Here is a 71323-nt window from a genome sequence, read left to right as displayed (position 1 = left end):
CTTTGAAGTCTTCTCCCAGACCCATCATGGCTTCTTTTTTTTTTTCTTACTTATTTATTTATTTTAAAGATGGGGTTTCACCATGATGGTCAGGCTGGTCTTGAACTCCTGACCTCAGGTGATCCATCCACCTTGGCCTCCCAAAGTGCTAGGATTATAGGCTTCTAAAAGAAACTACTGGTGCGGCTGGGCACGGTGGCTCACACCTGTAATCCCAGTATTTTGGGAGGCCAAGGCGAGTGGAACGCCTGAGGTCAGGATTTTGAGACCAGCCTGACCAACATGGTGAAACCCTGTCTCTACTAAAAATAGAAAAATTAGCTGGGCATGGTGGCACCACATGCCTGTAATCCCAGGTACTCGGGAGGCTGAGGCAGGAGAATCGCTTGAACCTGGGAGGTGGAGGTTGCAATGATCAAAGATCACGCCATTGCACTCCAGACTGGGCGACAAGAGCAAGACTCTGTCTCAAAAAAGGAAGAAAGAAACTATTGGTGCTTATAATCATACAAATAATAGCATACAGGGCATGGGCTTTTTCTTTTTTGAGACGGTGTCTTGCTCTGTTGCCCAGGCTGGAATGCAGCAGTGGTGCTCACAGCTCACTGCAGCCTCAACCTCCTGTGTTCAAGTGATCCTCCCACCTCAGCCTCCTGAGTAGCTGAGACTATAGGCATGTACCACTAAGCCCAGCTAATTTTTTATTTTTTGTAGAGATGGGCTCACGCCTAGCACTTTGGGAGGCTGAGGTGGGTGGATCACTTGAGGCCGGGAGTTTGAGACCATCCTGGCCAACATGGTGAAACCCTGTCTCTACCAAAAATACAAAAGTTAGCCAGGAATGTCGCCTATAGTCCCAGTTACTTGGGGGGCTGAGGCAGGAGAATCACTTGAACCCAGGAGGTGGATGTTGCAGTGAGCTGAGATCATGCCGTTGCACTCCAGCCTGGGTGACAAAGCAAGACTCCATCTCAAAAAGCAAAGGGGTCTCACTGTGTTTTCCAGCCTGGTCTCAAACTTATGGGCTCAGGCAGTTGTCCTGCCTTGGCCTTCCAAAGTGCTGGGATTACAGGCATAAGCCACGGCGCCTGGCCTGTGGGTCGTATTTTTAGACACTACTCTGGCATCATGGCTGGTGGGCCTTACCGCAGTCCTGTTCAGTGAGGTGGGGCAGAGCCGATGTGACCTCGGTCCCTGCCCTGCCTCTGGCCCTTGGTAGCTGCCAAAGCTTGTAAAAGATCGACAGCTCTCAGTAAGCAAGCAAGACACAGAGGTGAGAATCTTTGTAGCAAAGGCTGGGGCCCCATTTCTGAGTTCACTGCTACCCTAGGCTCTGTTCCAGGGTCCTGGAGAGTTAGACTCAGGTGAGCTGGCATCCAGGGCCCTAGGCTGACCGAACTTCCCCCACAGAAGCGGTACCGCGCGGTGTATGACTACAGCGCCGCCGATGAGGACGAGGTCTCCTTCCAGGACGGGGACACCATCGTCAACGTGCAGCAGATCGATGACGGCTGGATGTACGGGACGGTGGAACGCACCGGCGACACGGGGATGCTGCCAGCCAACTACGTGGAGGCCATCTGAGCCCGCGGCACCCCCCACCTGTCTTCAGCGCATTCCACGGCATCGCATCCGTCCTGGGCGTGCCCCGTCCATTCTTCAGTGTCTCTGTTTTTTAAAACCTGCCACAGCTTGTGATTCCTATCCCTCCTCCAGCTTCCTTTGCCAACTGAAGCCTTCTTCTGCCACTTCCGCGGGCTCCCTCCTCTGGCAGGCTTCCCCCTTGACTGACTTCTTGGTTTTCTCTCTGGATGGAACAGGCCTGGGCCTCTCTGGGGGAGGGCGCGGCCGGTGTGCGGGGCTGGAATGGGAGACCTGTGGGCCCCTGGGCCTCACCTGCCCCTCTGTTCTCTCCCTTCATGTCCTCCTGCCCAGCTCCTCACACACCCACACATTCCAGGGCTGGGGTGAGCCTGAGACTCCCAGGACCCCAGGGCAGGGGCTCCCCACGTTCCCCAGAGTGGGATCTGCATGTCGGCTCCTGGGATGGCGACAGGGGCTCCTTTGTTGTGTAGGGAGCAGTGCGATGGGCTCTACCTCTCCTTCTCAAAGAGGGGGCTGCTGCCCACCCTGGGTCTCTCCCCACCTTCTTCCTCCTCAGGGGCAGCAACAGGAGAATGGGGTCCCTGCTGTGCGGCGCGTTCCTCCCCTCCCGGCGCGTTCCTTCACACACTGTGATTTTGCCCTCCCACCCATGCAGGCCCGTACCGGGCAAAGAGCTCCCCAGGAAGCACAGCTTGGGTCAGGTTCTTGCCTTTCTTAATTTTAGGGACAGCTACCGGAAGGAGGGGAACAGGGAGTTCTCCCCCGCAGCCCCTTTCCCCACACCCACCCCCAGTCTCCAGGGACCCCTGCCTGCCTCCCAGACTGGAAGCCGTGGTCCCGAGGTGTGGGGCAAGGGTGACCTTGGGCCATTTGGTCTTCAGCCTCCCTCAGCCCCCAGGACCTGGGTTAGGCAGCTGCTCCTGCCTGCTCTCATGGGAAGATGTCTCGGAGCCTTCCGTGGCCTCCCAGTCCCAGCGCAGTGCCAAGTGGACTTGGAGCTGCACAGAGGCAGCGGGGACCACTGTGTCTCCAAGACCGGGTGTGCGGAGGCAGGAGCGTGTGTGTCTGCAGGTGTCTGACATGCAAGTGTGTGAGTGTGAGCGTGAGAGATGGGCAGGGGCGTGTCTGGAGATGTCTCTGGGCCTGTGTGTGGCTGGGGCCTGTGCGGTACGAAGAGCCCCAGAGAGTTTCCTCGGAACCTGCATCGAGAGGGGAGGGCTCCTGGGGAGGAGAGGTTCCTTAGGTTTTCTTTGGAAGGAAGTTCCTCCTTCCCCATATCTTGGAGTGCAGGCAGCCCACCAGTCTGCCCTTCGCAGCGTGCAGGGTGGAAGGTGAGGGGCTGCCGCTGGGTCCGCCGCCTGCCGGGGCTGAGGCTGGGGGAAGGCTGTCACTCCAGGCATATTTTTCCCCATCTCTGTGTCTGGGCTGCAGAACAGGGTGCCAGAAGGACCCTGTGTCACCCACAGTGTGAGTGTCTCCCTCTGGGGGCTCTTCCCCTAGACCCCCCTCACTTACATAAAGCTTCCTTGAAGCAAGAAAGAGGGTCCCAGGGCTGCAAAACTGGAAGCATAGCCGCCGGGCCGGGGAGGGGAAGGCGGTGCCCTGCCCGGCCCCTGCTTTCTGCTCAGGGGTGGCCGCAGCAACGCTGGCCCCACTCATTTCATCTCTGGTTTTCTTGCCACCCCCTGGGAGTCCCCATCCCATCTTTGCCCTGAGCCCAACCAGGCCCCCCCGCCATTGGCCTCTTGTCCCTGCACACTTGTACCCACAGGTGAGGGGCGGGACGTGCAGGCGTTGGCCAGTTCAACAGTCAGTCATTATGGGTGTTTTTGTCAACTGCTTGTGAATTGGTCTGGGGATACCTGCCCCAAATCAGGTTGAGGAAAAGATGGTGGGTGAGGAGGCCCTGCCTGACAAGTCCCCTTTCCCTTTCTTGGCCCGTCTAGGTGGAGGCAAGTGAAATATCTTATCTTGGGCAGTGTGGGGGCTGGGGGACGCAGAGAATCCCTTGGGAGTCTTGGGTGGCACTGGTGCATTCTGTTTCCTCTTGATCTCAAAGCACAATGTGGATTTGGAGACCAAAGGCCAGGGACACATCCCCTTAGAGGACCTGAGTTTGGGAGGGGATGAGTGCAGGGGAGAAGCAGCAAAAAGCAGCCTGTTGTCACTCGGCTTAATTCTCCTTCCCACACAAGGCGAGCCAGTCATGGAAACTTGCTGCAAGCCTGCCCTCTACTCTTCCTGTCCTAAAAATAGGGGCCGTCTTCTTACATAGCCCCAGAGAGAGGAGGGACCGTCACACTGGTGCTGAGGGACCCAGGGGCTGCTGGGTGCCTGCTTCTTACCAGAACCATCCATCCCTAGTAGAGCACAGAGCCCTGAGGGCCGGGCTGGGCTGGGCCCCTGGTCTTCCCTACAGTTCACGAGCTTTTTCCACCCGTCTAATCCCAGGAGAGATGCATCCAAGCCAGAATGTGAATATAACTTTTGTGGACCAATCATAAGAATAACCAGAAGCCCAGTGGTGACAGTGCTTTCTCCCAGCACGGCCTCCTGTTTCCTCCCTCTCGTTTCCCTCCAGGGAAAATGGCTTTATTGCTTCATTTCCGCCTTTCCCTTCTCACACATGCACTTTTGGGCCTTTTTTTATAGCTGGAAAAAACAAAATACCACCCCACAAACCTGTATTTAAAAAGAAATGAAACGACCAAGTGAAATTTGCCTCTGTCCAGACATTTCATCCGTGTGTGTGTGTCTGTGTGTGCGTGTGCGAAGCCACCATTCATCTTTTTATATGGGGTTGTTGTCTCATTTCGGCCTGTGTTGGTCCTCTCCCTCGTGGGCTTGTGCTCGGGATCAAACCTTTCTGGCCTGTTATGATTCTGAACATTTGACTTGAACCGCAAGTGAATCTTTCTCCTGGTGACTCAAATAAAAGTATAATTTTTACCTGCGGACTTGGTTTCCTCTCTCTGGCTCTGAGGTGCTGCTGTGTGTGTGTGTGTGTGGCAGTGAGGTGCTGCTGTGTGTGTGTGTGTGTGTGTATCTAGCGGTGAGGTGCTGCTGTGTGTGTCTTGTCTGGGGGGCTGGCTCTGAGGTTCTGGGGTGTGTGTATGTGTAGCTGTGAGGTGCTGTGTGTGAGTGTATTTAACCAGGAGGTGTTGCTCTCTGTGTGTGTGTCCCGTCTGCTCGGGGGCACTGGCCTATGGCCCTCCTGGGAGCTCTGCTGCCCCTCAGGGAGAGAATGACTTGTCTGGACACCAAGCGATGGTTTGCTGCTGTCTGACAGGCCCTTGCCCTTACTTTCTCCTTGCTGAGAACTCCCACCAACCTACATCTGGCTTCCCACCCACTCATTCCTCTCTGCCAACTTGGCGATGCTCCCGGAAGCTTCCCTGAGCTCCGTCTCCTTACTGTCTCACTTCCTCAGTGACGCATCTGTCTCCCTACTCACCGGAGCCCCCGGGGCAGGCGATGAGTCTAATTGTCTCTGAATCTCCTACCTGCGCAGGAGCAGGTGCGGAGCTGTTGAATTAATGAATGAGCTCAGCTGGGGAGCAGTTCCAGCACTCTGCCACTGCCAGGCAGAGAGCAGGAGCTCAGCACTTTTGAGGCGTGAGATGACGGGACGCCCCGCAGTGGGACGGGATCTGCATGAAGCTGTGTGTAAGGTGGCCCGGCTGCCCACGGCACTGTTCACAGTGCCTTTGGGATGTGATCTTGAACACACCTCCTTTTCTTCTTTCTTCCTGGCAGCCCTGTGAGAGAAACTGCTTACGGAGGAAGGGACTCACTGAGGCCCAGAAAGGCAGAGCAGATTGGTGGCAGTCCACAGCCGGTGGCAGAGTGGGGCCTGAGAACCCCCACGTGGCGCTCCCGGTCTGGTGCTGTGTCGCCTGGCTGGAGCAGGCCATGTGCCCGTGTCCTTGGCAGGCCTCAGATTCATGTCTCTTGGGCTCCGTGTTTTGCTCCAGGTGCCTAGGGTCTGTGACTGGCCAGAAGGCCAGGCAGCCTCCCCTCTTGTTAAGTGGGCTTGGGAAGAGGACAGAGGCAGACAGGGGAATTGGGCCCCACTCGGTGCTGTCCACCAGCCTCAGGTCCAGCCGCTCAATGGCATTTCCTCTTAGGGCTCAGAACGAAAGCACTCTCCAGCCTCAGAATCACAGCAGGATGGAGAGGAGGAGGACTCTTCTGAGCTAAGCGTGAGGCGGCCAGAGTCAGCCAGCTGGGGCTGGGTGGGGAGCACCTGAGGTGGCCCTGGGTGGTTATTTAGAGACAGCACTGACACCTGCTCCCCTCCAGGGGTGCAGGCAGCCTGACACTTTCCCAATAGAAGGAAGTTACTTGGCAAAGCTTGCCTCATAGCCCACCCCACTCCCCAGGAGGCTCCATTCACCTTCAGAGCTATTTGAGGGAATAGTCTGTTTTGGGGGGCATTGTTGCGGGGTCTCCACTCCCTGCTCACAGAACGCTCTGCCTCCTGGGAGTGGCCAATGGGAGGAGTTTCTAGACCCCCTTATGGCAGTGGCCTAAGTTCCCGAGGTCTAACATTGTGAGGGGATTACCAATATGCCTTACCCCCAGGCCTTTAAAAAAAATACTATTTGGGGTAGAGGCCAAGGAGATTAGGCCTCAGAAATGTCCTAGGGAATTTTTAAAATTTAATAGGAAATAATTAAGGCTTATGAAAAGGCACAATACAAGACATAACTGAGTTAAAAAAAATTATAAAGCCAGGCTCATGGTTCATGCCTGTAATATCAGCACTTTGGGAGGCCAAGGCAGGTGGATCGCTTAAGCTCAGGAGTTTGAGACCAGCCTGGGCAACATCACAAGACTTTTTTTTTTTTTAAGACAGAGTTTTGCTCTTGTCGCCCAGGTTGGAGTGCAATGGCGCTATCTCAGCTCATTGCAACCTCTGCCTCCCGGGTTCAAGCAATTGTCCTGCCTTCCTGCCTCAGTCTCCCAAGTAGATGGGATTATAGGTGGCTAATTTTAGTATTTTATTTTTTTCTGAGACAGAGTCTCACACTGTTACCCAGGCTGGAGTGCAATGGTGCGATCTTGGCTCACTGCAACCTCTGCCTCCCAGGTTCAAGCCATTCTGCCTCAGCCTGCTGAGTAAATGGGATTACAGGTGTGTACCACTTTGCCCAGCTAATTTTTTGTATCTTTAGTAGAAATGAGGTTTCACCATGCTGGCCAGGCTGGTCTCAAACTCCTGACCTCATGATCTACCTACCTCGGTCTCCCAAAGTGCTGGGATTACAGGCGTGAGCCAGCGTGCCCAGCCGGTCTCTGATAGTTCTAAACTGTGAAGCATTAGGTAAGTTTCTGACCATCTCCGAGCCCCATCTATGAAAGACTCCTAGCGTGGTTGAAATTGCACCATGTGTGCAATATCCGGCCCAATGTAGAAAACGTATAAATGTTAGCGCCATCCCCAGGGGCAGCCCATTGAGACTCACATGAGACCTTTGTCTGTGTCTCCCCATAATGTGACCTTTAGAACTTGCCAGTGGCGCACCCAATACCCAACCAGTATTTTTCTGAGATAATCTGCCCGAGGTGTGTGAGAGGAAAGCGAAGCAAAGGAAGTCAGGGGGACTCATTCCGGGGGGAGCCGGGTAGAGATTCTGTCTCCTCCTACATCCATAGCATGCAGGCTCCATTTAGATACAAAGGGGTGGGATTGGGTTCCTGGGGAGAAATTGAGCCCCTTTGGTTCTGCGGTTCTGCGGGGTCTAAATCTGGCAGCTCCTTGGCTGTCAACCCCCAGGCTTTGTGATTGGTTGGCTGTGGTTGGCGGGAGGGGGAGCGGGTGGATGCTGCTGCTGGAGCTGCAGCATCCTTTAGTCTCAGGCCCCCAGGAGGGGGAGGGGAAAGAACCGGGGCTGAGCCGTGGAGGGCAGAGGAGCCATTTCTGTCCACCGACTGCAACCTCCGTGCTCACAGCTCACGTTTCACCAGAATCCAGGGGCCGGGTCGGCCTAGGAATCCGCAATGCTGGATATTTTCATCCTGATGTTCTTTGCCATCATAGGCCTGGTCATTCTGTCCTACATTATCTATCTGCTCTAGTGGCCTGGAGCTGCGGCGGCCGGAGCCTGCTGGAGAACAGCTCAGAGGGAGGGATGGAGCTGAACGGCCGAGCGCCCTGCTTGCTGACGCACCGGTGGATTTTTGCTTCTGGATGTTATCTCGGGTATTGATTCAAAAAAAAAGAAAGAAAGAAAAGAAAAGAGAGTTTGCTTTCCTATTTTTTTCTCAGACCACTCTGAAAAGAATAAGAAATGCCAGCTTCTTTCTTTGGGTCCTAATTTAAAATAAGACTTTAAAAATTAAAAATAAAATCCACAGTGCAAAGGATTTTTAGGTAGAATGGGTTGGGAGTGATGGGTGTGGCGGGGAGGGAATATTATTTCCTAATTTCTTCTTCAAGTTAGGTGCTCACAGCCCCAGTTGTCTATTTTCTTCCGGTAATTAAAGGTAAAGCACATCTTTGCATGTCAGCACAGTTGCAGCACAGCTGTTTACAACTATGCTTGTATAATTGCATTACTTAATTATTAACTCATTCTTATTTGAGGGTGAGATAGCAAATAAATTTTACGTGGGGTGGGGTTTTGGGGAAGATGTCCATTTTTTCCCAACTGTGGGATTTGGTGGAGAGGAGGGAGGAACTCCTGGTGCCTGGGAGCTGATACCTTTGCAGCTGTCCCCATCTGAGCCTTTTTTGTTTCTGGGTTTCTTACAGCTCCTGGTCTCCAGTCCAACAAGAGGCCTCTCATCCACAGCAGCGCTCCCGCTGCCCAGCAGACCTCTTCCAGAGCCTTCCAGACATGGCTGACCCCTGGCATGCAAGGGGCTTTTTGAGCTGAGAGGCACTTGGCTGGGACATGAGGAATTCATGGACATGGCTGGCAGATACTGCATGTGTTTGAGCCGTAGTTAGAGGGGATTGAGAATACAGAAAGTTGAAATGGAGACTCATTAAAGTTACAGTGGAGAACTGCCCAAAAATTTCATTTTGAATTAAGGAAACTTCAGTTCATGTTAAATTTCCTTCTATCTAAATGCAACTGCACATTCCACTCGAATATGTTCCTTCCTTCTCACACACAGGGCCCCTTTGTTAAACTCATGGTCAAGTTCAAGTTGTCCATCTTCATCTATGAAGTAGTCACTTTATCACTGTCTGTCCAGATTGCACAATGTAGGGTTTTGTGGTTTCTCTTCTGTCACTATCCAGCCAGAAGGAACTTGCCATTTGAGTTTTTAAAATTTATCATTTCTTTCCACCTTAACCCACTTGTATCCCAGTTTCTCATCGAAAGGGAGAAATGGTTGCATAGTCCTCGTCTTTGCCCCTGACTGAATTGTAAATTACAGAAACATGGTGGCTATACTTATTTAGGAAAAATCTCTTACCCCAAAATGTGTGTGTGTGTGCGTGTGTGTGTGTGCGTGTGTGCATGTGTGTTTTAATTGTCAAAGATCTTTTCTGGAAGAAAACTTTCCACATAGTTCTCTGACTCATTACAGTTGAAGAAACTCTATATTTTGGGATTCTGAGTAGAATTGGCCTGCAAATCTGGTGTGTTTATTCCTTTTACAAGTGTATCATAATTGTTCTACATTTGATTTTCCCTTCTAGCTTAAAATAAACAAGGAGAGCCAGGCGAGGTGGGTCATGCCTGTAATCCCAGCACTTTGGGAGGCCGAGGCGGGCGGATCACCTAAGGTCAAGAGTTGGAGACCAGCCTGTCCAACATGATGAAACCCCATTTCTACTAAAAATACAAAAATTAGCCGGGCGTGGTGGCGGGCGCCTGTAGCCCCAGCTACTCAGGAGGCTGAGGCTGAAGAATCGCTTGAACCCAGGAGGCAGAGGTTGTAGTGAGCCGAGATCATGTCACTGCACTCCAGCTTGGGAGACATAGCGAGACACTGTCTCAAATAAAATAAAATAAGATGAAAAATAAATAAACAAGGAGAAAGCTTAAATTAATAGTTTTTAGTAATAACATTGTGTCCAATTTCCATGTTTTAAAAGAAAAATTGAGGCATTATATGTCACAATTAAAATGGAAAAGCTGGGCTTAAAATTTACGGACAAGGCCGGGCGCAGTGGCTTACGCCTGTAATCCCAGCACTTTGGGAGGTCAAGGTGGGCGGATCACTTGAGGTCAGGAGTTTGAGACCAGCCTGGCCCATATGGTGAAACCCTGTCTCTACTAAAAACACAAAAATCAGGTGGTGTGGCAGTCGCCTGTAATCCCAGCTACTTGGGAGGCTGAAGCAGGAGAATTGCTTGACCATGGGAGGTGGCGCTTGCAGTGAGCTGAAATCACACCTCTGGACTCCAGCCTGGGCGACAGAGCAAGATGCCATCTCAATAATAATAATAATAATAATAATAATAATAATAAATTATGGACAAGAAAAAAACACTATTCTGGAAGCTTTGTTTTGGCAACAAATTATGTAACCTTCTACAAGTCATTTAAACTTTAGGGCTAGGCCAGGCACTATGGCTCACACCTATAATCCCAGCATTTAGGGAGGTAGAAGTAGGAGGATAGCTTGAGGCCAGGAGTTCCAGACCAGCCTGGGTAACACAGCAAGACCCCCATCTCCACAAAAATAAAAAAATAAAAATAAATAAATACATAAACTTTAGGTCTTCTGTTTATTTTGTCAATGAAGTGTTAGGCCAAGATTGCGTTATCTCTTTGGAAACTATATCATTGAGAACAGAATTTCCCATGGAACAAACTTTTTTTTTTTTTTGAGATGGAGTCTCACTCTATTACCCAGGCTGGAGTGCAGTGGTATGATCTCGGCTCACTGCAACCTCCTCCTCCTAGGTTCAAGCAATTCTTCTGCCTCAGCCTCCTGAATAGCTGGGATTACAGGCATGCCACCATGCCTGGCTAATTTTTGTGTTTTTAGTGGAGACAGGGTTTTGCCATGTTGGTCAGGCTGGTCTCAAACTCCTGACCTCATGATCTGCCTGCCTTGGCCTCCCAAAGTGCTGGGATTACAGAAGTGTGAGCCACTGCGCCCGGTCTGGAACAAACTCTTAATAGTTTACTGATAGTTCCCTTTTGCTGCTTATTCTCTCCAACAGGACATTTTATAATGAAAATTAAACTGCAAGCCCCCCCGCCTTTTTTTTGCACCAACAGCCAGAATGAGAAAATGGCCATATTTATTTACTCCAAATATATATTATGTCAGTGATAATTTGCCTAAGCTGTTTAAGAAATATTAACAAGTATGATTCTGCATTGTGGTATGTAACAAAAAGATAGGTAATTTGACATACACGGATGCAAGAAGCATGGCTGTGAACTTGGATACATTTAGGAATGATCTTCAGTGGAGCCCTTGATGTGACATTTCCCACAAAAATATTCCTCTAACTCTGGTATAACTTAGTGTTTCGAACTACAATTTCCCTCTTCAAGCCAAGACAGCAGCTCTATGTCCTTACCTAAGTAGTTCAGGCAAGTGCCAGTGTTTGAAGGGGTCCAAATTAGAGTTAGTTATGCTGGTATAGATCTTCAAGGTGTAGTCTAACCAAGCTTGCCCTGGTCTTTTGTGACATCAAAGCTTTTCAGACTGTATTCATACAAAGTTGAAGCAACTAATCAATCCAGTGAAAATAAATCAGCAGGTTTCATTCATGCACTGGTGATATATGCCACTGATTGTAGGTACAAAGTAAGGACAGAACATCACCCATCTCTTCAGTTACTTGTAAAATATGGTTTAAAAAAATAAATCATTACATTTTGGAATAAAAGTGTGATTTTGTGCTTATATTTATGGAATCATATGCCAGCTTATAACAGGGTTTTACTGTGTTATTTTGATAGTTACTTAAATTTTACGTTAAACTATTTGTATTTTGCCACCCCAAAACATAATAAAACACTGAAAAAAGTTACTTCTGTAATGCAAGGTTTTGTATAAATTTTATAAATCTATGTCATAGGGTAATTTTGTCCAATAAAATGTCAATGAGATAAAAATTACTTTGAAGAATTATAAATTACTTAGAAAAAATCAGGTGACAATGCTAAGAATCATTACACTAATACCTGCTTTCTTGATGAAAACAGGGGGTTTGTAGGGAAAATTAATATATTTATTTATTTATTTATCTTATTTTTTGAGATGGAGTTTCACTCTTGTCGCCCAGGCTGGAGTGCAATGGCTCATTCTCGACTCACTGCAACCTCCACCTCCTGGGTTCAAATGATTCTCCTGCCTCAGACTCCTGGGTGGCTGGGATTACAGGTGCGTGCTGCCACCGCACCCGGCTAATTTCTTTGTATTTTTAGTAGAGACAGGGTTTCACCATGTTACCCAGGCTGGTCTCAAACTCCTGACCTCGTGATCCACCCGACTCAGCCTCCCAAAGTGCTGGGTTTACAGGCATGAAACACTGCGCCCGGCCAAGACCTTTCATTTATTTGATCATGGTAGAGCTATAATTAACAGCTTAAATGAAGATAAGTTCTCCCAGAAAAATGGCAATGACTTGCATAATAACAAACTCTGAACAAGTTGGAATGTTTTCAGTTTCGGTATAGTTTTATTAATATGAGTAAATAACAAATTAAACAAAATTTAGCAAATATAAAATATTTAGTATCAAAGACATTGTACCATAAATACTATACTTCTGAAATAGCAATGCATATTTTTCAGTTATATACACCTTTAAGAAAGCAGTGATCTCAGACTATCCACAAGTATTACTTTAAGTCTTTCAAAGGCCAAACCGTTGGGGCTTATGGGTTTTTTTCAGTCTCTAGTTATTTGAGGAATTTTCTGGAATTACATTCTTCTTTTTTTTTTCAATCTCGTCCTTAAATGGAATATATTTGTTTTATTGATGAAAATAATGCAATCTTAGTCCTTTGGAATTTTTTTCTTTTTTAACCTGGAGAAGACTGTTTAATGCAGCTGTCTTTCAGGTCACCTTTCCTAGCTTAGCGATCCCTCAGAAACCAAGGAGCATATGTCCATATCCTGATTCCTTAACAGGTTTCACAGTTACCCGCCAGTGGAAGTGCTACAGAGGTCACACTATTAGTAAGATATCCAATAACCAAAGAGGCTTTTCTAATAGCCTTGTTTTTACACTTCACAATATTTATTGACATAAAAGTCTGTAATCAGACAATTGAGTACTATTTGCATAAAGAGGTTAACCCTTTAGTAACAATCACAAAACGGTTAGTGTTTGTTATTATTCCTTGACATAAGATGGTATTTCCATTTACACCTTCTGTTGGGTATCTTATAATTGGCATGAGAGGGAATCTTCCAAAAAAGCATTAAAGTTTCATGGTTTCACAAGGTACAGAGAACTTATCACAAGATGTATATTTCAATTAGTTTCTAAGGAAGGTGGCATCATTAGTTTGTTAGTACTCACGGTGCATGGTGTGCATAGAAATAAAGATAAAGATAATGTGTTATTGAACTCTCCTTCTACAGGGAGTAAAAAAATCATCCTACAAATCAAAGTCAAAGGAGGCTGAGGAAATCGTTACAAAAAGGAGAAAGGAGCCAGCTCCCAGGACTGCTAACTTAGGCCAATCTTCTTTTTTTTTATTTGAGTTGGAGTCTCGCTCTGCTGTCCAGGCTGGAGCGCAGTGGTGCAATCTCGGCTCACAGCAACCTCCGCCTCCCAGGTTCAAGCCATTCTCCTGCCTCAGCCTCAGCTGGGATTATAGGCACCTGCCACCATGCCCAGCTAATTTTTGTGTTTGGAAGCGGAGGTTGCAGTGAGCTGAGATTGCATCATTGCATTCCAGCCTGGGCAACAGAAGACAGAGGACAGTCCATCTCAAAAAAAAAAAAAAAAAAATTCAAAACCCAGACCAAATATGTTTTACATTAAACTATGCTTCTTTTGCAAACTTGCTGAAAATAATTGCTGTGGAGACTGGGATAATTCAAGGAATTCAAGGAAACTTTACAATGCCAAATTTCTTTAAGGAAATGAAAATCTAGCATACATTTAGTAAAATATTGAAAATATTTACTATTGCCAGACATGGTGGCTTACACCTGTAATCCCAGCACTTGAGGAGGCTAATGTGAGTGGATCACTTGAGGTCAGGAGTTTGAGACCAGTCTGGCCAACATGGCGAAATCCCATCTCTACCAATAATACAAATAAATTAGCCGGGCATGGTGGTGCACACCTGTAGTCCCAGCTACTGGGGAGGCTGAGGCAGGAGAATCACTTGAAGCAGAGAGGTAGAGGTTGCAGTGAGCCAAGATCACACCACTGCACTCCAGCCTGGGCAGCAGAGTGACACTTCATCTCAAAAAAAAAAAAAGTCACTACTTATATTTAAATACTTATTTTTTTTCTTATTTTTTCTTTCCCTCACAGATAGTTGAGTGGAGTATATTCTCTACTTGGAATAACCAATGTTTTGATAAATCTATGCTTTGCAAGCATGTATAGGAAAAAGAGGGGGAAAATGAAAAAACGGAGGTATTATTTTATGCTCTGATATCTGCCAACTTTTAATGTTTATAATTCAATTCCATTTATAATTCAACTGAGGGTGAATTCTTAAATTGAGAAGAAGAAAATAAAACCAGGCTAAAAGCAAGAACTTTGTTTTTGCATAAATATGCAAATGACAAACTGGAGAAAAAATTCCTGCCACCAATGGAATTACAGTTGGAAAATCCATCTAAGAAAGACAGTTAGCTTCTCACCCTCCAGAAATGAAGGTAAGTGCCTTTGCTACTGAAATACAGTAAAATCTTATCACAATTTCTATTTTCTCCACAATTTTCACTCTTCCTCAGTCCTATTCATCTCTCACCAATTCCCTCTTACCAAACATTTGCGAATTTCCCACAATTTACACCCTACTTCTACAGATACTTTCCATATTTTCTAGTGTTTCTTCCCTTCATCAGCTCCAAAGTCGAGTTAAATCAAGAGCTTGGGTAAAGAAAGCCAGCCTCTCAGAAGGGCAGGAGGAAGCAATGTATCTTCAGGTGTAAAGTGCTCAAACCCAACGAGCAAAAAATGGGACGAGAGACCCAGGAGGACTCCAGCATTATTTCAGCCCTGTCAAGCACTATTATTATCTACTTTAATAGTAAAAGTAAGAGCAGCAGTGACTAGTCAGACTGAAATAGTCCTGCAGCTTCTTGGAATCTATATAATTGAGCCAAGAGAACTGAACCTTCACTCTCTCAGGAGCTGCTGTAAACCAGTCATACTTTTAGTTTCCTTCATCAAATCTTGTTTTTGTTTGTTTGTTTTTAGAAACAGGGTCTCACTCTGTTGCCAGGCTGGAGTGCAATGGTGCAATCATAATTCACTGCAGCCTCCAACTCCTGGACTCAAGGGATCCTCCTGCCTCAGCCTCCAAAATTGTTGGGATTACAGGCATGAGCCATTGCACCCAGCCAAATATCACTTTTTTTTTTTTTAGCCAGGAGAGTTTTATTTATTTAGGAAGAAATTACTCTTTATTGATCAAATCACCGAAATTTGCAGCAAACAACTTAACATCTTAATAACCACCAAGGCCTGGGCTCTGAGGCTTGCTCTGCCTCTCCCAGTCCTTAATGGGGTTTGGAGGGAGAGACGTCATTAACAGAGACCAAGCCAGATGGTTGCAGGTCCTCCTTTCCCAGTCGTGACAAGCTGCTCAATTCTTGTCCAGGGCAGGAAAGAGCCAGTACTCAGTAAAGTCTAATAAAGAATTTGAGGAAGGGCCGGGCGCGGTGGCTCAAGCCTGTAATCCCAGCACTTTGGGAGGCCGAGGCGGGTGGATCACGAGGTCAAGAGATCGAGACCATCCTGGTCAACATGGTGAAACCCCGTCTCTACTAAAAATACAAAAAATTAGCTGGGCATGGTGGTGCGTGCCTGTAATCCCAGCTACTCAGGAGGCTGAGGCAGGAGAATTGCCTGAACCCAGGAGGCGGAGGTTGCGGTGAGCCGAGATCGCGCCATTGCACTCCAGCCTGGGTAACAAGAGTGAAACTCTGTCTCAAAAAAAAAAAAGAATTTGAGGTTGCATTATAAGATCTCTCTTAACAATTTAGATTTATCAACAGTATTGGTCCAAAACTCATTTGCTTCTGATGTAAATTTTTTCAAAACCAAATATCACTTTTTAAGGTAGGGAGAAAAGCTTTAGGAAGAAGTAAAAACTATTTGTGAAGATGCTGGCAGCAGAATAGCTATTTTCTTTCATTTTATTTTTCTCTTGTTTGTTACATTTTATTTGAATCCCCAGTAAAAGATGATTTGATTGTATTGAGACAATATATGTCTTCCTGTATGTATAGACCTTTTATATGATTCATCTTAAAGAAGGAAATATCTATCTATCTATCTATATATATATCTATAGACACACCCACATATACTTTGTTTATTATCCATTAGTTCATGTAAAACATGAACAAAATATAACGTTCTTTGTAAGCATATGCCAAGAAGGTGGTAAAAACTTGTGATTTGTATTCTACACATTCCAAACACCATATTGCAAATCTTCACAAAACATTCTGGGCTATGTCTATACAACTTAAGCAAAGTGAACATACATACTATTTAGTGAATTTGGGTCTAATGATAAAATAGAATTTTTCCTTGCTTCAAAGATTCACACATAGAGGTTGGCTGGTCCCAGATTCTTGGACAGTTAACATTCTACTTTGGCTTGGTGTTAGGTTGACCAAAACCTGGAAAGGCAGAGCTTGTTTTCCAGAGAAATCTCAGTACATTCTTGATTTTGCCTGCTATTTTTATATTAATAATGATGTAAGTAGTTGCTTCTAAAATTCTATGCAGCTTCTGAATTCTTAGGTGACTTAGATGATAAAAGTCCCATGGATGCTATTTTTTGAGTGAAAAAGCAGCACTCCTCTAATCATTAGTTCGTTGGGGTTCTCTAAAGGCAAGGCTTTCTGAGTATTTAGGTAGACAGAGGAGTATTCATGGTCAAATACAGAACCTCCTTATGGAAGTTAGCCTGAGCATGTACAAGATGGAACAAATTCAAGAAGCCTCTGTCATCTTGATCACGGTCTCCTATATGCCATACATAGTAGAGAAAGGAAAATGACAGTTAAAATTTTAAGCATATAATTCATTAAATTTAATTAATTAATTCTTTGAGACAGAGTCTCACTCTGTTGCTCAGGCTGGAGTGCAGTGGCACCATCTCAGCTCACTGCAACCTCCACCTCCTGAATTCAAGCGATTCTCCTGTCTCAGCCTCCCAAGTAACTGGGATTACAGGCATGCATCACCACGCCTGGTGAATTTTTGTATTTTTAGTAGAGACGGGTCTCTACATGTTGGCCAGGCTGGTCTCGAACTCCTGACCTCAGGTGATCCACCCACCTTGTAAGTATATAATTTATTTGAAACATGAGATGTTCTAATTTTCCCTAGTAATATTTAAACAGAAGACTTTAAAAAAAATTATTATTATTTTTTTATTTGTTGCTCCCACCGTGTGGGAGGGGATTCCAGAAAGCTGCAAATCCCACAGAAGTTTAACTACTGAAATCATGGAATTATATAAGAAAAGTAGATTAGAAGTCAGAAGAAAAGGACAGTCGGCCATGCTTTATTGCTTCTAACTTTGAGAGATGAGTTAGGTAAGTCAGGTAACTTCTCTAAGCCTTAGTTTTCTCATCTGTAAAATAGGATTAATTATCATGTTGGTTACTTAATAAAGGTGTAAAATAATACTTACAAATATATTATTATGCTAATGACAGTTGATAGTTAATATTTTTGCTGTGCAAAATTGAAAGTGGTTCCTAGCCAGGTATGGTGGCTCACACCTGTAATCCTAGCACTTTTGGAGGCTGAGGCGAGTGGATCACCTGAGGCTGAAAGTTCAAGACCAGACTGACCACCATGGAGAAACCCATGTTTACTAAAAATACAAAATTAGCCGGATGTGGTGGTGCATGCCTGTAATCTCAGCTGCTCAGGAGGCTCAGGCAGGAGAATCGCTTGAACCTGGATGGCAGAGGTTGCGGTAAGCCAAGATGGCCCCATTGTACTTTAGCCTAGACAACAAAAGTAAAATTTCACGTCAAAAAAGAAAAAGAAAGAAAGAAAAGAAAAGAAAAGAAAAAGACAGAAAGAGGGGTTCCTTTCACAGCAGACTCTTCAACTTTATGTTCTCCATTAAAACAATACCAGATTTTTAAAGTGACAAAAGCCAGGAACTAAATATATCTCAAGGAAAAACAAACAAAAAGTCTGATCCCTCTATTTACTGTTAGTTTTTTTTTTTTTAAAGTCAACATAGGCCAGGTGCAGTGGCTCAGGCCTGTAATCCCAGCACTTTGGGAGGCAGAGGCGGGTGGATCACGAGGTCAGGAGATCCAGACCATCCTGGCCAACATGGTGAAACCCCGTTTATTAGCCAGGTGTGGTGGTGTGAGCTTGTAGTCCCAGCTACTTGGGAGGCTGGGGCAGGGGAATTGCATGAACCCAGGAGGTGGAGGTTGCAGCGGGCTGAGATAGAGCCATTGCACTCCAGCCTGACGACAGAGCAAGACTCCATCTCAAAAAAAAAAAAAAAAGTCAACATAGAAATAGCTTTTTTTTTTTTTCTCGGACTGTTATAGAAAAATATCCCTGTTTTAGGTGGAGACTAGAGCTCATTTTTACACACATCCTATGCACCAAGTACATCTTACTCACCAGACATGATTGATTGCAGCATTTCCATTGTAACACATGCAAATGCATTTGCCACATTCTGTAGGAAGTTATTTCTTTCCACTGGAGTGCTAAAGACTTTACAGACTCTTCGCATCATTTTCACTGTCCAATCCATGCAGTATAGTTCTTTCTCACACACCTGATGTAGACATGAGAAAATATTATACATCTTCATGTGAAGAAAGCTATAGAATTTGAAAATGTTGAACAATAATGAACAATGATAGTTTTGTGATTTTACATAATTTATGATACCTGACACCATACTGAGACTATACATGGGAAATGCTCTTGTATCTAATATGATTTTGCTTTCAAATGGTACAATTTTAACAGGAAAAAAAGTATGAAGTAAATAAAAGCCTGATTTAAGATTATCACAGAATATTATTTACTAATGCAAGAACTAATATTGAAAACAGGCCAGGTAATCCCAGCACTTTGGGAAGCTAAGGCTGGCAGATCAGCTGAGGTTAGGAGTTTGAGACCAGCCTGGCCAACATGGTAAAAACCTGTCTCTACTAAAATACAAAACCCACACCCACTGCGGGCCGGGTGCAGTGGCACATGCTTGTAATCGCAGCACTTTGGGAGGCCAAGGCAGGTGGATCACAAGGTCAGAAGTACAAGACCAGCCTGACCAACATGGTGAAACCACATCTCTAGTAAAAATACAAAAATTAGCTGGGCATAGTGGTGCATGCCTGGAATTCCAGCTACTAGGGAGGCTGAGGCAGGAGAATCACTCGAACCCAGGAGGTGGAGGTTGCAGTGAGCTGAGATAGGGCCACTGCACTCCAGCCTGGGTGACACAGCCAGACTCTGTCTCAAAAATAAATAAATAGGCCAGGCACGGTGGCTCACGCCTGTAATCCCAGCACTTTGGGAGGCTGAGGCAGGTGAATCACAAGGTCAAGAGATTGAGACCATCCTGGCCAACATGGTGAAACCCCGTCTCTACCACAAAATACAAAAATTAGCTGGGTGTGGTGGTGCATGCTTGTAGTCCCAGCTACCTAGGAGGCTGAGGCAGGAGAATCGCTTGATCCTGGGAACCGGAGGTTGCAGTGAGCAGAGATCGAGCCACTGCACTCCAGCCTGGGTGACAGAGCAAGACTCCATCTCAAAATAAATAAATAAACAAATAAATAAACAAAAATAGTACTGTGCTAGGATAGATCTATTGGCTATTTATGTGTAATGTACTGTACTAGGAATGATGAAAGAAATGTGACACAATCCTGGATTTCAAAAAGCTTACAGTCCTTTTTGGGAGATGACCTACCCAATACATACAATGGCTTAAGGACACTAATAGTAAATGACACTAGAGAAGACAAATCAGAGGCAGTTCAGAGAACTTGAATGATCAGAACTGACATGTTAATCAGAGAAGGCTTTCTAGGAAGGCTTCCCCACCCCTAGTGACTTTCTCTCCATTCCATTTGCTATAGTGCTGCCAAAGTGATCTGCCAAAAACACAAAGCCAATTGTCTCTCCCATTCATAAGACTTTTCACTAGCTCTCTATTAGAAAATGGGTTCAGGCCAGGTATGGTGGCTCACACCTGTAATCCCAGCACTTTAGGGGGCCAAGGCGGGTGGATCATGAGGTCAGGAGTTCAAGACCAACCATCCTGACAAACATGGTGAAACCCCATCTCTACTAAAAATACAAAAATTAGCTGGGAATGGTTGCAGGCTTCTGTAATCCCAGCTACTCAGGAGGCTGAGGCAGGGGAATTGCTTGAACCCAGAAGGTGGAGGTTGCAGTGAGCCGAGATTTTGTCACTCCAGCCTGGGCAACAGAGTGAGCCTTCGTCTCAAAAAAAAAAAAAAAAGAAAAAGAAAATGTGTTCAAGCTCCACAGAATGGCCCATAAAACCCTTCCTTACCTAGCCTCTCCTTTCATGTCTAACCTCACCTCCTGCCACTCTTTTGCACATTTTTTTTTTTTCTGAGATGGAGTTTTGCTCTTGTTGCCCCAGCTAGAATGCCATGTTTGATCTCAGCAGCTCACCGAAACCTCCACCTCCTGGGTTAAAGAGATTCTCCTGCCTCAGCCTCCTGAGTAGCTGGGATTACAGGCATGTACCACCACTCCTGGCTAATTTTGTATTTATTTTATTTTATTTTAGTAGAGACGGGGTTTCTCCATGTTGGTCAGGCTGGTCTCGAACTCCCAACCTCAGGTGATCCGCCCACCTCAGCCTCCCAAAGTTCTGGGATTACAGGTGTGAGCCACCACGCCCGGCCCTTCTATACATCTTATCCTTCAGAAATCATACTGAGCTGCTTAGTGTCCTGAATACAGTCACATGCTCCCATTTCTATTCTGCCTTGAATAATCTGCTGCCACCCTCTATCTGCCTGGTGAACACCTATTCATTTACTTATTTTTTAGGGACAGGGTCTCCCTCTGTCATGCAGACTGAAGTGCAGTGGCGTGATCATGGCTCACTGCACTTTCAAACTCCTGGGCTCAAGTGACCCTCCTGCCTCAGCCTCTTGAGTAGCTAGGATGATAGGCATATAGCATCACACCCAGCTAGTCTTTTTTTTTTCTTTTTTTTTTTTTTAATGTTTTATAGAGTTGAGGCTTTTGCCATGTTGCCCAGCATGGTCTTGAACTTCTGACTTCAAATAATCCTCTGGGTTCAGCCTCCCAAAGAACTGGGATAACAGACATGAACCACTGCACCCAGACTTTTATTTACTTATTTATTTTTTGAAATGGGGTCTCATTCTGTTGCCCAGGCTAGAGTGCAGTGGTACTATCTTGGCTCACTATAGCTTTGACCACCCAGACTCAAGTGATCCTCCTACCTCAGCCTCCTGAGTAGCTGAGATAACAGGCATCCATGCCACAATGACTGGCAAATTTTTACAATTATTTATTATTTAATTAATTTATTTTTGAGACAGAGTTTCACTCTTGTTGCCCAGGCTGGAGTGCAATGGCATGATCTAGGCTCACCACAACCTCTGCCTCCCGGGTTCAAGCACTTCTCCTGCCTCTGTCTCCTGAGTAGCTGGGATTACAGGCATTCATCACCATGCCTGGCTAATTTTTTTGTATTTTTAGTAGACACTGGGTTTCTCCATGTTGGTCAGGCTGGTCTTGAAGTCCCGACCTAAGGTGATCGCCTGCTTTGGCCTCCCAAAGTGCTGAGATTACAGGTATGAGCCACTGCACCCGGCCTTATTATTATTATTATTTTTGAGATAGAGTCTCACCCTGTTGCCCAGGCTGGAGTGCTGTGGCACGATCTCCTGCTCACTGCAACCTCCGCCTCCCTGGCTCAAGTGATTCTCCTGCCTCAGCCTTCCGAGTAGCTGGGATTACAGGCACCCACCACCACACCCAGCTAATGTTTGTATTTTTAGTAGACTTGGCATTTTACCACGTTGGCCAGGCTGGTGTCAAACTTCTGACCTCAGGTGATCCACCCGCCTCGGTCTCCCAAAGTGCTGAGATTACAGGCATGAACAACTGCGCCGGCCAATTAAAAAAAATATATTGTAGAGACAGGGTCCTGCTGTGTGCTTGAACTCCTGGGCTCAACTGATCTTTTGGGTTTGGCCTCCCAAAGTGTTAGGATTACTGGCATGAGCCATTGCACCCCACCCAGCTTTTTTTTTTTTTTTTTTTTTTTTCCCAGACTGGCTCTTACTTTGTCACCCAGGCTGAATACAGTGATGCAATCTTGGCTCACTGCAGCCTTGACCTCTCAGATTCAAGCATTTCTTCTGCCTCAGCCCCTCAACTGGGACTACAGGCGCCCACGCCAGATAATTTTATTTTTTTGTAGAAACGTGGTTTCACCATGTTGCCCAGGCTGGTCTCAAACTCCTAAACTCAAGTGGTCTGCCCACCTCAGCCTCCCAAAGTGCTGGGATTACAGGCATAAGCCACCATGCCCAGCCTATCTTGGTATTTCTTTTTTTTTTTTTTTTTTTTGAGACGGAGTTTCATTCATGTTACCCAGGCTGGAGTGCAATGGCGTGATCTCGGCTCACCGCAACCTCTGCCTCCTGGGTTCGGGCAATTCTCCTGCCTCAGCCTCCTGAGTAGCTGGGATTACAGGCACGCACCACCATGCCCAGCTAATGTTTTTGTATTTTTAGTAGAGACGGGGTTTCACCATGTTGACCAGGATGGTCTCGATCTCTTGACCTCGTGATCCACCCACCTCAGCCTCCCAAAGTGCTGGGATTACAGGCTTGAGCCACCGCGCCCGGCCTATCTTGGTATTTCTTAAAAGACTGTTTCAGGCTGGAGGCGGTGGCTCATGCCTGTAATCCCAGCACTGGCAGGCAGATGGATTACTTGAGGTCAGGAGTTCAACACCAGTCTGAGCAACACGGCCAAACCCCATCTCTACTAAAAATACAAAAATTAGCCGGGTGTGGTGGCACGTGCCTGTAATCCCAGCTACTCAGAGGCTAAGGCAAGAGAATTGCTGGAGGCAGAGGTTGCAGTGAGCTGGGATCACAACACTGCACTCTAGCCTGGGCGACAGAGCGAGCCTCCATCTCAAAAGAAACAAAAACTAAAACAAAGACTATTTCAATGCTTGTAGTCAGAATTTTTTTCTATTACTTTCCATAGTCCTAGAATCTCATAATTTATGGCCCATAGTAAACACTCAATAAATCTGTGTTAAATGAATATTAATTATTTTTATATATGTTATACGTGTGTGTGTGTGTGTGTGTGTGTGTGTGTGTGTGTGTGTGTGTGTTTTGAGAGGGTCTCACTCTGTTGCCCAGGCTGGAGTACAGTGGCACAATTGTGGCTCACGGTAACCTTGAACTCCCAGGCTCAATCAATCCTCCTACCTTGGCCTCTTTAGTAGCTGGGACCACAGATGTTGCCACCACGCCCAGCTAATTTTTGTATTTTTTCGTAGAGACAGGTTTCACCATGTTTCCCAGGCTAGTCTTGAACTCCTGGGCTCAAGCGATCCTCCTGCCTCAGCCTCTCAAAAGTGCTGGGTTTAGAGGCATGAGCCATCTTGCCCAGACTAAATATATGTTTAAGACTTTTTATTTTGAAACATTTTGACTATACAAAATTAGAGAGAATAATATCTACTCCTAGTATTCACTTCCCAGTTTCAACAATTACCAATCTTGTTTCAACTCCACCCCCATTTATTCCCAAGTCCTCTCCCCATCCCACTCCCACAGTGATTATTTTGAAGCAAATCAAACGGGATGGAATTTAAAAATATACATATAACTTAGCAGAACTATATAATGACAATCCAGACTTGCAGTGGGGAGAGGTTAATAGAAGGGATGATTCCAAATATTATAGTTTATTAGATGTGTTTTAATATTTTGAAACAGAAACATTAAAAATACATACTTTAAAACTCATTTTTATAAAATGTTTTGTGCACATTTCAGTCCCTTCAGCTCTCTAGTAGGTCAATTGTAGTGTTGAACAACTTGCTAGAGAAAAACTTATTTTTTACTTACCAAAGCCAAAAAGACTATGAACCTTGCCAGTTCAATGGCCCGTCCATTCACAGCTTTACTAGCCATGAAAGTGAGACAGATGTTGTTTCCAGTTAGCATTAGGAGACGTGCATTATTCTCTAGAAGCCACTCATGGGGAACCACTTTTATTAGAGGAAGAATAATTATTTAATGAGAAATCACACAATAGCTATAGTAAACACCATTAAGCACATGCAATATTATATCACTTTATTGGAAGTACAATTAGTGCCAAGAGAAATGCTCATAAAAAATGCTGTAGTTTTCCAATTATGGCTTTCAGTCAGAGACAGATTATTGCCATGTCATTGAGGCTCTTACAAATATACTAATAATATAATCAAAGCAATTCTCCTACACATAGGTCAGCAGGCAAAGCAGTCTAATCCTGTGCAAGGAAAGCAATCTTGTAAACTTTAGAATCTAAAGGATTACGCAGGAATGGAAAAAATTGTTTCACCTCTCGTTTACCTGCAGAATAGGGCTTCTTACAGAACCTAGAAGGGTGTTTCTGAGAATTTACAACATGGGAGTAATTGAGCTAATTCAACGAAGAGGGTTTGAAATAATAATAATAAATATTTATTTATAAAACTGGCAAGCAAAGGAAATTGATTATATGCATTCTCTTCAAACATAATGCCAAACTCTTTAAATATTTTAGAGAATTCAGTAATTTCCAACAGGCACATCATTTGTTACCTGTAGAATTGCCCTTACAATTTTATAACTGTATTTTAACAATAAATTTCTATTGTTCTATGTTAATAAATGTATTTTTTACCTGATAGTTCATCTACAAGACTGATGACATCATCTGCTGTCCACTCTTTAGTGCCAGAGTCATATAATAACTTAATGGCATCAGCCAAGCCTTTCAGACTGAATTCATCTGTAGGTTCTTCTATCATTTTCTGCCAAACCACCTGTCCTGAATTGAAAGAAAAACGAGGCTGTGATAGAATAGTTAGTTGGCTTTATGATAAAGACTTGTTTAAAGAGGAAAGTGAATTGCATAATGGAATCTCATTACTTATACAAGCTACTTTCATTTTAACTTTCATAACGAGAAGTAAATCCTGGTAACAGTATAGATATGAACATTTCTGGCTGGATGTGGTGGCTCACACCTGTAATCCCAACATTTTGGGAGGCTGAGGTGGGCGGATCGCTTAAGGTTGGAAGTTAGATAACAGGCTGGCCAATATGGTGAAACCCTGTCTCTACTAAAAATACAAAAATTAGCCAGGCATGGTGGTGTGCACCTGTAGTCCCAGCTACCCGGGAGGCTGAGGGATGAGAATTGCCTGAACCTGAGAGGCAGAAGTTGCAGTGAGCGGAGATTGTGCCACTGCACTCCAGCCTGGGTAACAGAGCAAGACTGTCTAAAAAAAAATGTGTGTATGTGTGTGTGTGTCTGTGTATGTGTATGTTTGTGTGTATATGCTTCTTAGCCAGGCACAGTGGCTGATGTATGTAATCCTAGCACTTGGGGAGGCCAAGGTGGGAGGATCACTTGAGCCCAGAAGTTCGAGACCAACCTAGGTAACAAAGTGGGACCCTGTCTCTACAAAAAATAAAAATCTAGCCAGGTGTAGTGGCATGGACCTGTAGTCCCAGCTACTAGGGAAGCTGAGGCAGGACAATCCCTTGAGCCCAGGAGTTTGAGGTTGCAGTGAGCTATGATGATGCCACTACACTGTAGCCTGGGTGATAGTGCAAGACTGTCTAAAAAAAAAAAAAAGTGTGTGTGTGTGTTTGTGTGTGTATGTGTGTATATATGCTTCCTAAAGTCAAAATAATGAACCAGTTATGTAACATACATCCCTGAAAAATGGGTGCTCACCATCCTGAGGAGATACTGGCCCAAAGATGATGTACAGTAATCTTGCCTGGTTCACCATTGGCCATGGTTTTAATATTTGTGTCAACCAAAAAGCAGAATCACTTCGATGTGTCCAATGATCAAGCAGGACATTCCTACAGAAGAGTCTGATCCTTAACTCCAGTTTTCGGGAACTTCCTATGAAGGCAAAAGAATTGTAAATCATTCTTCCTAGAAAGGCTGCTGTGCATATTGAATAGTGACCAGATCAACTTATTAACCATTATGGTTGGTGATAGTAAACTAGATTTCTAAACAGGAAGTAACCAAGAGATTATTCTTAAACTACCCTAACTTCATAATTTGTCTATCTACTTACTTACTCATACCTTCCTGATTTATAGTCAATACTTTGAATAATGGGTCAATCAAAAGACATGCTTGGCCAGGCGCTGTGGCTCACGCCTGTAATCCTAGCACTTTGGGAGGCCAAGGTGGGTGGATCACCTGAGGTCAGGAGTTCAAGACCAGCCTGGCCATCATGGTGAAACTCCATCTTAAAGAAAGAAAGAAAGAAAGAAAAAAAGACATGCTTAAGCTTATCAGACTCTTGTACAATTTTGGATTTATAAATAAATAAATTTAGAGAAAGGTCAAAGACATATATCATTAATATACTTTGTACTGAAAGTATAATTTTCCTCTATGAAAGATTTTTTTTTTGAGACAGAGTCTCACTTTGTTGCCCAGGCTGGAGTGCAGTGGCATGATCTTGGCTCACTGCAACCTCAGCCTCCAGGGTTTAAGCAACTCTCCTGCCTCAACCTCCCAAGTAGCTAGGATTACAGGCACCCATCATCACACCTAGCAGATTTTTGTATTTTTAGTAGAGATGGGGTTTCACCATGTTGGCCAGACTGGTCTTGAACTCCTCCTTCAGACTGGCATTGAAATCCTCCCATCTTGGCCTCCCAAAGTGCTGGGATTACAGGTGTGAGCCACCATGCCCGGCCTCATCTATGAAAATTTTATGGCCAGGTATGGTGACTCATGCCTATAATGTCAGCACTTTGTGAAGCCAAAGTGGAAGGATCACTTGAGGTCAGGAGTTCAAGATCAACCTGGCCAACAAGGCGAAACCATCTGTACTAAAAATACAAAAAATCAGCCAGGCATGGTGGCACATGCCTGTGATCCCAGCTACTCAAGGAGCTGAGACAGGAGAATCTCTTGAACCCAGGAGACGGAGGTTGCAGTGAGCTGAGATATCACCACTGCATTCCAGCGTGGGCAACAGAGCTAGATTCTATCTCAAAAAGAAAAAAGAAAATGTTATGTTGCTGTTGTTGATAGATAAGGGGTCTTGCTCTGTCACCCAAGCTGGAGTGCAGCGGCATGACAGATTATAGCCACCACAACCTTGAACTCCCAAGCTCAAGCAATCCTCCCACCTCAGCCTCTCGAGTAGCTGGGACCACAGGCTAATTTCATTTTTTGTAGAGACAGAGATCTCACTATTATTGCTCAGGCTGGTTTTGAACTCCTGGACTCAAGTGATCCTCCCACCTTAGCCTCCCAAAGTGTTGGGATCACAAAGCGTGAGCTACCACACTTGGCTACAAAAATTTTAGATTAACACAGGACTACTTTTTCAAAAACTTTACTAAGATATAAATCACATACCATACAATTTATCCATTTAAAATGTAAAATTCAATGGTTTTTAGTATATTCACAGATATGTGCAGCCATCACCATAGCCAATTTTAGAACATTTTCATCACTTCAAAAAGACATTTTATTATTTTCGCTATCATCCTGTTAACTCTCTGTCCTTTACCACCTCTGGCCCTAAGCAACTAATACTCTACTTTCCATCTCCATAGATTTCCCTATTCTGGATTTTTTTTTTTTTTAGACAGAGTCTCACTCACTACCCAGACTGGGGTGCAGTGGTGCGATCTCAGCTCGCTGCAACCTCTGTCTCCTGGGTTCAAGTGATTCTCCTTTCTCCAAGTGATTCTCCTGTCTCAGCCTCTAGAGTAGCTGGGATCCCAGGTACTCACCAGCATGACTGGCTAATTTTTTTGTATTTTTAGTGGAGATGGGGTTTCACCATGTTGGACAGGCTGGTCTCAAATTCTTGACCTCAGGTGATCCACCTACCTCAGCCTCCCAAAGGGCTGGGATTACAGGTATGAGCCACCACACCCAGCCCCTATTCTGGATTTTTATATGAATGAAATAATATAGTATGTGGTATTTTGTGACTGGCTATTTCACCTAATACAGTGTTTTCAATGTTCATCCATGTTGTAGCATATATCAGCACTTCATTCTTTTTTTTTTTTCTTCAACTTTTAAGTTCAGGGGTACATGTGCATGATGTGCAGGTTACACAGGTAAATGTGTGCCATGGTGGTTTGCTGCACAGATCATTCCATCATGTAGATATTTATTTATTTTTATTATACTTTAAGTTCTGGGATACGTGGGCAGAACGTGCAGGTTTGTTACATAGGTACACATGTGCCATGGGGGGTTGCTGCACCCATCAACCCATCATCTACATTAGGTATTTCTCCTAATGTTATCCCTCCCCTTGCTCCCCATCCCCCTATCACCTAGACATTAAGCACAGCATCCACTAGCTATTCTTCCTGATTCTCTCCCTCTCCAAACCTCCATAGCACTTCATTTTTTTTTTTTTTTTTTTTTTTTTTTTTTTTTTTGAGACGGAGTCTCACTCTGTTGCCCAGGCTGGAGTGCTGGAGTGCAGCACTATCTAAGCTCATTGCAACTTCTGCCTCCCGGGTTTAAGCAATTCTCTGCCTCAGCCTCCTGAGTAGCTGGGATCACAAGCATGTGCCACCACACCCAGCTAATTTTTTGTATTTTTAATAGAGATGGGGTTTCACCATGTTGGCCAGGCTGGTCTCGAACTCCTGACCTCGTGATCCGCCCACCTCGGCTTCCTAAAGTGCTGGGATTACAGGTGTGAGCCACTGTGCCTGGCCACCTAATTTTTTTTAATGGTCAAATAATATTCTATGGTATGGATGTATTACTACATTTTGTTTACCTATTGACACACTGATGGACATTTGGGATGCTTCCATCTTTTAGCTAATATGAATAATGCTGCTATTAACATTCATGCAGGCCAGGAGTGATGGCTCATGCCTGTAATCCCAGCACTTTGGGAGCTCAAGGCAGGCAGATCATTTGAGTTCGAGACCAGGCTGGACAACATAGTGAAACCCCATCTCTACAAAAAGTACCAAAAAAGTTAGCTGGGCATGCTGGTATGTGACTGTAGTACCAGCTACTCGGGAGGCTGAGGTTGGAGGAATGCTTGAGCCCAGGAAGTAGAGGGTTGCTTGAGCCCAGGAAGTGGAGGTTGCAGCGAGCCAAGATTGTGCCCCTGCCCTTCAGCCTGGGTGATAGAGCTACACTGTGTCTCAAAACAAAACAAAATGACAATAAAACCATTCATGCACAAAGTTTCTGTGTGGACATGTTTTCATTTCTCCTGGGGCTATACACCTATAAGTAAAATTGATGGATCATATGATAACTCAATGTTTAATCATTTGAGAAACTGTCAGACTATTTTGCAAAGTGGCTACACTGTTATACATTGCCTCCAGCAATATATGAGGATTGTTGTCACATTCTCACTAACACTATCTTAAACGAACTTTCTGCTTCTAGCCATCCCAATGGAATGCAAAATGGTATATTACTATTCCTTTGCTTTTCTTAGAGTGTCTCACTCCATTGCCCATGCTAGAATGCTGTAGTGCAATGATGGCTCACTGCAGCCTCGACCTTCAGGGGCTCAAGCGATCTTCCCACTTTAGCCTCCTGAGTAACTGGGAGTACAGGCACATGCCATCACGCCTGGCTAATATTTTCTTTTTCTTTTTTTTTTTTTTTTTTTAGAGACGAGGTCTTGCTATGTTGCCCAGGCTGGTCTTGAACTCCCGGTCTCAAGTGATCTGTCTGCCTCGGCTTCCCAAAGTGTTGGGATTGCAGTTGTGAGCCACGGCACGTGACCCACTATTTATTTATTTATCAAGACAGGGTCTCACTCTGTTGCTCAGGCTGAGTGCAGTGGTGCAATCACAGCTTACTGCAGCCTCGACCTCCCAGGCTCAAATGATCTTTCCACCTCCAGCCTCCTGAGTAGCTGGGACCACAGGCATGCACCACCATGCCTGGATAATTTTTTATTTTTTGTAGAGACAAGGTCTTACTATGTTGCCTAGGCTGCTCTTTAACTTCTGGACTAAAGTGATCCTCCCACCTTGGCTTCCCAAAGTGCTAGGATTTTAGGCATAAGCCACCACACCTGGTCAAAATTATTTTTAAATACATTTTTAAAACTCTGTTTTTTTTTTCTATTTTAATCTCTATAATATTATGTGCGAATTGTATTTTTTTTTTTTTTTACCTGGTTTGCTGCAGACAACCATTTGCATCTTGCGGCAGAGATTGGTCAGTTCGCATAAGAAATTATAAACGCGATGGCACTCAAGTTCATCCCAACCTGCTGTTAAGGTCTGAGGAAAATAAAATAAAGGAAACACTGCAGATGTTCAGACTATCAAATCGAAACATAAGTCACACTGGGCACAGTGGCTCACGCCTGTATTCCCAGCACTTTGGGAGGCCAAGGCAGGCAGATGACCTGAGGTTAGTAGTTCGAGACCAGCCTGGTCAACATGGTGAAACCCTGTCTCTATTAAAAATACAAAAATTAGCCTGGCATGGTGGCGGGTGCCTGTAATCCCAGCTACTCAGGAGCTGAGTCAGAAGAATTGCTTGAATCCAGGTGTCGGAGGTTGCAGCGAGCTGAGATCACGCCATTGCCCTCCAGCCTGGGTGACAAGATTGAAGCTCTGTCTCAAACAACAACAACAACAACAAAAACAAAAGTCACCACTATCTTATGAGTGTAACTGTTTTTAGTACTTGATTAAGGTGAGGTATAATTTTTATTCATTATAGAAGTATCAAATTAACAACAAATTTACATAAACAAAACTTGGAAATCTCCAAAATCCAGGTTTTTTTTTTTTTTTGGGTTGGGTTGGAGAAGTATCTTTTTAGATAACTTTTTTTTTTTTTTTTTTTTTTTTTGAGATGGAATCTTGCTATGTTGCCCAGGCTGGAGTGCAATGGAGAGAACTTTTTTGTTTGAGCAACATTTCAATGGCACTGAATCCTGAACTTTGACAATATGAGGCAAATAACAAAGTAAGGGCAAAACCCTGAACACAGTTTAGATATGTGACTCACAACCACGCTATGGATTTAAGACTAGAGAACCTCTTTCACCCTGCCAGTTGTCATTTATGATATTGCTTATAAATGAGAGTGATCGAATTTTAGTGTGACAATTCTGAGCATTTATGACTTTTTGTAATTTTTTTTTTCTTGGTAGAGATGGGTTTTTGCCATGCTGGCCAGGCTGGACTTGAACTCCTTACCTCAGATAATCCGCCTGCCTCGGCCTCCCAAAGTGCTGGAATTACAGGTATGAATCACTGTGCCCAGCTATTTATGACTTTTGAATGTGAACAACCAAAAAACGTACTGGCTGGGCACAGTGGCTCATGCCTGTAATCCTAGCACTTTGGGAGGCCAAGGCAGGTAGATCACCTGAGGTCAGGAGTTCAAAACCAGCCTGGCCAACGTGGTGAAACCTTGTCTCTACTAACAAAACAAACAACAACAACAAAATTACTATTCGGAACAAGAACAAAAAAGAAAAAAGAAAAAAAAAATAGCCAGGCGCGGTGGCGGGTGCCTGAAATCCCAGCTACTTGGAAGGCTGAGGCAGGATAATCACCTAAATCCAGGAAGCTGAGGTTGCAGTGAGCCGAAATCGTGCCACTGCACTCCAGCCTGGGTAACAGAGTGAGACTCCATCTCGAAAAAAAAAAATAAAATAAATAATAATAATAATCTGGCCAGTTGTGGTGGCTAATGTCTGTAATCCCAGCACTTTGGGAGGCTGAGGCAGGAGGATCACCTGAGGTCAGGAGTTTGAGACCAGCCTGACCAACATGGCGAAACTCTGTCTCTACTAAAAGTACAAAAATTAGCTGGGTATGGTGGCGCATACCTGTAATCCCTGCTACTTGGGAGTCTGAGGCAGGAGAATTGCTTGAACCTGGGAGGCAGGGGCTGCAGTAAGCTGAGATCACACTACTGCACTCCAGCCTGGGTGACAGAGCGAGGCTGGGCCTCAGAAATTAATTAATTAATAAAAATTAATCTTATTCCCTGTAGGAGGACATACAAGAAACTGTAACAGTAATTATTTCTGGTGAAGGGAACTCAGCGGACAAGGAGGGAGACTAACTTTTTACTTTATACATTTTGTACCCTTGGAATTGTACATGAATACATACGTATGTATTACATATCCTAAAGAAAGAAAGAAACAAGAAAAAAACAAAATTAAATAGGAAAAATCTGTCTTGGAAGAGGACTAGTAGGAGGGCTTAAACCCCTGGAATCTGGGTGGGTAGGAGTTGGGGGCTGGTAGGCTGAGCAGAGCAAGATTCTTATGGGTGCAGTGTCTATCTCACAAGGTTGCTGTAGATTTAAATTAGTCAATACATGTTGCCAGGTGTGGTGGCTCACGCCTATAATCCCAGCAGTTTGGGAGGCTGAGGCGGGTGGATTGCTTGAGGTTAGGAGTTCAAGACCAGCCTGATCAACATGGTGAAACCCCATCTCTACTAAAAATACACACAAAAAAAAGAATTAGCTGGGTGTGGTGGTGGGCACCTATCATCCCAGCTACTCAAGAGGCTGAGGTAGGAGAATCACTTGAACCTGGGAAGCTGAGGTTGCAGTGAGCCAAGATCGTGCCATTGCACTCCAGCCTGGACAACAGACAGATATAGATATCTGCAGTGGTGTGATCTCGGCTCACTACAACGGTCTCCTGGGTTCAAGCAATTCTCCTGCCTCAGCCTCCAAAGTAGCTGGGATTATCGGAGCATGCCACCACACCCGGCTAATTTTTCTATTTTTAGTTGAGACAGGGTTTCACCATGTTGGTCAAGCTGGTCTCAAACTCTTGACCTCGTGATCCACCCATCTCGCCCTCCAAAAGTGCTGGAATTACAGGTGTGAGCCACCGTGCCCAGCCAAGGATACCAATTCTTTAGGAGGAATAACCTTCATTCAGGATATAGAATGGTTTGGGGGATAAATAAATGTCAAACATTTTTTTACCTCTGAGAAACTAAAAATGAAAATCTGAGATAGCAAACACACTATTAGATTAATACATTCTCAATCTTTATAATTTTATTTTGCTCTTTTTAAGATTGTTATAACTTTATTAACCTATGAAAAGAGAGATTGCATACTCTGAAGTTCAAAAGGTAGCCTTTTTCTTCTCTCATTAAAAAAAAGTACCTGTAAAAACATGCCATAACATGTGAATCCTAAACACTGCATAGGAGCTGCACAGCCACTGAATTTAAAGCAGGAAACCTGTAAAGAGAACAACTGTTAATGCCTCCTTTTCAGTGTAACTATAGTTTGACAATGGTGGAACAATGGTTTGACATTCAAATTTAATGGAAATAAGCAAGAATTTTTTCCGTACCTATTCTGATCTGCACTGTGTTACATAGGTGGGGATTATAAAAGAAGTATAAAAGTGTCTACTCTCAAGGAGTTCATAATTTATTTCATAATAATAATAATTTTTTATTTTTATTTTTTGAGACAGAGTCTTGCTCTGTTGCCCATGCTGGAGTGCAGTGGCACGATCTCAGCTCACTGCACCTCTGCCTCCAGGTTCAAGTGATTCTGGTACCTCAGCCTCCTGAGTAGCTGGAATTACAGATGTGCACCTCCATGCACGGCTAATTTTTTTTATATTTTTAGTAGAGATGGGGTTTCATCATGTTGGCCAGGCTAGTCTTGAACTCCTGATCTCAGGTGATCCACCCGCCTTGGCCTCCCAGAGTGCTGGGATTACAGGTGTAAGCCACCACACCTGGTCCACAGTTTAAGAGAATAAGATACAGACATGTGAATTTATTATAATAATTCAGGTTAGAATATGTATAAATGTTATCAGACAGTATGAAAACAGGATATGCCAGGTGCGGTGGCTCATGCCTGCAATCCCAGACTTTGGGAGGCTGAGGCAGGTGGATCATCTGAGGTCAGGAGTTCGAGGCCAGCCTGGCCAACGTGATAAAACCCCGTCTCTACTAAAAATGCAAAAATTACTCGGGCATGGTGGAGGGAACCTGAAATCCCAGCTACTTGGGAGGCTTAGGCAGGAGATTCACTTGAATCTGGGAGGTACAGGTTGCAGGCTGGAGGAGTGAGCTGAGATCGCATTGCCGCACTTCAGCCTGGGCAACAAGAGTGAAACTCCCATCTCAAAAACAAACAAACAAACAAACAAACAAACAAACAAAAAACAGGATAAAGATACATTTGGGAATGATCAGAAAAACTTATGAAGACAATGTGAAATAAGCAACGTCTTAAAATTTAGATGGAAAGAATGGAAAGAATTGGTGAGAGAAACAAAAAGAACAAAACTGTATGCACGTACAAAAATGTTTATTTGAATGACCAGTTTAATTAGGCTCAAAGAAGTGGAAAATAAGGTGGCATTGTGGGGAAAACAGTAAATATCAGCAATTGGCTTTGTTTTTGTTTGTTTGAGACAGGGTCTCACTTTGTCATCCAGGTTGGAGGGCAGTGGCATGATCAGAGTTCAGTGGAGCCTCCAACCCACGGTCTCAAGCCAATCCTTCCACCTCAGCCTCCCAAATAACTGAGACCACAGCCAGGGCCAGTGCACCTGGCTAATTGTTTTTTTTTTTTTTTTTTTTTTTAAATTTTGGGAGAGATGTGGTCTCACTATGTTGCCCAGGCTGGTCTCAAATTCTTGGGCTTGAATGATTCTCCTGCTTCAGCCTCCCAGAATGCTGGGATTATAGGCATGAGCCACTGTACTTGGCCAGCAATGGACTTTGGACCCTATCTTGTCAAAAAATTGAGTAGCCATTGAAAGTTTGTTTTGTTTTTTAGATGGAGTTTTTGCTCTGTCACGCAAGCTGGAGTGCAATGGTGCAATCTTGGCTCACTGCAACCTCCACCTCCTGGGTTTAAGCAATTCTCTTGACTCAGCCTCCCAAGTAGCTGGGATTACAGACACCACCAGGCCCGCCTGGCTAAATTTTGTATTTTTAGTAGAGATGAGGTTTCGCCATGTTGGCCAGTCTGGTGTCGAATTCCTGACCTTAGGTGATCCACCTGCCTTGGACTTCTACAGTGCCAGGATTATAGGCATGAGCTACTGTGCCCGGCAAAAGATTTTTATACAAGAAAGTTATGTTGACTGGGTGCAGTGGCTCATGCCTGTAATCCCAGCACTTTGGGAGGCCAAGGCGGGGAGATCATGAGGTCAGGAGCTTGAGACCATCCTAACACAGTGAAACCCCATCTCTACTAAAAAAGAAAAAATTAGCTGGGTATGATGGCATGTGCCTGTAATCCCAGCTACTTGGGAGGCTGAGGCAGGAGAATCACTTGAACCTGAGAGGCAGAGGTTGCAGTGATTGTACCACTGTGGCACTCCAGCCTGGGTGACAGAGCAACACTCTGTCCCAAAAATAAAAAAATTAAAAAAAAAAGAAAGTTATGTTGATGAGTGTGATGCCTCTTAGGAAGATTAATCTTGATTCAGCACACAGAAGGGTTTGGATCCAGTAAATTGGATGGCAGAAAGATCATCTGGGAAGCTGCTGCAATAATATAGACCAGAACTCAATGCAAATGCTGATATGAAAAAGTCCATCAAAAACAGTGGATATCACTGAGTGTGGAACTGAACCATCAGAGTTGGATATGTGCTCAGATTTGTATATTAAAACTGAGTCTTATAAAGAGACTATGCCCAAACATAATGATACACATTTCCAAGTCTATTATCATAAAAGGTTTGTCGTTTTACATATTAAAAACGCTTTCCTATGTTTCTATACATTTAAACAATAAAATTGCAACATTCAGAAATTATTTCACTTTAATACAATATCTAAATCACTACTTTAAAACTTCCTTAGGATTTGTATTTAGTGTAAATAAGCTTTATACTCTGGGAAACCTAATAAACTTGAATGATGTACTAAGTTACATACGAAAATTGTTTTATAATAAGTAAAAGATTACTATATTTTGACATTATATAATCTCTAAGTACTTGGTGAAGTATTAGATTATCACAAATCAATTTTTTAGTGCTAATTCATGAAATCCTACTAATATAGAGTAAAATGAGCGTAAGATAATAATAAATTATCTTTACTGGAAATCAAGATTGTAAACTAATTTAGAAGTATGATCTTACTTCTGTGAGTATCTTGTGAATGTACTTTAGCCTTTCCTTGGTGGGTAGCAGCAATGTGCATCTTTTAAACAGTAGACCTAAGAAAGTAAAGAGACACAAGAAAAAATGACAACAATACAACTAATTTAAGAATATCAATAGAGCACAGAATAATGTTTCCTGAAAGTCAAGTACAGTATATCACAGTGGACTATGAGTTGATATGGTTTTTAACAGTAAGTTTGGGAGGAAGGGTGCAAACACTTACCATTTATGGTATTTACCAAGTGACGCTGATGCTCATCTAAGAGGCCTTGGCATAAAATCTTGCAAAAAACTGTGAAATTGCTACTACAGGATACGTGGAAAAACATGTATATTCAAAAAGATAAAATAACAAGACGAAGACACACTAGAGAAATTTTGTCTTTATTCCATAGAAAGCAGATTTCAGTATATCTTGAAATTAACCTCATGTCTACAAAGGAAAATATTTTAAGAGCTGTTAATCTAAAACAGGGAAAGAATGAGAAAACAGATTTCTTTTTTTTTTTTTTTTTGAGACAGGGTCTTGTGCTGTTGCCCAGGCTGGAGTGCAGTGGTGTGCCATCATGGCTCACTGCAGTCTTGACCTTCTGGGCTGTTGCGATCCTCCCACTTCAGCCTCCCAAGTAGCTAGGACCACAGGTGTATGCCAACAAGCTCAGCTAATTAAAAAGAATTTTTTTTTTTTCTTAGAGACAGAGGCTTGCTATGTTGTCCAGACTGCTCTCAAATTCCTGGGCTCAAGTGATCCTTCCACCTTGGCCTCCCAAAGCACTGGGATTACAGGTGTGAACCATCACGTTGAGCAGAAAAATCAGATTTTGTATCCCTCTCTCCAAATACAAAAATTTAAGTCATAAGTACTTAAAATTTCAGACGCTAGATTTTTTTTTCCCCACAGAAAGTATCCAGTTAGGATGAAATACCCATCTCTTCCTTCAAAGATATCCTTTTATGGGACTCACATGTAAAGAATGTATAGAATTTTGTGTAGATACTTTAAAAAGAAAAAAACCCTCAATTTCTCAGTGAGATATGTAATTTGCACTACAGTGACAAGAAATGTATGATTTGTTTCCTCTAACTTTAAACGTTCTATTTTCCTAAAATGGCAATACGTTGTTAACATTCCTATGAGGGCAAATGTCCTCGAACTAAAAATAAGATATATGGTAGAAAATATATACCTGAACCTCATGACTTTCTTCAGCTTTCATCTTCTCCATACTTTTTAACATAAGATTATAATTACTTTATATAATTCTGAAGAATCTATAGGAGTCTAACTTATTTTTAGAAGTTACTATGTTTGAGTAACACATGAATAGAATTTAGTTTTAAACATAAACCCTCTTTATATTTGTATATAAAAAGACATTTTTCAAACACGACAACTAAGGGGAAAGAAAAAAAAATACATTTTTCAGTGTTTGGTTTTTAAACTCAGTTCTTTCCCTTTCATACTTTGGTATCCAGTTCCACAGCATATCATAACTAAAGCATTCTAGGCATTAATTCTTAGAATTCTACTCTTGGGCACAATTGATCCTCCTGCCTCAGCCTCCTGAGTATCTGGGACTACAGGCATGTGTGACTGCATCCAGCCTTATTTTGGTATGCGGGTTGCCTAATATAAAACTCCTATTTTTAAGGATTACAACTTACCATGAAACCCAATACTGGCTGTTTAAAACAACAACAACAACAACAACAACAACAAAAACCACAGGTGCTCTGCTGTACCCTTTAGAGACTAACTTTTTAAAAAAAGTTCTTCCCATGAAAATAGAATCAGATGTAACATGCTTTCCACACTGGCCATCTGCTCTGTTTTATATGAAGAAGCAAATTAAAATTTATAATTGGCTGAGCACGGCAGCACATGCCTGTAATCCCAGCATTTGGGGAGGCTGAGGAGAGAAGATCACTTGAGGACAGGAGTTCGAGACCAGCCTGGCCAACATAGTGAAACCTTGTCTCTACTAATAACACAAAATAGCTAGGCATGGTGGTGCATGCCTATAATCCCAGGTACTGGAGAGGCTGAGGCATGAGAATCGCTTGAACCCAGGAGGCAGAGGTTGCAGTGAATCGAGATTGTGCCACTGCACTCCAGTCTGGGCGACAGAGTTAGACTGTCTCAAAAACAACAACAACAACAAAAACCTTCAAAACATAGCATATATATATATATATATATATATACACACACACACACAATATAAATATTATACATATTATATATACAATATAAATATTATATATATTATATATACATATATGAGACAGGTTCTCACTCTGTTGCCAAGGCCAGAGTGCAATGTCACAATTGACTCACTGCAGCCTGCTCAAATAATCCTCCCACCTCAGCCTCCTGAGTAGCTGGGACAACAGGTGTGTGGTGCTGCCATGCCCAGATAATTGTTTAATTTTTTGTAGATGGGGGTTTCCCTATATTGCCCAGGCTGGTTTTATTTTATTTATTTATTTATTTTTGAATGCCTCTCTGATGCCTGGGAAAGGCTGGTTTAAACTCCTGGGCTCAAGTGATCCTCCCACCTCAGCTTCCCAAAGTGCTGGGATCACAGGCATAAGCCACTGCACCTGGCCCAAAGCACAGGATTCTGCAAATCTTATTTTAATGTCTGAAAATAAGCTGGATGCAGTCACACATGCCTGTAGTTTCAGATACTCAGAAGGCTGAGGTAGGAGGATCGATTGTGCCCAGGAGTACAGGGCCAGCCTGGACAACACTGCAAGATCCCATCTCAAAAAAAAAAAAAAAAAAAAAAAAAACAGTGAAAACAATAATAGATTGGGTAAAAATGACATGAGAAAATGGTAAGTATATCAAATATTTACCTAAAGAATCAGTCATAAACCAAGTGTTTGCATCAAAATTAAATGGAAAGTTGAAATCATTACATGAATAAAACCATTTTAAAAAGCTAGCTATTAAGATCTATACATATTTGTACTTTTTACTGTTTTTGTTAGTTTGTTTAAGCAATTGAGCCTTGATGAGGGAGAAAATTTCTTTCAGATCAAAACCAAAGTATAAGCTCTAATATATCATCCAAGTACAGTGTACCACTTTCTCTACAATTAATGATGATAATATTTTTCCTTTTCTTTTTCTTTTCTTTTTTTGAGATGGAGTTTCACTCTTGTCGCCCAACTGGAGTGCAATGCAATGGCACGATTTGGGCTCACTGCAACCTCTGCCTTCCAGGTTCAAGCAATTTCTCCTGCCTCAGCCTCTCGAGTAGCTGCGATCACAGGCGCCCATCACCACACCTGGCTAATTTTTATATTTTTAGTAGAGACCGGGTTTCACCATGTTGGCCAGGCTAGTCTCAAACTGCTGGCCTCAGGTGATCCACCCACCTTAACCTCCCAAAGTGCTGGGATTACAGGTGTGAGCCACTGCGCTAGCCTTTTTCTTTTTTTTCCTAGCCTTTTTCTTTTTTGAGATGGAGTCCTACTCTATCACCCAGGCTGCAGTGCAGTGGCACTATCTCAGCTCATTGCAACCTTGGCTTAGGGTTCCTGGGATTCTCTTGCCTCACCCTCCTGAGTAGCTGGGATTACAGGTGCCCGCCACCACACCCAGCTAATTTTTGTATTTTTAGTAGAGACAGGGTTTTACCATGTTGGCCAGGCTAGTCTCAGACTCCTGATCTCCGGCTATCTGCCTGCCTTGGTCTCCCAAAGTGCTAGGATTACAGGCGTGAGCCACTGTGGCTGGCTGAAAAATGATATTTACAATGAGAAGTAGGAGAAAGTAGATTCCATATTTTTACAGGCTTAATTAAACTTAATAATAAATACTGAAACCAACAACATTGTAATCAGATCACATACTTTTCTTTCATTTGGTCTTATTAAATACACAGGTAATCATCAAATACATTTTGATGTATTTGATGATATCCACATACTCTTATTATCTTAAATCTAAGCATCCTTGGGCTACTAAAAGGCAGTATTCACTTAACCTACTATTATGCCTTTATTTAAATCACACCATCTTGATATTTGGCTTTATTGCCATGCTTTGATGAATTATAAAGTGGTTTCATAATGAAATTGGTGTTATTAGTCAAGTCAAAATTAGAAGTTTACATCAGCACTCTTAGGGACAATGAAATCAATGAATGGAGTAAAAGACATAAATGATTATAAATCAAGGAAGAAAGATTATACAGACTTTGCTTTGATAAGGTCAGTTTAATTATTGCATAATGACTGAATAGTAAATGTACTTAAAAAATCATAATTTCTGGTAAGAGGAAAAATAATCTTCCAGAATAATGTGCTTAAATTTCTATTTTTAAGGACTAGATTATGATTGAAAGGGAAAAGAGATAAAACTCATTCAATCCACAGGAAGTGAAGCATAGAAAATACATTAACTTCCTAAACTGGTAAGCCACTAGAGTTAAGCATAGATGACGTTGTATCTATATGAAATCAAAAGAACTGACACTTTACATCAAAATGCATTTTCTGACCTTTAAAAATATGTGGTTAAGGGAGTGTTCTCACATTAAAGAGTAAAAGCATCAGAGAAACAGGAACATTTTAGAAAAATTCAATTTCCTACTGGCCTTACACAATTGTATACTAAATTTCTCTTTATTAAGCATAGTTCTTTACTTGTTGCAATTCTCATTATGTAAGTTACCTAGAGATCTGTAGTGCTCCAGCATAGCAGAGTCTTGTCTCCTGCCAGGCAGCTCAAGGTTATGAAAGTCCTGTAGTAAAAGTCTTTTGCTTCCTGATGAGGTTGATATATAATTAACAATATGGTGGCTGATTGCTTTAGACACCATGCTTAGCATGCTGATATCCTTCACTACCAAAAGAAATATATAGATACATATATGTGTAGGTATCAATGGCTTAAATGCAAGAATGTCACTATTAACACAGTCTATTAACTTATAAGTTAACTCAATCATCACTATCACCATCATCATCCCAGTGGGAAAAAAGGGAAAAATCTTAAAATTGTTTTAAATCCAGTTCTCAATGAATTAGAAACATGTTTGGATTTACCAATCAAGGTACTATGTCATAATTACAGGCATGCTTTCAAGAGTTTTAAATATTGCTGTGTTCAAAGGAAGATTAAAAAAAATAATTTAAGCATTGTGCTTTCTCATTGTACGCCTTACCTGACAATAACAATACTTTAGAAAATAAACAAACGAAACATAAATGTCATTAACATTTTAGCATGGCCTAAGATGACAAACTGGTTCTTGGGAAAAATTAAAATATTCTAGTGTCTTGTGTAGGCTACTCGTAAGTTTCCAAACCTCACCTGACAAATATTCTAAAATTATTTGGAATATTTCCAATGGTAAGGCTTTAAAATTTCCAAATGTTGATATGGGTTGAAAGCCTGAGCCAAGGGTCTTGGAGTAACAGCTGGTTCGACGATTACTACGTCTGTGTTTCTGGTTGGGAATCAAAGTGAAACTGGTATTTATTCTGGATGCCATACTTCTTGTCTCAAAATTTATCCTGGACAGAAAAACAAAGTACAGGAGACAGGGAAGAAAGGAAATTAAAGCAAGGAAGAGCTTTTTTTTTTTTTTCCTTAAATGAAGATATTGATAGTTTGATATGCAATAGCTGTTTCTCCATATTTTCAAAAGTTTTTTGTGGCCCAGGCTGGAGTGCAATGGTACAATCTCGGCTCACTGCAACCTCTGCCTCCTGGGTTCAACAGGTGAGTAGCTGGGATTACAGGCATGTGCACCACACCCAGCAAATTCTGTATTTTTAGTAGAGACGAGGTTTTGCCATGTTGGCCAGGGTGGTCTCGAACTCCTGACCTCATGTGATCCACCCACTTTGGCCTCCCAAAGTGCTAGGATAACAGGTGTGAGCTACCAAGCCTGATACCACTTACTTGGTTAGAACTAAAGTTTAAATAAAGTCTCTATTTTCATCTCCTTTTTTATTGTTTCGAACAAAAAAAGTCAGTACTCAGTTTTAAAGGAATAGACAAACATTACTATGAAATTTTAAAGCTACATTAATACTTTAACTTTTTAAAAGAATATAGGCTGGGTGTGGTGGCTCACATCTGTAAGCCCAACACAAAAAAGTAGGTGGCATTACTACTACCAATTGTGTGCTGTATAATACTCAAATAAGCAGTGAATTAAAGTCTTTCTTTTGAGTCAAGGTCTTGCTCTATTGCCCAGGCTGGAGTGCAGTGGCATGATGATAACTCACTGCAGCCTCAAAACTCCTGCACTCAATCCTCCTGTTTCAGCCTCCGGAGTAGCTGGGACTACAGGCACAGAGCCACCATGCCCAGATAAAGTGGAAAAAATTTTTTTTTTGTAGAGAGTGTCTGCCTATGTTGCCCAACCTGGTCTTGAACTCCTGGTCTCAAGTGATCCTTCCACCTCAGCCTCCCAAAATGCTGGGATTATAGGTATGAGCCACTGGGCCTGGCCAAGTCTTACATAATTAATAGGACTAGAATAAATACATGAATAGTAATAATTCTTCCCCCAATTCTCCATTCTGTTAATAATAGTCACTGGCTGGCCAAGGTGGCTCACACCTGTGATCCCAGCACTTTGGGAGGTGGAGGTGGGTGGATCACCTGAGGTCAGGAGTTCAAGACCAGCCTGGCTACCATGGTGAAACTCCATCTCTACTAAAAATACAAAAATTAGGCTGGGCGCAGTGGCTTAAGTCCCAGCACTTTGGGAGGCCAAGGCGGGTGGATCACCTGAGGTCAGGACTTTAAGACCAGCCTGACCAACATGGTGAAACCGTCTCTACTAAAAATACAACTGTTAGCTGGGCATGGTGGTGTGCACCTGTAATCCCAGCTACTGGGTACGCTGAGGGAGGAGAATTGCTTGAACCTGGGAGGCAGAGGTTGTGGTAAGCTGAAATTGTTGCTCATTGCACTCCAGCATGAGCAACAAAGTGAGATTCTGTCTTAAACAAAAACAAACAAAAGAATAATAATAATAGTCACTGGTGAATCTTAGAAAGGGCTTACACAACTTGATTTCAAAGACAAATATTTCCTAAACTTATTAAATGTAACTTATTGAAATCACTATTTACACTAATCATTTAAACATATGTACTACACAGTGACTTTGTGTCACTCTGTTGTCCTAATTCAGAAAACAATGTCTTTTGTATCTATATACACATATGTATATATACATAATTACAACTCCAATCTAAGGCTCCTTGTTTCTGAAGTAACAACTAAGACATTTTCATCAACGAGATATAAATGTAACTGGCTAAAATACATTTTCTCCTTTCCTATAAAATTGCTAAAGTCACATTGTTACTTATTCATCTTAAAAAGTTACATATCGACTTACATCAGTTCAAAATTGGTTACACATTTGAAACCACAACAAAGAAATTTAGCGCTTAGTGGAAAGTACACTCTAAACCTCCCTTGAAACCATATCGCAGCACTTGGCGTGGGAACATTTAAATTAGGAGATATTTTAAAATAATCATTAAAATTACACAAATAACTTGTCAACAACTTTACAAAATAAGCTAAACAAAAAGAAGAAAATTAAGTTCACTTATAAACACTTCGGTTTATATCATTTCAGATTTTTACATACATATATCTCTTTTTTAACAACAAAAAGGGGATCACTATTCATACTACTTTGTAATCTGCTTTTTTCAAGAATTGTCTTCCCATGCTAATAAATGTCCTTCTACAAGTAATCATATTTTAATGACTGTTTATCATTCTGCCAAGTAAAATAATCTTAATCTGTTTAATCTATAAGGTCGTTTCTAACTTTTCACAGCAGGCGTTTTAAAGCATTTTTATTACAATAACATAAATCTGGCCTTGGCTTTGTCCTGTTTTCCCTGAGGACTGTGAAAAGTAGGACTTGGGCCCGGGGCTCTTCAAAGACTGTCACCAGGTGGGAACTTCGGTGTGTCAATTATGAACTATATACATGTTTAAAATAAATATAAATAAGGCTGGGTGTAGTGGCTCGAGTCTGTAATCCCAGCACTTTGGGAGGCCGAGCTGGGTGGATCACCTGAGGTGCGGAGTTCAAGACCATCCTGGCCAACATGATGCAACCCCAACTCTACTTAATACAAAAAATTAGCTGGGCATCGTGGCAGACAGCTGTAATCCCAGCTACTTGGGAGGTTGAGGCAGGGGAATCACTTGAACCCTGAAGGCGGAGGTTGCAGTGAGCCGATATTGTGCCACTGCACTCCAGCCTGGGCGACAAAGCGAGACTCCATCTCAAAATAAATAAACAAAAATTGAAAAATGATGAACCCAAATTCCTTTGTAACTCAAATCTCTACTTATAGTTCCTTATTTTCCTCCCTCACACCTGGACGTTTTGCAGGGAAAAAGCACGTTTTTGTGAACATTCTGACGGTATAATCATAAATTATTTCTGGTTTCTGCTCACCCCCCTAGAGATTAAGAATCACAGCCCCAAATTGTAATAATAAAATATGTTTCATGCCCGCTCTTCCATCCCACGAATTCTGACCGCACGTGAAAGGTTCTGAGGGGCTCAGCTGGATGAACTTCCCCACCTTTAAGATAAAAACTATAAATTCACAGGGATTTCTGTTTTAACATAAAACCCTTGGAAGGGCCCCACACCATCTATGGGGCAGCTGCCCCCAAACATCTCCAAAGCCGCAAACAGGGAAGCCTAAAGAAGAAACTGGCTAACAGGAGAATCAAACCCCAGGGGGTACATCGTTTGCTCCCTTCAGTCATGAAAGATGAAATTATCTCAATAAAGTACTAGGGAAAAAAACCTCTTTTACCACAGATTTTGACAGTTTTCCAGCTACAGAGTCACAGGAAAGTGGGAGTTAGTCGTTTTGCCCCACCGTCCTCAAATTTCTTAGTGTTTAGAAAAGAAACTATCTCCTCACGTTCTTCCCGCCAGGAAGCGAGAGGGTCACACTCCCTTAGGCTCCGGAGCTGAGGCTCCGCCCACCAGGAGCCCTCGCGAACTCTAGAATATTGTAGAATCTTCCCAGGAGCCCCCGCGGGAAGGAGGCCCCGCCCCCTCATGAATAGCAAGAAGGCTCAGCTCTCGTAGTGCCCGCCTCCCTCATGAATATTGTAGACCTTCCCTGGAGCCCCTGCGGGAAGGAGGCCCCGCCTCCCTCATAAATAGTAAGAGAGCCAGCTCCCATGGTGCCCCCCACCCCGTCTCATAAATAATTAACAAGGGCGAGGTTCCTGGAGTCCAAACTGAGGCCTCAGCCACCCTTTCGCTCCAAGCTGAGGACAGGGAGGGGCTGGAGCCGTTATGGTGTGGAGGACGCGAGGGTGTAGCCCAAGACCTTGAATCGGGTGAGCCATGTCTCTGCTCCCACTGCCTTTCCGTTCACCTAGTTTTGAGACGTCTTTTGAGTCCATCCCACCCCCACTCACCCCAGTAGGGCAAGTTACAAAGGGTTTCATCAAACCTTTTGGTGGAAAAAACCTCCAGACACTCCTTTTTAAATCTGTCTTGCGAGGGTTGTGGCTCACGCCTGTAATCCCACGCCGAGGCCAGAGAATCCCTTGAATCCAGGAGTTCTAGACCAGCCTGGGCAACATAGGGAGACCGGCCCACCCTGTCTCTAAATAAACAAATAAATAATAAATCTGTCTGAAATCAAGGGAAGATGTATGTGTGTCTCCAGCCTCTCAAGAGGAAATTAAGACAAACCTTTCGGCCGGGCGCGGTGGCTCACGCCTGTAATCCCAGCACTTTGGGAGTCCGAGGCGGGTGCATCACAAGGTCAAGAATTCGAGACCATCCTGGTCAACATGGTGAAACCCCGTCTCTGCTAAAAATACAAAACATTAACTGGGCATGGTGGCGCGTGCCTGTAATCCCAGCTACTCAGGAGGCTGAGGCAGGAGAATTGCCTGAACCCAGGAGGCGGAGGTTGCAGTGAGCCGAGATCGCGCCATTGCACTCCAGCCTGGGTAACAAGAGCGAAACTCCGTCTCAAAAAAGAATAAAAAAAAAAAGACAAATCTTTCTAGCTAGGCCCTTCTGACTAGATTACATTCTTATTTATTTATTTATTTATTTATTCATTCTGTAACTATTTATTGAAGCCTGCTCTGGGCCAGGCACAGGAGTAGGCCCTAAGGACGGAACAGAGAACAAGACAGATAAGTTTCCTTCTTTAATGGAGTTTATTAGCCTAATGGGGAAGATAGAATAAACAGAGCATGTACAGATGGTGAGAGCAGCGAGACCGAGGAAGTAAGACAGAATGACGGAATGTGTGTATGTTGGTGGAGAGCTACTTTAGATGGAGTGATTCTCAAGGTCCCTCTGATGTGACAATTTGAGAACTAATGGAGGAGAAGGAGACAGTCAGGAGAAGGGCTGAGGGAAGAGGGAATGGAGGAAAGATTCTACTTTTGCAGACCAACTTTACATTATACCCAACACAAAATATACAAGGAACTACACAAGGTTGAAACTTAGGGCTAGTTGGCATGCTGTTATTTTATATAGTCACAAATATTCATCTGTTTTGTCTTTGTATCCTTTTTTCCCTGACTTCAGGTGATCTGCCCACCTCGGTCCTCACAGAATGCTTGGGATTACAGGTGTGAGCCACTACTTCTGGCCTTTTGTTGTTTTTTTAGATAGAGTCTTGCTCTGACTCCCAGGCTGGAGTACAGTGGGTCGATCTTGGCTCACTGCAGCCTTTGCCTACTGGGTTCAAGCCATTCTCAGACACCCAGTAGCTGGGACTACAGGTGTGCACCATCATGCCCAGCCTTGTATTTTTAGCAGAGATGGGGTATCGCTATGTTGCCCAGGCTGGTCTCAAACCCCTGGGCTCATGTGATCTGCCTGCCTCCCAAAGTGTTGCGATTAAAGGTGTGAGGCACCAGGCCTGGCCCTGGCTTGGTATCCTTTTGCAGCCAGCCAATTTTTTTTTTTTTTTTAGACAGAGTCTCATTCTGTTGCCCAGGCTGGAGTGCAGTAGCGGGATCTTGGCTCATTGCAACCGCCACGTTTCAGATTCAAGCGATTCTCCTGCCTCAGCCTCCAGAGTAGCTGGGATTACAGGCACCTGCCACCACGCCCAGCTAAGTTTTTGTATTTTTAAATAGAGATGGGGTTTCACCATGTTGGCCAGGCTGGTCTCGAACTCCTGACCTCAGGTGATCCATCTGCCTCGACTTACCAAAGTATTGGGATTACTGACATGAGCCACCGTGCCCGACCACAGCCAATTCTTTTTTTACCCTGTCTCCAGCATTGATTAGAGGTCCTTGACCAAGTCTCATCCCCTTGGCAGTGGGCCACATGCACAGAATGAAACACGAATCCTGAGTGGTGAGAATTTAGATTTTACTCAAAGTGCCATGGGAAGTCCTTAAAGAGTTTTAAGCAGTGAGTGAAATGATCTGATTTACATCATTGAACGATTGCTCTGGCTTTTATGTGGAGAATAAATGAGGCTAGGAGTGGAGGGTAAGATCTGTTAGGATGTTACGGGACTAGAATGGTGGCTCTGAGGGATGAGTTTGAGATATATTTTCATGGTAGAATTAACTGAATTTACCCAATGGATTGGATACAGGTGGAAGGAAGGGGAAGGAAGGAGATAGGGATGATTCCCAGGTTTCTGACTTCAATAAATGGGTGAAAGTTAATCCCGTTTACTGAGATAGGCAAGTGAGTTTTTCTTCCAGTGGAGTTTTGTTAGTTTTTGTTTTGTTTTCTTTTGAGGAACTAGGTCTCACTCTGTTGCCCAGGCTGGAGTAGAGTGGTGCAATCACAGCTTACTGTGACCTGGAACTCCTGGCCTCTAGCAATCCTCTCACCTCAATGAAGGGCTGAGATGGAGAATTAAGAGAATCCTAGCGGAGAATTAATTTTCCAAATGGTGAATTTGAGATTTCTCTGAGGCATTCAAGTGAAGATGTCATGTTAAGGAGGCAGATGAATTTAAAAAGCAGAGTGCTTTTGGAGGAAAATGTCTGGACGGGCAGTATACGTTTAAGGATTGGAAGAATATACTTATAAGCATTAGAGAACACTCAGACATTGGGAAAAGGAGGACAAGATCTCAAAGGAGGTTGAAAAGGAGCAGCTAGCAAAGTGAGCTGGGGAAAACCAGGAGAGTATGGGGTCACAGAATCCTGAAACAGGGGTGCTTCAAGAATGAGTAGCCCACTGTGACGAATGCCACCCAGTTGAGCAAGCTGTCTGTTATATGAGAATTGCAGGTGTCTGCTGGACTTGGCAATCCAATTTAGGTACAAGCACTGCAGGTCCACCTTGCCATTTCCTATTTCAAGAACCCATGGTAACTTTGCCTTGCCAGCCACCTGAAACTCACATCTCTCTGCTATTTCATCAGTGTACTCTATGATCTAATCCTCACCTAGTCATTCATCCATTTGTTAAATTCAATCCATGCCTATTTTCTGCCAGGCCCAGTGTTAGCTCAGGATAAATACCATTTTAGCCTTCCAATGGCTCATGCTCAGAGCACCCAACTTGAATATAATCTAATCTGTTCCTTCCCAAGGAAACAAACCTGCGACTCCAGCAGGGGTGGAGGAGGTATCTCCTCCTTAGCAGATTTGCCCCTACCTCTTTGTGCTGAAACTCTCATCAAAAATGACTTCCCTGCTTTCTAAATCTCTCTCCAGGATCTGCTTTAGGATTCACACCCTGGCCAGGCATGGTGGCTCATGCCTATAATCTCAGCTCTTAGGTAGGCAGATTTGGGAGGATAGCTCAAGCCCAGGAGTTCGAGACCTGCCTGGGCAATATAGTGAGATCCCATTTTCCACAAAAAAGAAAAAAAGAGACCAAAAAAAAAAAATTCACACCTGCATGAATAAGCATGCCTTCTCACCTAAGTGATGCTGTAAACCCCTCGATATGCATTGTATCTCTTTTGTATTCTTCACATAGAAAAGGACACCAGGTACAGAGATAGCTCTCCCACAAGGCTATGGAAACTTAAGCTTCAGGGTTCTTTGCTTGCTCAGGCCCTTTCCAAGGCCCTGTACCTAATTATTTATTTATTTATTTATTTTTTTGAGAGGGTGTCTTGCTCTGTTGCCCAGGCTGGAGTGCAATTGCACATTCTCACTGCAACCTCCACCTCCTGGGTTCAAGTGATTCTCCTGCTTCAGCCTCCCGAGTAGCTGGGATTACAGGCATGTGGCACCATACCTGGCTAACTTTTGTATTTTTAGTAGATATTGGGTTTCACCATGTTGCCCGGGAGGCTGAGGCAGGAGAATCACTTGAACTCGGGAGGTGGAGGTTGCGGTGATCCGAGATCATGCCATTGCACTCCAGCCTGGATAACAAGAGCAAAAACTCCATCTCAAAGAAAAAAAAGAAAAAAAATATATGTATATAGTAATAGTTGTACGCTTGTTTTATTAAGTCAAAATAATTTCGCCAGGCGTGGTGGCTTATGCCTGTAATCCCTGCTTTGGGAGGCTGAGGGAGTCGGATCATTTGAGGTCAGGAGTTTGAGAACAGCCTGGCCAACATGGTGAAACACTGACTCTACTAAGAGTACAAAAATTAGCTAGGCATAGTGGCATGCACCTGTAGTCCCAGTTACTTGGAAGGCTGAAGCAGGAGAATCCATTGAGCCCAGGAGGCAGAGGTTGCGGTGAGCTGACATTATGCCACTGCACTCCAGCCTGGGCAACAGAGTGAGGCTGTCTCAAGAACACCCCAAAAAAACAAAAAACAAACAAACAAAAAACCTCCAGGAAAGGAGATTTCAAAGATTCCTTTCACTAAAACGATATATTTTTTGGTGGGTGAGGGGAGTGGAATAGTGCTCTGTTGCCGGGGCTGAAGTATGGTGGTGTGATCCCGGCCCACTGCAATCTTCGCCTCCAGGGTCCAAGCGATTCTCCTGCTTCAGCCTCCCAAGTAGCTGGGATTGCAGTTATGTGCCACCACACCCAGCTAATTTTTGTATTTTTAGTAGAGATGGGGTTTCACTGTGTTGGTCAGGCTGTTCTTGAACTCCTGAGCTCAAATGATCCATCTGTCTTGGCCTCCTAAAGTGCTGGGATTACAGGTATGAGCCACTGCGCTCGGCTAGATTTTTTCATAAAAATATTAATTTAGGCCAGGCGCGGTGGCTTACATCTATAACTCTAGCACTTTGGTAGGCTGAGGTGCGATTATTGTATGAGGCCAGGAGTTCAAGACCAGCCAGGGCAATAGGGCAAGACTCTATCTCTACAAAATAAAAAATAATAATAATTATCTGGGCATGGTGGCACATGCCTGTAGTCTCAGATACTTGGGAGGCTGAGGCAGAAGGATCACTTGAGTCCAAGAGTCTGAGGTTGCAGTTAGCTGTGAATGAGCCACTGCACTCCAGCCTGGGCATCAGAGAGAGGCCCTGTTTCTCTCTGGAAAAAAAAAAAAAAAGCAAATTACTGTAAAAATTCCCGTAAGAAATCAGTGTTCACTGTAGAAAAATGTAAAAATACACACAAGTCTCTCTGTTCTCCCCAAATCAATCTTTCTACCAGGAGGAAACTGCTGATAACACTATAGTATATTTCCTTTCTAAAAGGCTCTTTTCTAGCCCAGAAATATAAATATGTATCATCATTTTTTATTTTTACTAGCACATAGCATTTCAGTATAAAGATGTATCATACTAATTTGTTTCAGTGGTTCTGCATCATTAGATTGTTTCTAAGTTTTTCCTTTTTTGTTTGTTTTTGAGACCAAGTCTCACTCTGTTGCCCAGGCTGGAGTTCAGTGGCGTGATCTCGACTTACTGCAACCTTCGTATCCTGGGTTGAAGCAATTCTTTTGCCTCAGCTTCCTGAGTAGCTGGGATTACAGGCGCATGCCACCATGACCAGCTAATTTTTGTATTTTTAGTATGTGGCACTTGGGGCTGTCTCACATAAGAATATAACATGGCAACAAGATTTTATCCAAAAACATGTTTTGGCAGAGGAATGGTTTTTAGAGTTGGAAAAAATTCCTCATTTTTCAGACAAGGGCACTGAGGCCCAAGGAGATAAAAGTCTTTCCCAAGGTTTTCCACCCCAGTATCCTGGCATGAAGTCAGTTTGTGTAATTACATCTGGATCGTGTCAAATTTTGTCTGGGAAAGTACTATCTTAAAAAGTCAAATATCGAGTCATACGTGCTATATTATACAATTTTATGAGGGAACTGTACATATAAGTATGTAAGAGACTGGAAAGGATGATGGCACTATTAATATGTCAGCAGTAGTTATTTTTGCACTGCAAGATGAAGGGAGGTTTAAGTCCTTTTTTCTTTTATGCATTTCTGGGTTTTCTAAGCTGTCTCTATCCCAGCCTATGTTATTTGTGTCATTAGAAAAAATATTTAAAATATGCACTGTTGTATATTATTTTACCACACATGGAAGAGATGGAGAAGGGTTGGAAAGTAGTTTTGGATATTTTTAAGTGGGTGTCATCATTATAAACTGAAAGATGGCAATAAATAAGTGTATTCAGATATCTAAGCCAGTTAAGTTTTGTCTGGGAAATTATGAGGCAGAGGGACAAATAGCACAGCAGTGAGTAAGCATTACCTCCTTTTCCCAAAATCTTTTCCTGACTTCTTTGAAAAGAAGTGTACCACCCCATATTAGGTTTTTCTTCTTTTCTTTTCCTTTTTTTTGAGACAGAGTCTTGCTCTGTCACACAGGCTAGAGTGCAGTGGTGTGATCTCGGCTCACTGCAGCCTCTGCCTCCTGGGTTCAAGCGATTCTCCTGCCTCAGCCTCCCGAGTAGCTGGGATTATAGGCATGTGCCACCATGCCTGGATAATTTTTGTTTTTTTTAGTAAAGATGGGGTTTTACCATGTTGGCCAGGCTGGTCTTGAACTCCTGACTTCAAGTGATCCACCCACCTCGGCCTCCCACGGTGTTGGGATTACAGGCGTGAGCCACTGCACTTGGCCCCATGTTAATTTTTAGAAATATGTAGTATTTTGATTTTGTTGGCCCTTAGATTGCATCAAGCTCCAGGCAGCTATACAAAACCCTGACATAACGTGAATTCATATATGAAGGGACGGGTTATTGGCTCTAACCTCTGAAGCAGGCTCAACCCCAACTTGCAATGAATTCAATCCCATATTTTATATCTTATGATTGGATTAGTTGGACTGCACTTTTAGTATTATGGAGGGAATTCTGGAGAGTGGTTTTGTTTCAAAAATTAAAATCAGGGTGGGTGAGGTGGCTTGCACCTGTAATCCCAGCACTTTGGGAGACTGATGTGGGCAGATCGCTTGAGCCCAGTTCGAGATTTAGCCTGGGCAACATAGCGAGACCCTGTTTCTAAAAAATAAAATAAAATAAAAAAATACCAAAATTACCTGGGTATGGTGATGCGTGTCTGTAGCCCCAGCTACTTGGGAGGCTGAAGCAGGGGAACCACCTGAGTTTGAGGCTGCAGTGAGCCGTGATCACACCACTGCACTCCAGCCTGGGTCACAGAAGTTGTCTCAAAAAAAAAAGGTGAAAAATAAACCATTCTTTTTTTCATTTTGATCCAACCGTGAGCTTTTTAGAACAATTTTTGTTGTTGTTTCTTTGAAATGGAGTTTTGCTCTTGTTGCCCAGGCTAGAGTGCAATGGCGCAGTCTCGGCTCACCGCAACCTCTGTCTCTGGGGTTTAAATGATTCTCCTGCCTCAGCCTCCCGAGTAGCTGGGATTACAAGGCATGTGCCACCATGCCTGGTTAATTTGGTGTTTTTAGTAGAGACAGGGTTTCTCCATGTTGGTCAGGCTGGTCTCAATCAAACTCTCGACTTCAGGTGATCCACCCGCCTCGGCCTCCCAAAGTGCTGGGATTACAGGCGTAAGCCACCAAGCCCGGCCAAACAATTTTTTTGAGACACAGTCTTGCTGTGTCATCCAGGCTGGAGTGTAGTGACTAGTGTTGTGATCTCAGCTCACTGCCACCTCCACCTCCCAGATTCAAACAATTCTCCTGCCTTAGCCTTCCAAGTAGCTGGGACTATGGGTGTGCACCAACACGCCTGGCTAATTTTTGTATTTTTAGTAGAGACAGGGTTTTGTCATGTTGGCCAGGCTAGTCTCAAACTCTTGGCCTCAAGTGATCTGCCTGTGTCAGTCTCCCAAAGTGCTTGGATTACAGATGTGAGCCACGGCACCCGGCCAGTAATGAACAACTTGATTAAAAAATGGGCAACCTAAACAGATATCTCATCAAAGAAGATATGCAGATGGCAAATAAGCATATGAGAAGATGATCAACATCTTACATCATTAGGGAATTACAATTAATGTTTCTTTTTCTACTCTGATGTATATACCCAGGGAATGGCTTTTTTTTTTTTTTTTGAAACAGAGTCTTGCTCTGTCACCCAGGCTGGAGTGCAGTGGTGCAATCTCGGCCCACTGCAACCTCTGCCTCCTGGGTTAAAGGAATTCTCCTGCCTCAGCCTTCTGAGTTGCTGGAATTACAGGCAACCCCCATCATGCCTGGCTAATTTTTGCATTTGTAGTAGGGATAGGGTTTGATCATGTTGGCCAGGCTGGTCTGGAACCCCTGACCTCAAGTGATCCACCTGCCTTGGCCTTGCAAACTGCTGGGATTATAGGTGTGAGCCACCGTGTCCGGTCGCAAATTTGACCTACAATGTGATACACTGACTACACCAAATGCTGAAGGATGTGGGGCAGCGGGAACCTCGTTCATTGCCGGTGGGAACACAAAATGGTACAGACACTCTGGAAGACAGTTAGGTAGTTTATTTTTTCTTTCTTTTCTTTTTTGAAAAATTTTTTGTACAGATGATCCGTCCGCCTCGGTCTCCCAAAGTGCTGGGATTACAGGTGTGAGCCACCACTCCCGGCTTCTATTAAATAATTCTTATCAGACCCTATGAAATGCAACACCAAATATTGAAGCAAATTCTGTGTGAGTAGACTTGGCAGGTCAGTCATTGCAAAGCGCTAGACAAATATGAAAAATACTCCCATGTGGGAAAAACTGCTAAAAAATTAATTTCCAGATGGTCAAAGTTCAGGCTTGACTCATGTGGAATTTTTTAAAAATAAAAAACACTGAAACTTGGAAAACCCAGAAAACTATAATTTTTATTAGTTGACTGAAGAAGTGAACAAGCCACAGTATCGAAAGGACTGTTACTGAGGAGCTCCTTTTCAAGGAGAAACGTGTGCTGCAATTTTCCCAGCAGGTGGCAGCAGAGAGCTGTATACGACAACTCGATTTTTCAAATGAAGCAGCGGGGAAATCCTGAAGGTAGAAAACTAGAAAGCACTTTAGCTGACACAGAACACTCTCATTTTACAGATTAGAAAGCTGGGTTCCAAAGCGATTACCTGACTTTCTAAGGCAAAATTCTTCATTGAAATAAATTCCTTGAGGTCGGGCACGGTGGCACATGCCGTAATCCCAGCACTTTGGGAGGCCCAGGCGGTGAATCACCTTAGTCAGGAGTTCCAGACCAGCCTGGCCAACATGGCAAAATCCCTTCCCTACTAAAAACACAAATATTAGTCCCGTGTGGTGGTGCACACCTGTAGTCCCTATTCACGGCTATTCAGGAGGCTGAGGCAGGAGAATCGCTTGATCCCGGGAGGCAGAGGTTGCAGTGAGCCAAGATTGCACCACTGCACTCCAGCCTGGGCAGCAGAGCAAGGCTCTATCTCAAAAAAAAAAAAAAAAAAAAAAGGAAAGAAAAAGAAATAAATTCCTTAAGAGCTGGGAGCAGTGGCATGCACCTGTAGACTAGACCCAGCAACTCAAGAGGCTGAAAAAGGAGGATAGCTTGAGCCCAGGAGTTCTGGGCTATAGTGCACCTAATTGTGCCTGTGAATACGCTGCATTCAAACCTGGGCAATACAACAAGACCTCGTCTCTAATAAATAAATGCAATTCTTGAAATATGCAAATTTCATGTATATTATTCTCAGTGTAAGCAAAATTATTTTAATTTTTTGAGACAGGGTCTTGCCCTGTCACTCAGGCTGGAGTAGCGCAATTCATGGCTTATTGCAGCCCTAACCTCATAGGCTCAAGCAATCCTCCTGCCTCGGCCTCCCAAAGTGCTGGGATTACAGGTGTGAGCCATTGTACCTGGCTGCAAATTTAATTCGACATGAAAAACTATAATATAATATTAAGTTATGAGAGAAAAAGCTTTAGAATATTTCCAGAACTTCCCCCACACTTTTTTTTTGAGACCCATCTGTCGCCCAGGCTGGAATGCAGTGGTGCAATGTCAGCTCACTGCAACCTCTGCCACCCAGGTTCAAGTGATTCTCCTGCCTCAGCCTCCCAGGTAGCTGGGATTACAGGCATCCACCACCATGCCCAGCTGATTTTTGTATTTTTAGTTGGCCAGGCTGGTCTTGAACTCCTGACCTCCGGTGATCCACCTGCCTCGGCCTCCCAAAGTGTTGGGATTATAGGTGTGAGCCACCACATCCTGTCAATTTTTTTTTTCATTACAAAGTCAAGGACAACCAACTCAAAATTTTAAAAGCTCCTGATTTATTACAAAATGAAGAAACACCAAAGCAGTGTTATAAAATTTGTGTTAAAAATATTTATATTTAATAAGTTAGAACCCTAAACCAAGAAATACATTGCAATGTAACTGTGCCCATCATAAAGTAATAATAGGACATATAAAATATTAATTCACAGGGCACCAAAGGAGGTGGGCTGGTATTGGGACATATGCTTAAAGCTGTATAATAGATATCTTCATTTATTCTTTTTTTTCCAAAGCAACAACATAAAGTAATAGGGATATCTTCATTTATTCTTGTTTGCTTCTGAGACTGTGTTGTGCTTTCATGGGAGATGAGGTCAAAGTTCGAATGTGACAACACTTTGTGACGATGCGGGCTCAGTTAAGCAGCTCTGTGGACCTCCATGATAAAAAGTCCTACATACTTTCTGATGTAATAGTAGAGATACTTGGTACTTTATCCTAGAAAAATGTTTTGCTTGTCAAACATGACAGGCTACTTATGTGGTTGTATTTTATTTTGTTTATTTTTTGAGACGGAGTCTCATTCCATCACCCAGGCTGGAGTGCAATGGCACGGTCTCGGCTCACCGAAACCTCTGCCTCCTGGGTTCAAGTGATTCTTGTGCCTCAGCCTCCAGAGTAGCTGAGATTACATGTACATGCTGCCACGCCTGGCTAATTTTTGTATTTTTAGTAGTAATTTTTAGTGTATTTTTAGTAATTTTATATTTTCATCACCATGTTGGCCAGACTGGTCTCAAACTCCTGACCTCAGGTGATCTGCCTGCCTCGGCCTCCCAAAGTGCTTTAATTACAGGTGTGAGCCACTGCTCCAGGCCCTGAATTTGTGTTTTTAAGTTCCTTTGTTTTTAATTATAGTTTTACCACGTGTTTGTATTCCTAATATTTATATGTATATAGGTGCTTAAAATTTTTGTTGTTGTTTTTTGAGATGGAGTCTCACTCTGTCGCCCAGGCTGGAGTGTGGTGGTGCCATCTTGGCTCACTGCAACCTCCACCTCCCGGGTTCAAGAGACTCTCCTGCCTCTGTCTCCTGAGCATACAGGCATGTGCCAGCATGCATACAAAATCAAGCACGATGGCCGAGCGTGGTGGCTCACGCCTGTAATCCCGGCACATTGGGAGGCTGAGGTGGGGGAATCTCCTGAGGTCAGGAGTATGAGACTAGTCTGACCACATGGTGAAACCCTGTCTCTATTAAAAATACAAAATTAGCCAGGTGTCACCACACCTGGGATTACAGGTGATGTGCGCCTGTAATCTCAACTACTTGAGAGGCTGAGGCAGGAGAATCACTTGAACCTGGGAGGCAGAGATTGCAGTGAGCAGAGACGGCGCCATCGCACTCCAGCCTGGCCAATAGAGTGAGACTCTCTTTTAAAAAAAAATCATGCATGAAAAAAATGATTTAAAAAACAACAATAAGTCTAAGCATGATGACCCACTCCCGTAATCCCAGCACTTTGGGGGGCTGAGGCAAGAAGACCACCTAAGCTTAGAGGTTTGAGAACAGCCTGGGTAACATAGCAAGACCTTTTCTCTACTGGAAAAAAAATAAATAAATAAAGCCTGGCAGTGGTGTGTGCCTGTGGTCCCAGCTACTTAGGGTGCTAAGGTGAGAGGACAGCTTGAGCCCAGGAGGTCAAGGCTCCAGTGAGCTATGATCATACCATTGTCTTCCAGCCTGGGCCTCAGAGTGAAACCCTGTATCAAAAATAGAATAGGCCGGGCGCGGTGGCTCACGCCTGTAATCTCAGTACTTTGGCAGGCTGAGGAGGGTGGATCACCTGAGGCCAGGAGTTTGAGACCAGCCTGGCCAACATGGTGAAACCCCCGTCTCTACTGAAAAAACAAAAATTAGCTGGGCGTGGTGGTGGGCGCCTGTAGTCCCAGCTACTCGGGAAGCTGAGGCAGGAGAATTGCTTGAACCCCGGAGGCGGAGATTGCAGTGAGCCGAGATTGTGCCACTGCACTCCAGCCTGGGTGAGAGAGCAAGACCCTGTTTCAAACAAAAAAAAGTAATAAAAAAACAACAACAAAAAAATGAACACACATGAATCTCTTACCAGTGAAGCAAGAGAACACTGTCATATTCAGGGAGCCTATGTGCCAATTCTTCAATTGCATCTCCTTTTTTCATTCAGAGAAGAATACTATCTGGAACTGTATTAATGACTTTTTTTTTTTTTTTTTTTTTTAGTAGGAGTCTCACTCTGTTGCTTAGACTGGAGTGCAATGGCTCGATCTTGGCTCACTGCAACCTCCTCCTCTCAGGCTCAACCAATTCTCCTGCCTCAGCCTCCCGAGTAGCTGCGATTATAGCCGCATGCCACATGCCTGGCTAATTTTTGTATTTTTAGTAGAAGTGAGGTTTCACCATATTGGCCAGGTTAGTCTCTTGACCAGGCTGATCTCAAAGTCCTGACCTTGTGATCCGCCTGTCTTGGTCTTCCAACGTGCTGGGATTACAGGCGTGAGCCACTGTGCCTGGCCTAACCACTTTTTTATAGTGTAAAATATACATAACATAAAAGTTACCATTTGAACTATTTTTAAGTGTACAGTTCTGTGTCATTAAATACATTCACATTGCTATGCAACTATGAGCACCATGCATCTCCAGAACTTTTTCATCATCCCCAAATGAAGCACTGTATCTATCAAACAATAACTCCCCGCTTCTGCCTTTCCCCAGTCCCTGGCACCCCCCCACCATTCTACTTTCTGTCTCTGTGATTTCAACTGCTCCAGCTATAGGTAGAATCATTCAATATTTGTACTCTTGTGACTGGCTTATTTCACTTACCATAAGGTTGTTAAGGTTCATCCATGTTGTAGTATATGTCAGAATTTTCTTCTATTTAAAGGCTACATAATATTGTATCGTATGTATAAACCACATTTTGTTTATCCATTTGTCTGTTGATGGACATAGCTTGCTTCTGTCTCTTGGTTATTGTGAATAATTGTGCTATGAACATGGATATCTAAATACTATTAGAGTCCCTGCTTTCACGTCTTTTGGATGTATACCCAGAAGAGAAATTAGTAGATGATATCATAATTCTATGTTTAATTTTTTTTTTTTGAGATGAAGTTTTGTTTTTGTTGCCCAGGCTAGAGTGCAATGACAGCGTCTTGGCTCACTGCAACCTCTGCCTCCTGGGTTCAAGTGATTCTCCTGCCTCAGCCTCCCAAGTAGCTGGGATTACAGGTGCCTGCCACCACGCCTGGCTATTTTTTTTTTTTTTTTGTATTTTTAGTAGAGATGGGGTTTCACCATGTTGGCCAGGCTGGTCTCAAACCCCTGACCTCAGGTGATCCATCCGCCTTGGCCTCCCAAAGTGCTGGGATTACAGGTATGAGCCACTGTGTCCAGCCCTATATTTAATTTTTTGAAAAACTGCCACACTCAGCACCATTTTACATTGTTACCAGCAGTGTCCAAGTGTTCCAATTTCTCCACATCTTCACCAACAACTTGTTATTTTCTGTTTTCTTGATAGTGGCATCTTAATGGGTATGAAGAGATAGCTTATTTTTTTTTTTTCTTTTTCTTTTTTTCGGGTGATGCTTTGTTTTAATTATCATTATGGTCTTGATTTGTATTTCCCTATCCTAATAATAAGTGATATTGAGCATCTTTTATTTATTTAGAGACAGAGTTTTGCTTTTGTTGCCTAGCCTGGAGCACAATGGCAAGGTCTTGGCTCACTGCAACCTCCACCTCCCAGGTTCAAGTGATTCTCCTGCCTCAGCCTCCTCAGTAGCGGGGATTACAGGTGCACACCACCATTCTCGGCTAAATTTTGTATTTTTGGTAGAAAGGGTTTCACCATGTTGGTCAGGCTGGTCTTTAACTCCTGACCGTGTGATCTGCCTGCGTTGGCCTCCCAAAGTGCTGGGATTTCAGGTGTGAGCCACCATGCGGGGCCTTGACTCATTTGTAGTTAATTTTATTACGTGGTGTAAGTTAAGGGTTCAACTTCATTTTTTTTGCATGTGGATGTCCAGTTTTTCCCAACACTATTTGTTGAAAAGATTGTCCTGTCCCCCACTGAATGGTCGTGGCATCCTTGTTGAAAATCATTTGACTATATATGCAAGGGTTTTTCTGGGCTCTATTCTATTCTATTGGTCTATTTTTCTGTTTTTATGTAGTGCCATAACCATTCCAAAAATAATTTTTACCTCCTATAGAGTAATCTGTTTATTGTTTAATTTTATCTCATAAATTTTTTAAGTGGAATCACACAGTATATATACTCTTGTAACTTGCTTCTTTATTGGATATCGCACTTTCATAATATTTTTGCAAGACTCCCCTGATATGCTTTGGATTCGTGTCCCTGCCCAAATCTCCTGTGGACTTGGAAGACGGGCCTGATAGTTGGTGACTGGATCAAGGGGGTGAATTTCCTCCTTTCTATTCTTGTAATAGTGAATGAGCTCTCACAAGACCTGATGGTTTAAAAGCGTGTGGCACCTCCCCGCATGCTCTCTTGCTCTCCTTCTCTGCCTCCGTAAGACGGTAAGACGCGGTTGCTTCCCCTTGGCTTTCTGCCATGATTGTAAGTTTCCTGAGGCCTCCCAGCCATGCTTCCTTATACAGCCTATGGAACTGTGAGTCAAAAAACCTCTTTTTAAAATTACATTACCCAGTCTCAGGTAGTTTTTATTTTTTATTTTTTTTTTAGAGACAGGGTTTCACCATATTGGTCAGGCTGGTCTTGAACTCTGAACCTCAGGTGATCCGCCTGCCTCAGCCTCCCAAAGTGCTCGGGGATTACAGGCATGGGCCACCGCACCCAGCCCTTTTTTTTTTTTTGAGGTGGAGTTTTCTCCTGCCTCAGCCTCCCTAGTAGCTGGGATTATAGGCATGCGCCACCACGCCTAGCTAATTTTGTATTTTCAGTAGAGATGGGTTTTGCCATGTTGGTCAGGCTGGTCAGGAACTCCCGACCTCAGGTAATCTGCCCGCCTCTGCCTCCCAAAGTGCTGGATTATAGGCGTGAGCCACGGTGCCCAGCCTCAGGAGTTCTTTATAGCAGTGTGAGAATAGGAATGGTCTTCCATATCAATATATGTAGCTAGAGCTTATTAATTGTTCCTGATATATGGCATTCTGATAAGTGAACGTACCATGATTTATTCATTCTACTGTTGAGGAATACCTGAGTCATTTACATTATTTTGTTATTACAAATAATGCTTTAATTTTTTTAAAGGTCTCCTGGTGCAAGTGCACAAGCATTTATCTGAGGTGTATGGCTAGAAACAGAATTGCTTGGTCTTAGAAACTGCCCATCTTCAACTTCCACAGGTAATGACAAACTGTTTACCAACGTGGCTGTAACAACTTATACTCTCATTCCTGTATATGTAATTTCCTGTTATTCCATACCCTTGCCTGACATTTAGTACTGACTTTATTTTTTGTGCCAATTTGATAGTTGTAAATTGTATCTCATTATTATTATTATTTAGTTAGGGTCACGCTTTGTCACAGAGGCTGGAGTGCAGTGGTGCTTTCATAACTCACTGTAACCTTGAACTCCTGGGTTCAAGCGATCCTTCTGCCTCAGCCTCCTGAGTGGCTGGGACTACAGGTGCACACTGCCATGGCCACCTAATTCTTTTTGGTAGAGACAGTGGTCTCACTATGTTGCCCAGGCTGGTCTCCAACTCCTGGCCTCAGGCAATCCTCCCACCTCAGCCTCCTGAAGTGCTGGGATTATAGGCATGAGCCACTGCACCTGGCCAGTGATTTTTAATTTATGATTCTCTGATTGATTACTACTTAGGTTGAGCATCTTTTTTGTATGTTTGTTAGTCTTTGGAGTTCTTTTTTTCTGAAGGTCATACCCATGTCTTCCCATTTTCCCATTGGGTTGTCTTTTTATTGATTGTACTTCTTTCTGTATTCTAGATATTTTTTTTTCTCTTAATGGTATCTTTTCACGAACAGATGTCTTTTATTTTTTATTTTTTTATTTTTTTGAGATGGGGTTTCACCATGTTGGCCAGGCTGATCTCAAACTCCTGACCTCAGGTGATCTGCCTGCCTCAGCCTCCCAAAGTGCTGGGATTACAGGCGCGAGCCACTGCACCCAGCCAGATGTCCTTTTAATGTGAATGTAGTAGAATGTCTCAATCTTGGCACTGTGGACATTTTGGGCTGGAAAATTCCTTGTGTGTGTGTTTGTGTGTGTGTGTTCTGGGAGCTGTCCCATGTATTGTAGGATACCAGCATCCCTGGACTGTGTCCATTAGATACCAATAGCACCCTTCTGTCCAAATTATGATAACCAAAGATGCCTCCAGACGTTGCCAAAAGTACCCTGGGGGGCAAAATTGCCTTTCTGCCTCTTGTTTAAGGAATCCTCCACTATTCTGGCTGGGCATGGTGGCTCACGCCTGTAATCCCAGCACATTGAGAAACTGAGGTGGGCAGATCACCTGAGGTCAGGAGTTTGAGAACAGCCTGGCCAACATGGTGAAACCCCATCTCTACAAAAATATAAAAATTAGGGCCAGGCATGGTGGCTCACACCTGTAATCCCAGCACTTTGGGAGGCCAAGGTGGATAGATCACGAGGTCAGGAGTTGGAGACCAACCTGGCCAACATGGTGAAACCCTGTCTCTACTAAAAATACAAAAAATTAGCTGGGCGTGGTGGCAGGCACCTGTAATCCCAGCTGCTTGGGAGGCTGAGGCAGGAGAATCATTTGAGCCTGGGAGGTAGAGGTTGCAGTGAGCCAAGACTGTGCCACAGCACTCCAGCCTGGGCAACAGAGCGAGATTCTGTCCCAAAAAACAAACAACAAAAAAATTAGCCAGGTGTGGTGGTGCATGCCTGCAGTCCCAACTACTCAGGAGGCTGAGGCAGGAGAATCACTTGAATCTGGGAGGCGGAGGGTGCAGTGAACAGAGACTGCATCACTGCACTCCACCCTCCAGCCTGGGCGACAGAGCAAGACAATGTCAAAAAAAAAAAAAAGAAATCTTCCACTATTCTGATTCCACTATATATTTTATATATATATATATATATATATTCTTCCACTATATTGTATATATATATTCTGAGGTCATGAAAATATTCTCTTTTATTATCTTCTAAAAGCTTTATTTTATTTTTCCCTTTTCATATTTGGACTTCTGATTCATCTGGAACTGCATTTTGTATATGGTGAAAAGTAGAGTTCGTTTTGTTTTTTTACTGTATAGATACTCAATGTCCTAGTGCTATTTATTGCGCTTAGCTATCCACAAGACCCCTTCTGTTATGTATCAAGTGGCATGGACGTAAGCGTGTATTTCTGGGTGCTCTATTGTTTTCAGTGCTCTAGTTTTTTGACCTTGCTCCATTATCACACTGCCTTAATCACTGCTGACTTAAAGAGGCTAGATCTGGAAAGGAAGTCCTTTTTTTTTGTCTTGGCTATTCCTGGTCTTTTGTACTTTCATTTACATTTTAGAATAAACTTGTCAAATTCTTCACAAAATCTGTTGGGATTTTGACTGAGATTGCATTGAATCTGTAGATCCATTTGGGAAGAGCTGACATTTTTATACATGTGAGTCTTGCGTTGCATGAACATAGTACAGTGCTCTATTTATTTTAGTATTCTTTAAATCTTTTAATAAAGTTTTTAAATTTTTTCCTCAGAGAGCTCTGGCACATCTTTCATTTGACTGATTCCTCTGTACTTCGTATATATGATCCTATTATAAAGTATATATCTCTCTCTCTCTGTTTTTTTGAGACACAGTCGTCTCACTCTTGTCACCCAGGCTGGAGTGCAATGACATGATCTCACCTCACTGCAACCTCTGCCTCCTGGATTCAAGCCCTTCTCCTGCCTCGGCCTCCCGAGTAGCTGGGATTACAGGTGCACGCCACACCACTCCCAGCCAAGTATATCTCTTTTAAATTATAATTTCTATTGGTGGTTGGTGTATAGAAATGCACTTGATTTTCATTTATTGATTTTGTATCTGATATGCTTGCTTGGCCAGGCACAGTGGCTCGTGGAGACGAAGTCTCACTCTGTTGCCCAGGCTGGAGTGCAGTGGCACGATCTCAGCTCACCGTAACCTCCACCTTGCAGGTTCAAGCAATTCTCCTGCCTCAGCTTCCCAAGTAGCTGGGACTACAGGTGTACACCACCAAGCCCTACTTAACTTTTTGTATTTTTAGTACAGACAGGGTTTCACCATGTTGGTCAGGCTGGTCTCAAACTCCTGACCTCAGGTGATCCACCCCTCTTAGCCTCCCAAAGTGCTGGGATTACAGGTATGAGCCCTTGGCCTCTTTCGTTCCAATTCTTATACTTGCTCTTGGCTTACTGTGATGGCTTCCAATACAATTTTGAAAATCAGCTATCCTTGTCTTGTCTCAAATCTTAAGGGAAATGGTTTTTTTAATATATCATTATGTTTGCTAAGGGTTTCTTTTTTCTTAAAATCATAAACGAATGTTCAATTTTGTCAAGAGCTTTTTTCTTTACTCTATTAATGTGGTAAATTTTATTAACTGGGTTTTTTCCATAACTTTTCTCTTTTTTTTAACTTTACTTTTTAAACTTTTTTTTTCTTTTAAAGTCAGGGTCTTGCTGTGTTGACCAGGCTGGTCTCGAACTCCTGGCCTCAATCAATCCTCCCACCTCAGCCTCTCAAAATGCTGGGATTATTGGCATAAGCCAATGCACCCAGCTATAACTTTTCATTGCAAAAAATTTTCAGTGTATATGAAAGGTGAAAGAACAGTACAATCAGCACACAAATACCTACTTAGGTACAACAGTTGTTAACATGTTACCATTTTTGCTTTGTCTATCTACCTTTACTTTTTTAATTTTAGAGACAAGGTCTCACTCTGTGGCTCAGGCTGGAGCACAATGGTGAAATCATAGCTGACTGCAACCTCGAACTTCTGGGATCAAGGAGTGATCCTCCCACCCCCAGCCTCTGGAGTAGCTAGGACTACAGATGCATGACACTGTACCTAGCTAATTTTAAAATGTTCTGAGAGATGGGATTTCACTGTTGTTCAGGATGGCTTCAAACTCCTGGCCTAAGGCAGTCACTCCCATCTCAGCCTCCCAGAGGGCTGAGATAACTGATATGAGCCACCACGCCTGGCATCTGTCTATCTGTCAGTATATATACATACATACATATATACCTTATATATACACACACACACACACACTATATATATACATATATATGAATACATATATATTTGGAGATGAAATCTCACCTTGTCACCCAGGTTGGTGTGCGATGGCATGATCTCAGCTCACTGAAACCTCTACCTCCTGGGTTCCAGTGATTCTCCTGCCTCAGCCTCCTAAGTAGCTGGGATTACGGGTACCTGCCACAATGCCCAATTAATTTTTGTATTTTTTAGTAGAGACGGTGTTTCACCATGTTGTTTGTTGGCCAGTCTGGTCTCAAACTCCTGACCTTAGATGATCCACCCACCTCGGCCTCCTGAAGTGCTGGGATTACAGGCGTGAGCCACTGAGCCCTACCATATATATGTATAATTTTTTTTAAACCATTTGAAAGTGTGTGTGTGTGTATTATATATATTGAAAATTTATATGTATATTTGTTTTATATATAAATGGTTTATATATTTTTTAGTTTATATGTAATAAAAATGTTTTATATATGTTTTTATATATATTATTTTTATATAAATGTTTTATATATATAAATTTATATAAATGTTTTTAAAAACCATGTGAAAATACATGTATGTGTATATATACACACACACATTTTTATTGTCTATTTGATTCGTCCTTTTTATGCTTACTTGTTTCTTCTCTCTTCTTTTTGATCAATTACTTTTTGTCACTTCATTTTTTTTCTCATTTTTCCCCTCTACTGGTTTATATGCTAAACACTCTATTTCTAATCTTTTAGTGGCTGACCTAAAAATTTATTGTGCATGCTTAACTTACCAAAACCACCATGAATCATTATCCTTTTACCTTCTCCCATACACAGTAAGGGCCTTAAAACACGTGAACACCGATTGCCCACCTTCTGACTTCTATGTTATGGGGCTGTGTATTTTATTCCGTCCTGGTTTTTTTCCATCAAGGTTTCATTATGCACAGACAGAGGAGAGGCTCAGTCCTCGTGGCAGCTTTCCTCATGAAGACTGGGGCCCTGCTCAGTCCTTCCCACTCCCTCTTGGTGAGGATGAGTGTCCCTACCCGTTTCCTGATGAATGTGAGGATCAGATCCCTGTGGATATTTGGAACAGTTGCGTAGGCAAGTTGCTCGCTTGTTTGAGGTGAAGTCCACACTTCTTAGAACAGGCTCTGCAGGAACCTGGTATGCTTGGTGCAGCGACTGCCAGCGGGCAGTGCCTTGGCTTGCTCGCCCTCTTGGTTACCTTCCGACCCTTGTCGAGGTCCACAGGGAGGACCGAGCCATGGCTGGGCCTACACTGTGGTCCTGGGGTCTGGATGGCAGTGGACACCCTCTTGTTAGCTTTTTAGATGCTCCCATAGTTTTTGTTATAGTTTTATGTAGTCAGTAGCAGAGCAGATAAAATACAGAGTTTACGTGTGATTCACTTCTTCCTTTTTTTTCTTTTTTTGAGATGGAGTCTTGTTCTGTCACCAGGCTGGAGTGCAGATCTTGTCTCACTGCAACCTTCATCTCCCAAGTTCAAGTGATCTTCCTGCTTCAGCCTCCCGAGTAGCTGGTATGACAGGCACATGCCACCATGCCTGGTGAATTTTTGTATTTTTAGTCGAGATGGCATTTCACCATGTTGGCCCTGATGGTCTCGATCTCTTGACCTCATGATCTGCCTGCCTTGGCCTCCCAAAGTGCTGGGATTACAGGTGTGAGCCACCATGCCCGGCCACACTCCTTCCTTTATCTCATCCCTTCCATCTGAGATTACATTCCTTCTGCCTGAAGTAAGCACTTTGGAATTTCCTTTTCTGTGGGTCTTTGGTAGCAAATGATTTTAGGTTGTCTTTGTTTGATATTCCTTCCCCTCCTCTCCTCCTCTTCCTCCTTCTTCTCCCTTGTTCTTTATAGATACTTTGAGTGGGTATAGAATTTTAGGTTGATGGTAATTTCCTCAGCACATTGAAAGTATTATTTCATTATCATCTTACTTTTACTGTTGCTCTTGAGAAACCAGCTGTCAGTCTCATTGTTGCAGGCTGAAGTTTCCTGATTTTTTTGTCTCTTTCTTTCTTTTTCTTCTTTTTTTTTTTTTTTTTTTTTTGAGACGGAGTTTCGCTCTTGTTGCCCAGGCTGGAGTGCAGTGGCGCAATCTTGGCTCACTGCAACCTCCACCTCCCAGGTTCAAGCAATTCTCCTGCCTCAGTCTCCTGAGTGGCTAGGATTACAGGCACCTACCACCATGCCCAGCTAATTTTTTGTATTTTTAGTAGAGATAGGGTTTCACCATGTTGTCAAGGTTGGTCTCAAACTCCTGACCTCAAGCAATCTGCCCACCTTGGCCTCCCAAAGCGCTGGGATTACAGGTGTGAGCCACCATGCCCAGACTCTTTTGTCTGTTTCTAAGATCTAGTCTCTGTCTTCAGTGTTCTGCAATTTTATTATAGCGTGTTGAAATGTGGATTTCCTTTTATTTCTGTTACAAAGTTTCTGAGGTTCTTGAATCTGGGTATCTTTTTATTTCCCATTTCTTTTCTTTTTTTCCCACCTCCACTTCCCTTCTCTTCCCTTTCTTTTTCTTTTTTGGACAGCACCTTGCTCTGTTACCCAGGCTGTAGTGCAGTGGTATGATCGCAACTCACTGCAACCTCCACCTCCAGGCCTCAAGCAATCCTTCTGCCTCTGCCTCCTGAGTAGCTGGGACTGCAGGCATACACCACTACACCCGGCTCATTTTTGTGTTTTTGCAGACATGAGGCCTCACTATGTTGCCTAGGCTGGTCTCAAGCAATCCCGGCCTCAAGCAATCCTGCTGTGGCCTCCCAAAGTGCTGGGATTACAGGTCCACTTTATTTCTTTTATTTATTTATTTACTTTTGAGATGGAGTTTCACTCTCAAAATAAGCCACTGTGCCTGGCTCATTTTCCATTTCTTTTTCTCACTGTGCTGTCATCTGCATCATTTCTTCAGCTCTGTCTTCTCTGTTTTTTTCACCCCTTCTTCCCCTGAACTGCCTTCTCTTTTCAGTTGCGTCTAATCTGCTATTAAATCTGTCCACTGAATTTCAAATTTTTATTACTCCAGTTTTCATCTCCAGAATTCTATTTATTTTTTTAAAAACTGTTTGGTCATTTGTATGTTCTCATTATTAATTCCTTTTTTATTTCTTAAAAGCTCTAAAATAGGAATTTTATGTCATGTTTCTGATAATTCCTGTATCTACAGTCTTGTAGGTCTGAGTCTGCTGTCTGTAGTTCTGTTTCTTTTGCTCATGGTGCTTAGTTTGCTTCGGTTTTGTGATTTTTGATTCCGTGCTTATATTTCTTAAAACTTTATATGTGGGAATTTTTTGAGGCCTGAGATAAAGGTGGGTTCTTCTAGAGAAAATTGCATTTGCTTCTTCTAGTACTTTACGTACTTAGGACCACTTTATTTAATTAATTTATTTATTTATGAGATGGAGTTTCACTCTTTTTTTTTGAGACAGTTCCTGTTGCCCAGGCTGGAGTGCAGTGGTGCGATCTCGTCTCACTACAACCTCTAACTCCTGGGTTCAAGTGATTCTCTTGGCTCAGCCTCCGGAGTAGCTGGGATTACAGGCGCCCGCCACCACGCCCGGCTAATTTTTTTGTATTTTTAGTAGAGGCGGAGTTTCACCGTGTTTGCCAGGCTTGGTCTGGAACTCCCGATCTCAGGTAATCCACCCACCTCGGCCTCCCAAAGTGCTGGGAGTACAGGCATGAACCACCGTGCCTGGCCCTTAGGACCACTTTCAACCCTGGGAAACTAAGCTGCAAATTGTTAGGACTAGCTTTTATATATTTTTCAGGAGTTCTTTTTCACTTTTACGTAGTACCAAGAACCAAAGCCATTTTGGCTATGTAGCCCCTCCAGGAGGAGTGGTCAGATTTATTTCTAGTTTAACGTAATTGTAAGGGTGCAGCTTTAGGGTCTCACCTGTATGGGAGAATATCCAATTAGAATCTCCATGTTGGGCAGACCTTGAGTCCTGTCTACTGTCCCTGGAGCTCCTTAAGCTCTTGAAAACTGAAAGCTAACTGGTTTGGCCATTGCTCTGTTTATCTCTCTGGGTATCTGTTGTCACTTGGTTTGGCTGAATATTCCTTACTTTTATTCATTTATTTAGAAGAAGATCTTTTTTAGTATTTTATCCAGAATTTTTAGTTGTTCTCAGCAGGAGGATCTGTTAGGGTGCCTGGGTCAATTACACCATCTGTGGGGGAAGTCTGGGCCCCCCTCACTTATTTTTCAGTAATATCCTTAACATTTCTTTAGAAAATTCTCAGGTCATATGTGTGTTGGTTCCCAAATCTTCGTACATAGTTTTATATTATTTTTTCCTTTCAATACCATATCCTTTAAGTATGGCACATACGTAGTGAATTTTAGCATGTGAAACTGATGTATTTTGGCTGATGAAGAATTACATAATGTTAGGCAGAGAAAAAGATTTCAAGGGCAGCTGAGGTCTGCAGTGTTCATGAAGTTTTGGATTTTTCTTTTTTGTGTGCCTCTCGTTTTCTCTTATGTTTTAAGCTTCAATTTTGAAATGCTCCTAAATAGCCCTGTTTGTTTTCCTTGTTAACATTTCTGGTAAACAGAACAGTTTAATGTTTATCAAAGGAACGTTTTTAAGGACAGCATGATCACATTGGATGGTCTCCATTTTCAGCGAGTCTGGCTTTGAAGCACATAACAGAAACATTTTGAACATCTGATTCTCCACATTTCACCAGACACCATGCTTCATTTTCTGTGAATGTACCAATTATGGCAGCAAGAGTCAAGAAAACACAGCAAAGAGGAGAGAAGAGGAACTCAGCCCTCTCCCCTTCCATTTCTCAGCTTGAAAGGGCTTTTCTTTTTCTCATTTTTTTCTTCTATTTCCTCTTTATTTTTACTATATTAATTAAAAAAATTTTTTGATACTCGTTCTGTCACCCAGGCTGGAGTGCAGTGGCATGATCTCAGCTCACTGCAACCTCCACCTCCCGGGTTCACGCAATTCTTGTGACTCAGGCACCCAAGTAGCTGGGATTACAGGAGTGTGCCATGCCCCTATATTTTTTTTGTATTTTTATTTTCATTTATTTATTTTATTTAATAAATTAATCTATTTTGAGATGGAGTCTCACTCTGTCACCCAGGCTGGAGTGCAGTGGTGCAACCTCGGCTCACTGCACTCTCCACCTCCTGGGTTCAAGCGATTCTCCTGCGTCAGCCTCCTGAGTAGCTGGGACTACAGGCATGTGCCCCCACGCCCAGCTAAATGTTTGTACTTTTAGCAGAGCCGGGGTTTCACCATGTTGGCCAGGTGGGTCTCAAACTCCTGACCTCAAGTGATCCACATGCCTCAGTCTCCCAAAGTGCTGAGATTACAGGTGTGAGCCACTGTAACTGGTCTATTTTTACTATTTTTAAAAACACTATTTTCTTTTTTAATAGTTATAACATTTTAAAAACATATATTATATGTCAACTGGTCATATCACAACCTCCTTTCACCTATTCTTTCTTCCTTTTTTTTTTGAGATGGTGTCTTGCTCTGTCACTCCAATTGGAGTGCAGTGATGCAATCACAGTTTACTTCAACCCCAACCTCCCAGGCTCAAGCCATTTTCCTGCCTCAGCCTCCCGAGTAGCTGGGACTACAGGCTAGTGCCACCACACCTGGCTAATTCTATTTTTTTGTAGAGATGAGTTTTTGCCATCCTGCCCAGGCTGGTTTCAAACTCCTGGGCTCAAGTGATCCTCCTGCCTTCGGCTCCCAAAGTGCTGGGATTATAGGTGTGAGCCACCACACCTGGCTTCTTTCTTTCCCCTCCTTTTTTTTTCTTTTTTGGGATCGAGTTTCATTCTGTTGCCCAGGCTGGAGTGCAGTGGAACAATCTTGACTTACTGCAACCTCTGCCTCCTGGGTTCAAGCAATTCTCCTGCCTCAGCCTTCCAAGTAGCTGGGACTGCAGGTGCCCACTACCACGCCTGGCTGATTTTTGTATTTTTAGTAGAGACGGTGTTTCACCATCTTGGCCAGGCTGATCTATGAACTCCTGACGTTGTGATCTGCCCGCCCTGGCCTCCCAAAGTGCTGGGATTATAGGTGTGAGCCACCACACCTGGCTAATTTTATTTTTTGTAGAGATAAGGTTTTGCCATCCTGCCCAGGCTGGCCTCAAACTCCTTGGCTCAAGGGATCCTCCTGCCTTGGCCTCCCAAAGTGCTGGGATTACAGGCATGAGCCACCATACCTGGGTTCTTTCATCTTCTTCATAAATGCCAGTGCTCCTCCAGGCTGTATGAGAGACCCTTTTCTTTTCTCCTTCCAAACATTCATCCCCACTGGTGGCTCATGTTGGTGACTTATGTTGATGACTCACAAAGATTATCTCTAGGTTGGCCTCCCCAGGAGC

The 71323-nt window shown here is 43.2% G+C and overlaps 3 protein-coding genes across 3 annotated transcripts in view; 2 read left to right on the top strand and 1 right to left on the bottom strand.

Moving 5' to 3' along the window:
• Positions 1–2552, top strand: part of LASP1 (LIM and SH3 protein 1) — a 53752-nt gene extending 51200 nt beyond the window's left edge. Inside the window, exon 7 of the mRNA XM_032279257.1 lies at positions 1411–2552. Within this exon, the coding sequence (XP_032135148.1) occupies positions 1411–1584 (174 nt within the window). The 3' untranslated portion in view covers positions 1585–2552. The remainder of the gene's footprint in view (positions 1–1410) is intronic.
• Positions 2553–5225: 2673 nt separating this feature from the next.
• Positions 5226–9017, top strand: LOC116552610. The gene is made up of 4 exons (XM_032279358.1): positions 5226–5306; positions 7418–7589; positions 7687–7810; positions 8363–9017. Exons 1-4 carry the CDS (start codon positions 5226–5228, stop codon positions 8484–8486), a joined length of 501 nt encoding a protein of 166 aa, XP_032135249.1. The 3' UTR covers positions 8487–9017.
• A 6760-nt stretch (positions 9018–15777) lies between these two features.
• FBXO47 (F-box protein 47) lies at positions 15778–45140 on the bottom strand. Its single transcript, XM_032279256.1, has 11 exons — positions 44967–45140; positions 41461–41663; positions 40819–40989; positions 36108–36184; positions 33143–33220; positions 30156–30264; positions 25721–25897; positions 24659–24805; positions 23854–23996; positions 18347–18506; positions 15778–16708 (listed from the first exon to the last, which is right to left on the bottom strand). Exons 2-11 carry the CDS (start codon positions 41639–41641, stop codon positions 16593–16595), a joined length of 1359 nt encoding a protein of 452 aa, XP_032135147.1. The 5' UTR covers positions 41642–41663; positions 44967–45140; the 3' UTR covers positions 15778–16592.
• Positions 45141–71323: the final 26183 nt, after the last annotated feature.

The sequence above is a fragment of the Sapajus apella genome, unplaced genomic scaffold (assembly GCF_009761245.1).
Source record: "Sapajus apella isolate SASKATOON/1434 unplaced genomic scaffold, GSC_monkey_1.0 scaffold12, whole genome shotgun sequence".
In the NCBI taxonomy this organism is placed as follows: Eukaryota; Metazoa; Chordata; class Mammalia; order Primates; family Cebidae; genus Sapajus; species Sapajus apella.
The sequence above is the reverse complement of the archived record's forward strand: the minus strand, read 5'-3'. Positions and strand labels throughout refer to the sequence as shown.

Excerpts from the sequence above, each read along its gene's own strand:
- LOC116552610 (XM_032279358.1), top strand. The coding sequence starts at position 5,226 with ATGACGGGACGCCCCGCAGTGGGACGGGATCTGCATGAAGCTGTGTGT. Across the intron at positions 5,307-7,417 it reads TGCCCACGGCACTGTTCACA|GGGGAGCGGGTGGATGCTGC; the intron begins GTGCCTTTGGGA and ends GGTTGGCGGGAG. Across the intron at positions 7,590-7,686 it reads CACCAGAATCCAGGGGCCGG|TGGCCTGGAGCTGCGGCGGC; the intron begins GTCGGCCTAGGA and ends TATCTGCTCTAG.
- FBXO47 (XM_032279256.1), bottom strand. The coding sequence starts at position 41,641 with ATGGCATCCAGAATAAATACCAGTTTCACTTTGATTCCCAACCAGAAA. Across the intron at positions 36,185-40,818 it reads GGAGCACTACAGATCTCTAG|GTCTACTGTTTAAAAGATGC; the intron begins GTAACTTACATA and ends TTACTTTCTTAG. Across the intron at positions 18,507-23,853 it reads TCATAGTCTTTTTGGCTTTG|GTGTGTGAGAAAGAACTATA; the intron begins GTAAGTAAAAAA and ends TGTCTACATCAG.